General features: G+C 42.6%; 1 long non-coding RNA gene across 3 annotated transcripts; it reads left to right on the top strand.

The window, feature by feature from the left end:
• The first annotated feature begins 2,114 nt into the window (after positions 1 to 2,114).
• Positions 2,115 to 54,633, top strand: LOC133364891 (uncharacterized). 3 transcript variants are annotated; one of them, XR_009758047.1, is made up of 5 exons: positions 2,115 to 2,758; positions 7,826 to 7,921; positions 14,158 to 15,703; positions 42,092 to 42,191; positions 53,332 to 54,633. It is a non-coding gene; the product is annotated as an uncharacterized LOC133364891 (long non-coding RNA). The 3 variants fall into 3 exon arrangements; XR_009758045.1 differs by lacking the exon at positions 2,115 to 2,758 and adding an exon at positions 2,800 to 2,879; XR_009758046.1 differs by lacking the exon at positions 2,115 to 2,758 and adding an exon at positions 2,814 to 2,879 and having other exon boundaries at positions 7,871 to 7,921.
• Positions 54,634 to 58,777: the final 4,144 nt, after the last annotated feature.

A 58,777-nucleotide genomic window follows, 5' to 3' on the forward strand; every position in this document is an offset into this window, starting at 1 on the left:
AGAGATTGTCAACGGTCTGAGAAGCTGTGTGCCAGTGTGTGCGTTTACCGAAGTAGCAGGCTTTTACCCTGCATTGAGATCACTGATACTTAAGACTTAGTAAAATAAGAGAAGCAACTTTATTTATAGAAATACATAGTAGATAGAAAGGCATACCTAGTTCTAACTAAGTTGGAGATGCAACACCCAGGCCCTCCTGGCTCAGGAGGAAGAGAGCAGAGACAAAGGTGTCTCCTTTCTCTCGGACAGTTAAAGAAGAGGGAAGAGGCGGAAGGAGGAGGGGCAGATAAACTTCCCTGAGTCATATCAGTCTGCGATGGAAGGAAGTCAGTCAGAGCATCACAGATAAAGGTAGTCAAGCCTATCCATCTGGAGGACCCTAACTCTATCTCCCTTCTGGAACATAAACAAAAGAACAAAACAGGAGTTGCTCTTGCCCCACTTCCAACACACTCTTCATCACAGTTTGAAACCAGGATCTGAGGCTGCTTCCATAGTAAACTATGGTTACTATTCATGATGATGTAACACACAAAAACGCAGTCAAAGCAGGGCAAGGTGACTCTTGTGAGCGAAGGGAGGGTGCAGGGAGATTGAGTATGTTATTGCTGGTCCATTAGGGTGAATGGGGCACTGCCCCATCAACCTCAGTTTGCCCTCAGCCAGCCCCCACTTGCCTGTTTTTCTGCTTACAGACATTCCCCTTGGGTGGTGCTGGCTGTCAGCTCCCTCCTCACTATTGCCCTTATGGAACTCAGCAAGGAGGAGGAGGAGGAGGCCAAAATTTGAAACAGTTGGTGTTGGCTGTCATTGATTCTGGCTCCACTTACTCTTTGGTCCCCTGCCTTCCATCCCACCAGCCACCATTGCTTGTAACCATGGTTAAGGTTTTGGGAATGTTACATTTGTCCTTATTAACATCTTAGACTTTTACTACACACAATTCTTTTAATGTAGGAGTAAGTTGACCAAAACCACTGCCATTGCAGAACCTCTTCTCCTGGCTTTTCTAGAGTTGTCATTCTGCTGTTCCATAACCTTTGTCTTGCAGACACGGGCAGATTAAGACATGCTGAGGTCCAAAGCCATGTCAAGATTCAGAGGCCTCAGAGTGTAAAAACTAAAGAGAAAAAAAGTGGCTGGAAAGTGGCAAGTGGAGATTAGCAGAGATGATGCCTGATGTGGAACACAGTTTTAGATTGTGTTAGTAGGCTAGCTCTGTGTCTCCTCTTGAGGCCTGAGGTGATGCTGGGCAACATGTGGATGATGCAAGTAATTCACCAGCCCTGGAAGGGGATAGAGAGATCAGGGGTCAGAATTTTGGTGGTGGATTTTATATGAAAGGTTATTTAAGCCAAAGTGATTTCCATTATAATAAATCTTCTTAGTTATCTCCAACGTATTTAGAGGCCCCTCGTAATGTGAGGCCCTAAGCCATGGATTACTTGGCTTGTTCCTAAATCCAGCACTACTTGCAGATTAACAGTAATACAACCATTACTAGCCATCACAATGGAATGGAACCGCAGTGTTCAGAGGGAGTGCTGACAACAAGGGGTGGCCATAACCTTGGTGCCCATTTTAGAGTTTGCAGAGACGTTTGACTAGCTCCTGTTGGGAGCAGGATATTGGAAGCTGCCTTGACCTTGTTGCAAGGCAATACTTCCATTTAAAAAAGCTCCAGGATCAATCAATATTTTGGATCTCCAAATAAAAGGATCTCGGATAACCTCATTGTCTAAGGCCGGGTGAGCTGCTATCATTCAAGATACTGAGCTAAATGGATTGCTTGCCTACCTTGTTATAAGCCAAGGTAGCTCTTTATATCCTTAAAGTATAGTAATAGGATCAAGTGACAAAGATGGGGTTGTGCCATTATAAAACTTACGATTATATCCAGTGCCTATCGGTTTTTGAAATGCCCATATATGTGAGTTGGTTTCATTCCTTGAAAGCAAGGCTTGTGTTTCACTGTAGCTCAAGCAAACATTACTAGCTACAGACAAACACCAAAGAACTCTTGAACAGCCCACTTTTGGGGCATGATAAGGAAATATGCTGAAGCAGGAATGCATTTGTTTGAAATAGACATCTGGAAATGGAATGTAGTGGCAATTGTCTCATTGTTCCGATGTAAGCTGCACAACTGGATTGTGATTTCTGTTATTTTACCTTGCTAGGTGGGGCAGCCTTATTGTACTGGATGGCTGTCCAGCGACTAGTCTGTACATGCCAGAAGATGACAGAGCAACTGTTCTTCACTGTTGGTTTGAGATTCCACCAGTGAAGAACAGTTGTCTGCTGTATCCTAACATGCATTTATGTTCCTCAGGTGCAGTAAATCTTACTATCTGCCACCCAGTGCCTTTTATTTAAAGCATACTCATCTGGCAGCATTGTAGTTTAAATGTAACTGCATGGTGCACAATATCTCCACAGGCAAGTCTGCTGAAAAAAAGAGGAAAAGAAAGATTTTGGATTGGTGGATTTATATATGTAAAAAGCGTGTTTGCCCTGTGCATCAGGTAACATTCCTGCATATTCACAATGTCCAAACCTTCTCGCTTAGCTGGACCGCTACCTACTCACACAGGATCTAGACTGCCTTCACTTAGGAAAGAAGACTTTAGTAGCAAAATTAGTTCAGGTGAAAAGACTTTGAGAACGGGCAGTGAAGGGAACCTGATTAAGCAGCAGCAGCAGCAGCAGGTGCAAGCCACAGAAAGACTTCTTTTGCAGAAGGCTCCTATTCTGAAAGGTAAAGCTCTGTTTTTCTCTCTTAAATGAAGAGCGTGGCAGATTTGACTTTTTCAGAGTAAGGCAAACTAGCCGTAACAGTACAGCCACTATAACAGTATAAAGAAAAGGGGAGAGGAAAGGTCAGTGTTGTATTGGCTGTAGACTAAACTGTACTTAATAAGCTCTTGTAATAGTAAAGGTATTGTGTGTTTGTGTTTAAAAAAACTACTTGTCTGCAGTCTAAACCAAGACTTACAGGTTGAAAAAGTTAATGATCTACAAAGGACTAGTAAAGCATGTACCATTTTTCACAGCTTTAATGACCTTCACCTTCAGGGGTTATGATGAAGTAATGCTGAACATGCAGAAATAATGCAGAAAGGAAGAAGTTAATAAGTACATGACATTCTGTGTCTTATTCTGTGCAAAGGAGAAAAATTGTGGCTCCTGAATCTAGCAAACCAGCTCTGAAAAGGGGGTTCTTAAGAAATACCGTAGATGGAAGCCTTTTAAAAGGTGCATACTTCAATGGAATGAGCAAACATGGGTGGGTGGGAAGTAGAGGAATAATGAATACTCATACATCCACTGATCTCTCAAATAGAATACTTGAGAAACTGTAGTGCGATAGCTTCACAGACAAGGTTTTGCTGCAATGTATAACCAGTGGGAAGTAGAGACTTATATGAAACCAAAGGTGGATTTGCAAGGTATTATGGAATAAGAGCATGATTCTTCAAATTGAATTTTAAATGAGGTGGGGTTTTTTCCATCTTTTACTCAGCATGAAGGACTGCAGGGGGAGGGAAAGAACCCTTTCCTTTGTTAAATGATAATCAGTTGCCCTCTCCACTACAAGCTGTTAAATCACAGACTTTGTAACTTGAAACATTCTGTATCTGTCTGTCTACCCATCCATCCACACACAGAACACCACAGTTTATAGGGTTTTTAAAACTTGTTCTTGACCAAGTATGTTTTTTTAATGGAGTTTTCTCCCTGTTTTGCTTGTTGCATGACTTTTACTATTACAGGAGAAAAAGAGGTGCTGACACTTAATATTACCCAGCAAGATGGACAATGTGTTTGTACCAAAAGTTCTCTGGGTCTGATAAAACGCAGGTGGTAGCAAATAGCAAAACAGGTTTTGGAGAGCTTAAAATGTATGGTCCTCTTAGTAGCAAAATGTGCATATTTGGCAGCTAATATGGAAACTTCCCTTTGATCTGACTAGGTTGAGAAAGAGGCTAAAAACCTTTATTTTGAGAAAGCAAGGGAGAAAGAAACTGTTATTGATGGCAGTAGTTGTCTGTCTGTCCATCAGTTGCTAGGACTGACTTGTAATTTGACTCTGGGGTTTGTAATTGTGATGTCTACTAAAGTTTAAAATGAGGAGGAAATATTTTTCTTATCTGTGTTGTGCTTTCTATCCCCCGCCTTTTTTAAAAAATAGCTATTCAGATACTTTCTTAAAATGTAGTTTTGCCTCCTCTTGCAGCTCCTTAAATGTTGCCTTAAGATCAGGAAATTGTAGGCCCTTCCCTACTTTTACAGACTATTAAGGGACCGTGACTGTTACGAAGTTCTTAAGGCATGTTTCTGCCTGTTTCAATTCAAATGTTTTTCGTGCTGCATAATATTCTGTGATGAACAGCAATTGCTAGTGCTGGCTCTTGTTTTGAATTTGCATTAAGACTCCTGTGGAAGAAGAAAACCCCAGTGGCTAAAAGTCAGCTCTTGTTTGTGTGCTTTTAGCCTTTGGAGTACTATGTTTGTTTTTTAGAGCATGAATTGATTCCTATTATGCATTGTATTTATGAATTTCAATCACATGTATGTATGCATAAGGCAAAGCATTTAAGAAAATTACTTTAGGGAAGAAATTAGAAAAAGCCTGTTATGCTTAGTCTGTGTCAACAAAATATATGGAGAAAAATGTTCTCTCTCTCTCTCTCTCTCTATGTAGGCTTTATTTATTTATTATTTAATTTGTATCCCGCCCTTCTTCCCAGCAGGAGCCCAGGGCAGCAAACAAAGCACTAAAAACACTTTAAAACATCATAAAAACAGATCTTAAAATACATTAAAACAAAACAGACTTAAAGACATTTTAAAAAAAACTTTGAAAAGGGGTTAAAAACATTATTAAAAAACATATTAAGCAATTCTAACACAGATGCAGACTGGGATAGGTCTCAACCTAAAATGCTTGTTGAAAGAGGAAAGTCTTCAAAAGGTGCCGAAAAGATAGCCTGCCTAATATTCAAATATTATTCTTTAAGGTATGGTCAAATAATTTAGGCTGCAATCCTATGCACAATGATTGTATGTACTGGAGATTGGGCCCGAAGGGCAGTTTGGGGATCCTGCTGGTGTACCGCCCACCCCGCTGCACAGCAGACTCCCTGGCCGAGGTGCTGGAGGTGGTCTCGGCTGTACGGGCATTGTCCCCAGAATTGCTAGTGCTGGGTGACTTCAACGTGCATGCCGAGACCACTCTCACTGGAGCCCCTCGGGATTTCCTGGAAACCATGGCTTCCTGGGAACTGCACCTTAGTAATATTGGGCCCACCCATGTAGCCGGTCATGCTCTCGACCTTGTGTTTGTCCTGGGAGAGGAGAGAAGTGCTCTGAAGTTGGGAGTGGTTTATTCCACCCCTGTGTCATGGTCAGATCACTACCTGGTAAACATAGACTTCTCAATGCCACGCCCCCTCCGCAGGGGCGAAGGACCTATTAGAATGGTCCGCCCCAGGTGCCTGATGGATCCGGATGGATTCCTGACTGCGCTAGGGGAATTGGAACCTGCTGAAAGTCGCCCGGTCGAAACCCTGGTGAGGGAGTGGAATGATGGGATCACCAGGGCATTAGACCGGGTGGCTCCGAAACATCCTCTCCCCCTGAATAGAACTCAGTTAGCACCGTGGTATACACCACGGTTGCGTACTCTGAGACAGGAGGTGAGACGACTAGAACGCCGGTGGCGGAAATCCCGCTCCGAAGATGTCCGGACACAGGTTAGAGCAGCAGTAGCTGCCTACCAAGTGGCAATAAAGGCAGGAAAGAAGGCTTTCTTTGCTGCCTCTATTGCGTCTGCGGAGTGCTGTCCCAGGAGGCTGTTCCAGGTGGTCCGAAGCCTGGTCGGTCCAGTTGCCCAGGAACCCTTGGAACAGTCAAAGGCCTCCTGTGACATATTGGCAAAGCACTTCGCCGATAAAATCGAACACTTACGGAGCTCGATCCTGTGCGCCGTGGATACAGTAAGTGAACCAGAGTTGGCCAGTTGCATGCCGGTAAGTTGGGATCGGTTTCAGCTTCTCCCTTCTGAGGATGTGGACAAGGTGCTTTCGACTGTGAAGCCTACCACTTGCCTAACTGATCCTTGCCCATCGTGGCTCCTTATGAGCTGCAGAGAGAAATTGGGCATGGGGATTAAAGCGGTGGTAAACGCATCCTTGAAAGAGGGTGTGATGCCATCAGCCTTAAAGGAGGCAATTGTAAAGCCCATCTTGAAGAAGCCCTCCTTGGATCCCCAAGTTTTCAATAATTTTCACCCAATTTCGAACCTACCATTCTTTGGCAAGGTCATTGAGCGAGTGGTGGCCAACCAGTTGTCGACACACTTGGATGAAACGGATTACTTGGATCCATACCAATCGGGTTTCAGGACTGGTCACGGAACTGAAACAGCCTTGGTCGCTCTGGTAGATGATATGAGGAGGGCATTAGATAGGGGAGAATTCACCTTTCTTGTCCTCCTCGATCTCTCAGCGGCTTTTGATACTGTCGACCACAGTATCCTTTTACATCGCCTGGAGGGATTGGGAATTGGAGGCACTGTATTACAGTGGTTCCGTTCCTTTCTCTCCGATAGGTACCAACAGGTAGCATTGGGGGAGGAGGTTTCAGACCCTTGGCCTCTCAATTGTGGTGTGCCACAGGGCTCTATCCTCTCTCCCATGCTATTTAACATTTATATGAAGCCGCTGGGGACAATCATTAGGAGATTTGGGCTGCAGTGTCACCAATATGCGGATGACACTCAGCTCTATCTCTCGTTTAAATCTTCACCAGAGTTGGCTGTGGAGACCTTGTCCAAGTGCCTGGAATCCGTGAGTGGATGGATGGGAAGGAACAAGCTGAAGTTGAACCCTGATAAGACCGAGGTGCTACTCGTGGGGGACAAGAGAAGGTTGGGAGATGTTGACCTGAAGTTCAATGGGGTGAGTCTACCCCTGAAGGACCAGGTCTGCAGCCTTGGGGTTGTGCTTGATTCCAGGCTGTCCATAGAGGCTCAGATTTCGGCAGTGAGCCGGGCAGCCTGGTATCAACTACACCTCATACGAAGGCTGCAACCCTACCTTCCTGTTCATCAGCTCCCACTGGTAGTACACGCCCTGGTCACCTCTCAATTGGATTACTGTAATGCGCTCTACGTGGGGTTACCCTTGAAAACGGTCCGGAAACTACAACTTATACAAAACGCGGCGGCTCGACTACTTACGAATAGTCGCCGCCGGGATCACATCACACCAGTGTTGTTCGATCTACACTGGCTTCCAGTTGTCTTCCGGGCCCATTTCAAGGTGTTGGTATTAACCTTTAAATCCCTATACGGTCTCGGCCCAGTTTATCTAAAGGAGCGCCTTCAACACCACCAATTATGCCGCCTGACAAGATCAGCTACACAGGGCCTTCTCTCAATCCCGCCGACAAAAACAGCTAGATTGGCGGGGACAAGAGAGGGCATTCTCAGTGGCGGCCCCCACCCTCTGGAACTCCCTCCCACAAGATCTACGGCACGCCTCTTCCCTAAATGTATTTCGTAAAGCCTTAAAGACCTGGCTCTTTCAACAGGCCTTTGGGATTTCTGGGGAGGGTTAACTTCTATGACTGAAATGCCTCTTACCCTGCACTAGTATTGTTGTTGCTGCTGTATTGTTTATATATTGTATTAATGTATTTTATCGCATTGTGTTTTAACTGTTTACATGTACGTCGCCTAGAGTGGCCATCGGCCTGATAGGCGACACATAAATTAAATTTTATTATTATTATTATTATTATTATTACAATTACATGGCAGTAAGCACCAATGAACATCACAGGATTTCTAAACAAACATCCACAGGATTGCAATGGGATTCATACGGAAGTGGAGTTGTAGAGACATGGAGATGAGGTAGGTGACATACTACTGTGCAATGAACCCAGTTCCACATGCGACTATTGCATGTTTTGTGTATGTATAGTCATGAGTGGACAGAGAACCCAATTCCTGATAGGGATGTCAACATGCTTTTCCAGGAAGGATAAGTGATAGTTTCTTTGGTGCTGGAGTTTCTTTGCATGCAAAATCGGTAAAGGTGTTGGTTTGTTTTTATCAGAGAATCCCACCTGGATCAAAATGACACTATTATGGAGCTAAAACTGAAGTGGCCTCTAGCACAGGAATGAGGGTTCTGTGGCCCTCCAGATAGTGCTGGAGTACAGCTCCCCACCATGATGGTAGGGGCTGATGGGAGTTGGCATCTAACAACATCAAGAGAGGCAGAGGTTCCCCACCCTTGTTCTAGTACTCCGAACAGCTCATGGATTTAATGCTGACCTGAAACCATTCCTTTATAGTAACTTGACACTTTCCTGCTGAAGCTGTTGCAGTTAAGAGTCCCACATTCATTAGAAGCACACAGGTAGCTGTTTCTTGTTAGGATGGAGGCTTCAAGGTGGGGAAAACTCTTAATGGCTTAAGTAGTAAAACTGGTGAGTGCTCTGTTTCTAGGCAACCTTGACTAGAGCAGATAATTTCTAATTCCAGCCCTGTGCATTGGAGCAAAGTTTTCACATTGTGTTTTGCTCCATCCTTCAACTTTCTTGGGATGTCCCCAAACTGGGGTTGGGGCTGTTGCCATTTTGATTCTCACAACTTGGGCCACATCGGCATAAGAACTACCCAAGATCCCATAGCAACGTCGTAGCATTAAAGAACTAGAAGTTCAAAAAACCCTAGAAAAAAGTGATCGCAATGTATGTCCTCTTGGCATTTTCCAACATGGCATCCAAACTGCAAAGCCCATTTGGAGCCTGCTTTGACTCCCATTTGCAATACAAATTTTAAAAGAGCTGTGTCAGAGTCACCAGCCACAGGTAGCATTGCCTGTTTTTCTGAGGCTTAGACCCTAAAACTTAGGTGGTGGGGCCTCAGAACCCATCCTGCAACACACAGACCCACAAAAACCCTTCACTTTGGAAGAGGTGGTTGCTTCTCATGGCTATCTGTCTACCTCCTCATGCAACATAAACTGAAGGGTCCAGGTCCAAGCTGCAATGGATATGAACAATTGCTTCCATAATTTCTTTAAAACAAAAACAAAAACCTGGAAAACAGCAACTTGGGAAGCATAGTTGAACAACTCTCTAGAGCACACTGATCTCTGTATCTATAAAGCATCCCTGAATTAGAATAATGCATAGTAATTAGATTCCAAGGTAGTGTAATTTAAAGATTTAACAGCAAAGGCTCCATTACTCTCAGATCATGTGTATATGCCAATCCAGATATGCATGCTGTATATTTTATAAATATGTCAGATGAAAACTAACCTGAGGATATTAACATGCCATTGATTGCCAATGTTTTTTGCAAGTGTTTCAAGTGTTACTCCGGAATACGTATGAAGCGTGCTTTCGGGTTTGGCTGTAGTTTACTGAGTTTGGTTTTGGCTCTGGTTTACTTAGCTGAGCATGCAGCAATCTAGTGCTGAAAAGTCAGGGGTGAGTTGCAGACCTGATTGTTTGCCTACTGCTGCCTGTAGCCCAGGATTGCCACCCTTGGTTTGAAGTGTGTGTGTGTGTGTGTGAAACAAAATAAATTGCTATAGGAGGCTGTGCCATTGCTCAAGATAAAAATTGCTGAATTACATGTTGTGTTAAATGTGTGATTACATTTAAGATGCTATTGGTACCAGTAGCAGCTTTTCTCCAATATCAAAGAGCAGTTTTTCAAGAGTAACTTTAATGAGGTCCACAGTGTGGAGGGGAAAGCATTATTTCTTCTTTGCATGCCATAGTCCAATTCTGACACATACACATCCAGCAGCTTCTATTAAACGCCACCAGATAGGTTTAATGCTTTCATACATTTGACCTAACATGTAACTTAGACCCATGTATGTCTGCGTACATGCATGCATTTGAGTAACTACCACTAGAGATGGCACAGGAGGGATTTCGACCAATGCTACTACACAGTAACTGCTGATGAATGTTAACCCCCTCCTCAAACGGCAAATGTGAAAAGTGTGAAAGAGGGCTAGGGATTCATTAAGAATTCATTGTATAGTTAACTTACAGTACAATAGTATGCATGTCTGCTTCAGCAGTAAGTCTCTTTATGTTTAATGGGTCTTACACCCAGGTAGGTGGGTACAGGATGGCAGCCTAGGCTTTGGTTTAGGATTGACATTGTGGAAAACAGGGTTCTTGTGCCTTTAACAGCTGTATCTCCACAATCAGGACCAGAAGGACATAGCTGACTTCCCCTGGTAAACATGAGGGTTTTTTGGGGGTGGGGGGTAAAGCAGCAATGACTGCATTCTAATCTTGTGTTGTGCTGTGCCCCCCAGGGCAGCCATGTTGTGTTATGCCACACCCCAGAGCTTGGAAAAGTTACTTTTTTAAAACTACAACTCCCATCAGCCCCAGCCAGCATGGCCACTGGATTGGGCTGATGGGAGTTGTAGTTCAAAAAAGTAACTTTTCCAAGCTCTGCAGCACTATGATGCTGTTTAATATTTACTTCTACATGCAGATAATCCTGTAATGAGCAACATCGTCATGCAATAGTTAGTACTCAAACTTACTTTGCTTTTATTGCTAACATATACCATTTTATTCGTATATTATACATAAACTGTTGGTTACAGCATCCCTGTGCTGTACTTGACATTCCAAACGATATCACTGTTGTTCTTTCCAGATTTCTCATTCATGCAGAGTGCTGGGGAGGTTTATATTTCACTTTTTGTATGTTGTAAACTCACTTCTTTCTTGCAAGATCAGCCAAGCAGATTTTTACCTTACATTTTTGGAAGTCTAGTCAAGAACGATATTAATGGTAGTCAAGAATAACTTATTGCCTTTCATTACCACACCTGGAAAAAAGTGGTGTGTTCTGAGCACCGCTAAGATAAAGAGAAGTTCTACAATTAATCCGCCCTCATCTTTTCTTCTCTCCCATTCTCCTCCAGTAGAGATGAAGGGAGAACTTCAATTCAATTGCTATTTAAAGGCTAACCCCTAATTTGAACTTTTTGAAGCACTATGCAAGCCAAAACACAGCTGTCCTTTAAAATGTGCACTTCTCTGAATTTTTGAAATGCATATGCTAGGATACAATGTGCATACAATACATATATCAGTGAAAATACTATAGCAATTCATTATATTGGTGAAAAGTATATACAAAAATGCATTATATTAGGGAAAATTGGTTTGCAAAGATGTGTAATAGGCAAAATTGCATAGAAAATGTGTATATTAGGAGAAATTCACATTAAAATGCTGATCAATTTTCATGAGGACTTTTTTTATTGCAAACTGAAGCGGAAATGTGGAGAACTGAATTTAAGATTGCAAAACTGAGAAACAGAGAGAAGCCATAACTCACAAATTTGCCCATCCCTGTCTGCTTTTAAGGAGAGTTTGAGTGGAATAGTTGTTTATAAAGTGACCTGGAAAAGTAGGCAATAATGGGAACAATAATTACCAAAAAACTAGAATATTCAGTTGAAGAGGCATAGATGTTGAATTTTATCTCTGTTATAGTCTGAAGCCTCTTCCTCCCTCCCCCTGCAACCTGCATCTAGCATTCTGTTAATTTCCCCATAAAATCCGGATGCTTGCCAAATGTGACTCTACTGTACTGTAAGTTTATAACAGTAATTACTTTTATGCTAGCTATCTGGAGCAAAATGTATTTTCTCACAACTTATGGGCTACATAAACTTTACTGCTGTCCTATTAGTATAGTGAATGGAAATGTAGAGCACAAGAAAAGTTTATTTTAATGATTGGTATGAGTAGCTGGGCTGATTATTTTTATGGCATTTAAAAAACAAACCCTAGATTCATTGCAGTCCTATGTACTTTAATTACTCCCCCCTTCAATGGCAGCAATGTACAGCTCAAATGAAGATGAAAGGAGTCTGTTAAAAATGACTTTTCAGTCTAGTTCAGTAATGCAATTTTTGTTTTGACGTGCATAAAATTATCTGCACCCTGATAACATTTTGTAATGTTGCTTTAGCTCTGCTATTTGTGTGTGTATTAACTACTTTTACAATCCTATTGAGCTATTAGAGTGCTAAATAAAGTTGCTTAAATCAGGGACATTGTTAGGTCATTAAAAGACTTGGGGTACAGGACCATGACATGCATTTGCATAAAATGTGCATATGAAAACCAGCTGATATTTGTGTATAGATGCCACTAAGAAATTTGGGCTGCTGTTGGGATCTCGCCAGCAGTGCAGTGCAGACTGAATTTGGTGGGTACTAGTGCCCCATTTGTCTTAGTGTACCATCCTCCATTAAGGGAGGGATCTTAAACTGCGCTCCCCCTCCCCAGCAGGGCCACATTATGACTCTCATCGGCCCTAGGCAGTTTTGCCTTCATGGGCCCCTTCCTCCATAATAATATCAATATTACAAATTATTTTTGATATAACTTTAAATACTTCAACATTTTATTTTATTTTCTGTTTTAGGCAAAATTTAATAGATTTTTGTGGGGCCTAAAATTTCATTTTTTTCTGATGTGAGAAAAAAATTAAAAGATTTTCTTCGACCCTAAAAGTTCATTTTTTTCTTCTGATTTTAAAAGAAATTAAAACGTTTTTGTGGGCCCCTAAAAGTATCGTGGGCCCTAGGCACTGTGCCTACTGGATAAGTCGGCCCTGCCCTCCAGGCTGGTGGAGAGAGTTGTACGATGAGGTGGAAGTTCCACTCCACAGGTTATAGGGCCTCAATTAGGGAGTGCTGGGGGTGTGTGTCAGGGATGGGCTTGGATCATCAAACACCTAAGCCCCCCGGAATCTATTCCCCAACACCTGCCCCCCCCCAAACCAAGCCTTTAACTGCATGAGCCTCTGAGCAAGTGACCACAATGAGGGAAGAAACACATTGCCTTCTTTTTTTTAAAGAGACAAAAAAGTTGTCCCTCCTCCCTGGCTCCTCTGAATTGGCAGGGCTGTGGATATGGTGGACAGTCCACAGTGGATCTCCACACACAGACCCATCCTGCAGCACGGTACATAAGATTATTCTACTAGTATACTTAACTTAGGATCCCTGCATGCAAATGAGAGGGGTTTTATTTGTGGTTGCTTATAGGAAGGGACGTATATTCTTGTGTTGCTTATAGGAAGGGATATGAATCTATGTGTTGCAGAATTTGAGGAAGCCCTGTACATTCATGTATGTCTGGCAAGAAGCATTCATGAATTTCCTACCCTCTTCCCCCTACTAAAGGCGACAGACACCTTTTCCCCATCCAGCTGGTAGAAATAGCTGGACATTCCATGCACACAGTAACATGTATTGTGTATATTGATCTCTACATTGAGCATAGGACCAGATGAGAAGATGAGTGAGGGGCACTCCCTGTTGCCCCAGGCACTTGTATTGGGTCCAGTTCACATGCAGGTGGCCTTTTTGCTGCGCCATGGCCATGATTCTCTGGATTGCAATATGTGTTTACCTCCACCTTCTCCTTCACCTTTTTCAACTTAGGTGAGTCTTTACAGGTGTTTTGTTCCTCTTATGCATTTTGCCTTTTTTTCTCTTCCCTATTTATTTTCACAGCCCTTTTCTCCTCTCCATTCTCCCCCATGTAGAGACTTTTTGATATTTTCCTTGCTCATTATTACTGAGTCCACTTCTCTCTTCTACATTCAGCTGCCTCCCTCCACTTCTTCATTCCATCTCTTTTTATTGGCCACTCTATCTCCTTTATTAGATACATGAGGAAGGAAAGCATTTTCAATATTATTAAATCCTAGAATTATAAGACATTCTTTCTATCTTCCACTTGCACTGAAAATGGCTTCAGCTGTGAACATTTAAGAAGCAATAAATTTTAGATGCTGCTTATTTGTGGTTTTGTTGCTCGACCCTTAGGCAGCCTGAGTTCCCCTCCTCCCCCATGCCAAATCACAAGGGCTCAGATCTCACTATTTAATCATAAAATGCAGTCTGAGTTTCTAAAATAATTATTTGGCTTCAGGTCTCTTGTGGAAAAATATTAGGTTGTTGCAAGACATAAAATCAAGAGATTATTAAAACACTGTAGATAGGGGGAAAATCCGTAATGAAATATTTGTTACATTCAGGATCTAAGATTGCATATTCCTCTTTCTAGGTGTGGCTCCTTCCAACAGCAAAAACCTGAAAGACCGTTACATTCTCAAAGAGCCAGCCTTCAGTCTTTTGCCTGGATATTCAAGCTTAGGGTTGATCCAGACAATCAGTGAATGGTTCACCAAGTCACATTTTGGGGGGAAATCTAGACCTCTTCAGGCACTCAACAAGAATGTACAGGCGTGAATGTGTCAGGCATGTCCACTCCACCCACAACTTTCCTGTGTTGAGCAGGAAGATCTGAAAGTGGCTTCTAAGTATGTTAGGCTGAATGGACAAGTTTCCAGTTGTGAGGAAGCTACCTAGCACATTCAACAGATTACACTTAGAAGCTCCTTTCAGACTTTCAGGTCATGGATAGAGTGTGCATTTTAATCTTGGACCTGATAACAGTCTGTAGTGTTTGTGTTGATACTTTATTGTAAACTGCCTTGTGTACCTAGTATAGGCAGAATATGTATATAGCACAAATAAACCACACAAAATATATTAAAATGCTGCTATTTATGTAGAGAGGGTTGGACTTGACGGCCTTACAGCCCCTTCCAATTCTACTATTTTTTGATTCTATTATTTCATCTATTATTTCAAGTTAGTCTGTACTAGATAGGTGGGAGTTACTTTCATTTTATCAAAATGTCCCTTGATGCCAAAGCAACTAGTGTCTTTAGTTTAACACAGAGAGCCAGGAAGCAGAAGAGTATTATAGCATTTATCCTTTCAAGGAATAATTTTCCAGACCCTGGTTTTACAAAGTATTTTGTATGTGATGGACCTGAAGTGGATTAATAGGGAAGAGGCTAGATAAAATGAGACACTAGTTGCTTTAGCATATATATCTTCACCTATGTATTAGTTTCTATTGGTCTGCAGGGTATTCCAAAACAAGTGTTACGCTACTGGAACCAAATGCAAAGGAAGCCTCCTTCCCCACCCTCACTGGGTTGTTGAGTTACTCCTTTGAGCTGAGCATTGCTTAAGGGAATGGGAGATATATTAGAGGTTATCTTGAAGAGCAGTAGTAATGAATTCATCCTTCCATTGCATACATGGATGCATACTGTTGATGCAAATGAAGAGAAAGCTTTGACAAGTAGTTTCCACACATCCTTGAATTTGTGCCTCTGCTGGGAACTCTCAGCAGGAAATCCTCCATATGTTTTCCTTTAACACACACAGCTTGAGAGGATTGTCTCATTTTGATTCAAATATCTGCATGTAGCAGTAACATAACCTAAGCAGAGTGATGATAAATGCCATTGCTGATAAAAAGAGCACAGTGATTCAGTTGGAGTGAATATTCAGCCATGTAATATTGAAAAGAAGAAATCTCAACAATCAACTCTCAAGGGCCCTTTAAAAGAGTAAGCGCAGCTACATTTTTGGTATGTTGAAAAAAATGGAACTTTTGAAGACATCGAAATGATTCCTCTGCATTCCCAAGGAGTGGAGCAATGCAGTTCTTGGATGCTTACATTACTCTGCGAATTCTGGGTTATTTTAACGGCAACAAAAAAATCGGGCTTATTTTAACAACAACATTGCAAGTAAGTTTTTAACATACACAGTTTTACTTTGGCACAAAATTATACGTGCAAAAAAGTGTTTTATGCTCTCTCAAAGTTTTATGCCCTTTCTGCAACATAGTTTTAAAGTTTTGGTTTAATTAAAGTTTTGATTGCATTTGTTTGTATTTGAATACCAAACTACCATTTCCTGCTTACAAATATGTATATAAACAGTCCAATTTTAATAATTAAGATTGTTGTACATTGTATTTTGTTTTGAAGTGCTAAAGACTACAGGCTAAAATTTCCTTTGTGTTTTTTTTTTTAAACCAAACTAATTTGTGGCATTTTGCTTCATGTGTGAAATGTCAGAGGAATTATCCCACAAATGGTTTAAAACATTATAAAACACAGTCTTTGAATATAATCTGTTGAATATGGTACTTGCATTTACCATTGACTCTTTTTAAAAAATAAGAGCCTGTGCTGTAGTTCCTTTCTCAGATCTGGACAGGGTCTACAAAGAGAAAGGTGCAAGAAAATTATTTTCAGACCTTTATATACCTTTTCAATGAAGAGACTCTTAAAAAAATGGGGAAAGAAAACAGTCTTTCTTCTCCTGTGGAGTGCCAATCCTAAAGTGTATTTTTGAGAAAATAAAGTCTCCACCAAAGTGGTATGGGAGTCCACTTTTCACATGGTTGGGGGAATTATGGGCAAAACAGTCCCATGTGGTAGAAATTGACTAGATAATGCCTCTGATGAAACATACTGTTGTGTTCAATGTTTTAATCGTAAGAAAGTGTTCATCACAGCACCTGATGTACTACTAAAATAATGAAAGATGGTGTTGATGAGGCCAGCTAATTAGAATGGTAAACCAAAAATGTAGATGCGATTTTGGCTGGGGTGGGTATGCTGAAAATTAAGAAAGTGTGCATTCCTACATAAGGTTTTTAGAGCCAAGAATAATGACCACCTTAGGTTTATTTATTTTAATGACTTTGCAGTGAAAGGAAGTGGCTGAGTATCATTTCATATGAATCTATTCAGGAGTAGATTCCTGTCAAATGCTAGGGCATTGAGCTGAAAAGCACACTATAGTAGCAAATTCTTTCTCCTAACCCCGAGCAGAGTGCCTTCTACTGCTTCGATCTTAAGCAAGACAGTCCCTCCAAAGCAATGAAACAATCCCATCCTCTTGCTTTTTGTATTTTCCAGGGCAGTTTTGCTTTCTGTCAAGGCTCAAACAGACATGATACTAAATGCATTAATGCTTTCAATGTGTCTGTTCCCTCCTTCCCTTAACAATAGCAGTGGCGGGTTGCATATCCTGCCTCAAAGCTGCCTTGGAAAGGAAAGGTTCCATTGGTACCAATCAGTGTCATCAGTTACATTCCTATTCTCAGGAGCCAGGATTTGCTCATGAAGAAAACAATCTTCTCTGTGGTGAAAACCACCCTACCAGCTCAGCACACTGCTATTAAGCACCTGAGCCTACTAACTGACTCCGTGTATGGCACACTTAGGCCAGTAGTAGCCTACATGGTGCCTTCCAGATGCTGTTGGACTCCAGCTCCCATAATCTCTGGACATTGGGCATGCTGACAGAAGATGATAGGGAGTTATTGCCCAACTACATCTGGGAAGCTTCTCCTGGTTTAGGCCTTTTCCATGCAAAATGGCAAAAAAGTATCCTGTAGCTTGCAGAGTTTTCTGCTGCCTGTGGCTGTAGTTGAAGGATAAACTGTCAAACGGAGATGAGACGCAATCCATACCAGTGTCAGTTTTATATATGCAATATAGACCAATATAAGAAAAAAAAAACTGATTTGAGCCCTTTTGAGTTTACTGAATAGAGGAGGTCTTCAAGTAAGGGAAGCTTTGAAAAAGGTGAAAATTGGAAAGGTGAAAAGCACATAATAAGGATGGATAATGAGCCAGTCAGCCTTCTAGTCTGGCAGGGACACTGATTTCTTATAGGCAGAAGCTCCCAGGATAAGGTTTAGCTGAACTGAGGCCCATAAGTTCTGTCTGTAGAAAACAGCCGTGGTGCACAAATATGAGGAAATGTAGCTTTTATTACTAATCCACAATGTTCAGTCAAGCTTAGATATTTTTCCTGCTTACATAAAATCTCTGATTGGAGTGGGGGGGGCGGTTGTGGCCCTTTTCCAAGGGTGAGTAACATGATTAGGAAAGCTCTGTTCAGTGTTTATTTAAATTCTTATGTCTGCAGAAGGTGAGCAGGACAGTTGATAGATATTAATGGGGGATTTCTCACCAAGAGTGCCTGACTATGAAGCTATGGCCTGCCCCCAACCATCAACAATAGTATAGGCCATAGGGACTAATAGTATATTAGCTTTAGGTATCCACCCTACAAGATGGGCAAGCTCTCTGCAGTTCTCCTTGGACTGGCTTGTAAAGCTTTCTACGGTTCCCAGGGGAAAAAACAACCAGGAAAACTCAATAAAAATTCCCAAGCCAATCTGTGAGTTTGTGGAAATGTTTCCATCTGCCACCAGCTCATCAAAATGACTGTTTCCTTACCTTAAAGCTGCAGGGAATGTGTGTGACAACAGCATCGTCCCCCATGTCTCAGAATGCTATTAACATTATTAACAGGGCCTTCTCTCAATCCCGCCAACAAAAACAGCCAGATTGGTGGGTACTAGAGAGGGCATTCTCAGTGGCGGCCCCCACTCTTTGGAACTCCCTCCCACAAGATCTCCAGCACGCCTCTTCCCTAAATGTGTTTCGGAAAGCCTTAAAGACCTGGCTCTTTCAGCAGGCCTTCGGGGTATCCGGGGAGGGTTAATTGTTATAACTGTAATGCCTCCTGCCCAGTTTTAATATTGTTGCTGCAGATGTATTGTTTTTATATTGTATTATTATATTTTATCAATTGTATTCTAACAAATTTGTAAGTCGCCTAGAGTGGCCATCGGCCAGATAGGCGACGAAGAAATTAAATTTATTATTATTATTATTAACTAGCACAATAGGCAAAGGTAGAATAACTTGTGGGGATGCAGGAAGGTAGTGGAGGGTGGAATGGAGAGACGCTCACTTCTTATGTTGAGGCTTTATGAGCCCCTAAAGTTTGTTTCCAAACCTGACCTTAAAGAACTTCGACAGCATCTCTAGGGCCAATGTGCATTTTCCAGAAAATTTTGAAGTGGAAAATGTTTTTAATACAAGTTAGGAATTTTGTATAGGAATATTTTCTAATTCAAAATGTTTTGGAAAACCCACCTCACTCTAGAGATGCAGGTGAAGTTAGGTAATTTGCCTAGGAAAATGTTCCAGTTTGAATGTTTTATTTGAATTGACAGTTTTCAGTTTGTATTAGAAAAAATAGAGTGATCAAATTTAGCACGTTAATTTTACTGGTATTCATTGAACAAAGCTCAAAAGTTTGAAACTGCCAAGCTTGCGTAATATTTCTTTGTAACTGGCATCCATTCATTGTTACTAATGAACTTATGAAATGGAAAACTTTCTATGGATAACTGAAGCACTGGAAAATTTCCCACCCCACTTCACTGATCTCTAGCCCATGCTGCATAGAATTCCTGCCTCCCTCAGTCTTCTCCTCTGTTTAAACCTTCAGCAACAGCTTATCTCCTCTGCAAGATTTCCCAATGCATTCACCACAGAACAATTTTCATGATTTGTTATGATATGTGTCACAAATGGAATATGTTAGAGAATAATAATCCAGTAATGCAGAATATATGCCGAAGCATTGTCCTTATAGTGCACTTGATTTACAGAAATGAATATTTAAGGTGAAAGGTGGGCATTATTGCTTGTGGTTTGTTTCATGGCAGCACTAGCTCAATCTGGGAATTTAAATCTGCAATGAAATCCTTTTTTAGAAGCAACAGGTTAACATCTGAAAACTGCTGAAAGAATATTAAGAGGGTTCATGTATTCATGTGTATATGTGAATACTGTATGTATCTCTGGGTATAACCTGCCATCAACAGCTTTATTTTTGAAGCTGGGCATTAGAAGTTTAAATATCTAATACAAACCATTGCATGAAAGGAATCTGTGTGTTCGTTGAGTCCTATTATGTGTTTTTGAATTGAGATGGAGCCACCCGGCTGCATGATCAGAGCACAGACACTGAATCCTATTATTTTCTTAATTAAGAACTACTGTTAGGGGCACTTGACAGTGGTTTATTATGCCAATAATCCCTTGCAAAATAGTTGTTGTTTTAGTACATAAGCAGTTTTCTGCAGCATTAGCTCCAAATTCACCTTTGTCAGCTGGGACAGCTATTGGACAATCAGAAATGTTTGTTTCCCAGAGGACTATTTTAAAGTTGCAGTCCCTTAACTCTTTCTCACTTTAGTAACTATAGTACTGCTAGAGGGAAATGTGAGATCCTTTAATTGATAGTGGTTATAATTTAAAAGAGTTGTGCCGACTGGGGGAAAAATCATGCAGTTCTTTTGTTGATATTGCACACTGATGCACACGACCTACTAATGTGATTCTTGGCGTCCCATACAAAGCCACTCATCCATGCTGGATGTAAAAGCAGCTTCCTGGTCTGTACATGTGCTGTGTCACATTCCTCTGGTTTTCTAACAAAGCTTTTAATTGGTATGCTGTGACTAATGAGCATGAAGTCTCCGAGGAAATGGAGCAGAATTTTCTATTATCCACCAGGATGAACTTAGCACATAGATTATCAGGGCTTCAGCTCTGGGATAAATCAGGGTCAAAGTCTCCGAACACAGTGCAACCTAATAATTGAACGTTTCTTTCATAAAATTACACTAATCAATTTTAGCTGAACTGTGTCATGGGTGGACTACCCTGAACAGTGTTGTGCAGTGACCTTTTCAGCAAGACTTATACTAAGAAAGAAATCTTTTACTGTACTCAAGAGTGATTAGTTAATAGTAGTGACTTTGTGCTGTAAATACTGGCTGCTGCTTTCTTTTTTTACATTTCTGGTCTGCCTATTCAAGGCACATCTCAAGATTATAAAGGCACAATTGACGGTCCTTTCCAGATAGGAAGGGTTGCAGACTTCTAACCACTTAGAATTCGGTGGAAGGCAAACTTCTTCCTGCCATGGCCAGCTGCAAATCTGGGCGGACCACTGAATCCAGGGGGAACTCTCAGGCTATGAACTTGTGTCATGCATGACAGGCCTTCTATCACAGGGCACACCTCTCGCATGTTGCTGCCTTTCCTGGATTGAGACTACATTCACACCATACAGGTATTATTTCACTTTAAGTGCTCACAGCTTCCCCTAAAGAATCCTGGGAAGTATAGTTTGTGAAGGGTGCTGAGATTCGTTAGGAGACCCTTAGTCCCCTCATAGAGCTACAGTTCTCAGAGTTCCCTGGGAAAAGGGACTGACTGTTCAACCACTTGGGGCATTGTAGCTCTGTGAATCTTCTAACAATTCTCAGCATCCTTCACAAACTATCCTATGGATGTACCACTGCATCCATAACTTAACTGAGTGTTCTACTTATGGTATGCATGCTATATATCTGGTGTAGCCAAAGTGGTGTACTCCAGATGATGTTGGACTACAAGGGCCTCTGAAGAAGATATTTTAGGCAGGTGCATTGGAGAGAAGGGAGTCAACCAATGCAGTTTGCCAACCTACCAGTAAAAAAAACCCTGCCTACTTAGGTTGTTGTGGTGGTTTTTACCTTCTGATTGCTTGTCAGTAAAGTAGCAGGCTGTTTAGCCTGCCAGCCAGCCTGCCTTCTTCAGGTACTTGCAGACTTTTTGGATCTGAGCACCTGATGACCTGAGGACTTGGTGACCTTTCCTCCACTGAGTGGTTGGCACAGAGCACAGAAACAGAGTGCAGATTGTATTCAAGGTATCTCTACACAGGGCCTCTATGCATTGCTTGGTGACATCAAAATGAATTCCCAACATACAGTATGTGCTAGTGCCAGGCCTGACTGGGTCCTTGGGCACCAGCCTGACCAGGGCCGGCGGTGCCATAGCCCAACACTCCCCACACAGGTGGCGCAGGGCTAATAAGCCTGCCTGCCTGCCCCACCAAACTCTTATGTAATGTGAATGACATGTACATGTAACGCGCATGCTTGCCATCAATCAAGATGGCAGCAGGGGTGTCAGTCCCTTTGTGAAGCCCCTGCCACCATCTTGGGTGATGGCAGGCATGTGTGCACAGCACACATGGCATTCATACTGACAGGGGTAGGTGTGGTGGGCTTACTGAAGCCTGCACTGTCTGTATTGGGGGTGCCTGGAAGCTCCTTCTCCACAATCCGCTGCAAGGTTGGGTTGCAGAATCTGACTCTACTGCAGACCATGAAACAGAAGTGATACCCTCCCATCCTAAGGAGGGGCCCTTCAGGGACCCCTCTGGGCCACAGACCCTCAGCCGGGGCCCAACTTGGCTGCCCTCTGGTGTCTGCCCTGCATACAGTATAAGCTGACTTAACATCAACAATAATAGATATATAAAAATCTGCATTTTTGAATGAGAATACTTGGATTTAAGCCATATGAACCCCATGAAACCTATTGCTTTCTAACTGAACCATATCTGCCACAATAAAGATACATGTATCTTCCTTAGGGTACACTCCTGATATAGATTCTAAGCACTAGTATAGACACTATACATTATGTGTTTTAACTGCACAAGAATTTGGGTGCTCTATGTATCTCCAGCTGGTGGTACAGTTCTCAGTGTCAGAATTCTTGAACTGTGCATTCACACACATTCTCTGTTTTTCCCCAAAGTGAACTCTTAGTCTATTGTATTCCTCCAGAAATTCCGATGGGCCCATTGTTTCTTTCATGGAGCAGACAGGAAACAAAAACAATCAATTAATGAAGGATGCAAACATATGAACAAATATACTATGAATTGAATATCTCTGGAGCCCACAAGGTGTGTAACTTTATTTGGTACAGTATGAAAAACTTGGGTGAGGTTTGATGAAGCCCGTGCAAGTTCTTGTAGCTGAGGAGATACCTGGACTCCTGATTCTCGATTTGCACCTTCAGTTTAGTTATAATACACATTCGTCTTACCAACACAAACCAGTCTTGAGATATCTTAATAATTAATTTCAAAGTGCCCAGTAACCTATCTCCATTAGCACCCAGCAAAAAAATTCCATTAATCCCATAGTCTGTGGCTGTTGGAAGATTCCCAGCTTTAAAACAAATTTTGCCAGTTTTCCTTGGCAGCTGCTTACAAATGGCTTTCCCCCCAAATTGGTTACCTAACTGGTCATAAATAGGTGTGACTGGAGGAGCTTCAGCTTGGAAAATAAAGTGGATGCTCACAAAAGTTACTTTTACGCTTTTCCTTTAAAATCCTTGACATAGTTTTTGTAAAAATAAAAATGCAAATTTTAAACTAGATTCAAGTGCAGAGGGACAAAGAGTACAGTACTTCTTGCCTTTCATGTTAATAAGGGCAAACACCTAAATTATGAAGGTCCATTTGCTTTATTTTTTATGAAGTGCTGAAGGTCAGAAATAATGCTCTAAACTGTGATTAGAAGGCAAAAGGCCAATGTGGGTCGTGCAACATTGGTGCTTCCAATTAGTGCCACAAATGTGCCCCTGGATAGTGCCTGCAGGAAGAGGAGAACATCGCCGCCCAGGGAAGGAGAGCCTGCTGCTGCTGCTGCTGCTGTTGGATCACCACCTCCACCACCCTTCCCTGTGGGACTGCTGCCTGGCAGACGTGCATCTTGCAGGACCAGGCCCCAGGTACCCAGCCAGCTGTGACTGATTTCCACCACCTGTCCCTCTTTGGAGGGATACATAAGCCGGCTGGCTGAGGTGGCCTCGGTTTTTTTTGTGTGTGCTGATTGTGGGTCATCCTTTTTTTTTCTTTAATGTATACCGAGGCTGGGCGGCAGATGCTGGTGGAAAGCTAGGGGCAGGTCATGTCAGGTAAGAGGAACTAGGGAGAGATACATATCTGTCCCCTGTTCTGGGCCTGTCCAGAGCCAACAGACAGCTGGGGGATGCTTGACTCCATACTCTGGCCTTCGACTGCTGCTGTGCAATGCCAGGTCTGTTGCCCAAAAAACATCCCTCATCCATGATATGATATTGGATGAGGGCGCGGACCTGGCATGTATTACGGAAACCTGGCTGGATGAGGCTGCTGCTCCTATCCTTGCGGCCATGTGTCCAGCTGGGTTCTCGTATGCAGAGCAGCCAAGGGTCGGTAGTCGGGGAGGGGGAGTGGCGGTTATTTACCGAAGGTCCCTGGTTCTCACCAGACCTCCTCTCTGTGAGACCAAGGTGGCAGACTGCATGTAGTGGAGGTTGGGCCCAAAGGGCAGTCTAGGGATTCTGCTTGTGTACCATCCACCCTGCTGCACGACGGACTCCCTGGCCGAGGTGCTGGAGGTGGTCTCAGCTGTGTGTGTACAGTCCCCAAACCTGCTGGTATTGGGGACTTCAATGTACATTCAGAGGCCATCCTTACTGGGGCGCCTCGGGACTTCATGGAAACCATGGCTTCCTGGGAGCTGCACCTTATTACAATGGGGCCCACCCATGTAGCCGGTCATGCACTCGACCTTGTGTTTGTCTCGGGAGAGGAGGGGAGTGATCTGAAAATTGGGGGTACATCCATCACCCCCTTGTCATGGTCAGACCACTACTTGGTGAGGATGGACTTTTCGGTGCCACAAACCCTCCGTGGGGGTGGAGGACCTATTAAGATGGTCCGCCCCAGGCATCTGATGGATCCTGATGGATTCCTGAATGCGCTTGGGGACTCTCTGGAGCATGCACACAGCCACTCGGCTGAGACCCTGGTGGAGGGGTGGAATGCCGCAATCGCCGGGGCATTAGACCGGGTGGCTCCGAAATGCCATCTCCCCCTGAATAGAGCTCAGACGGCACCGTGGTTCACCCCATGGTTGCGAATTCTGAGGCGGGAGGTGAGACGGCTAGAGCGCCGGTGGCGGAAATCTCGCTCTGATGACGATCGGACACATGTTAGAGCGGCTGCGGCAGCCTATCATGTGGCAATAAGGGCAGCAAAAAAACATTTTTATGCTGCCTCTATTGCATCTGCAGAGTGCTGTCCCAGGAGACTGTTCCAAGTGGTATGGAGCCTGGTCGGTCCAGTTGCTCCGGAACCAATGGAACATGCTAAGGCCTCCTGTGACAAGTTTGCTAAACACTTTGTGGAGAAAATCGATCGTATTAAGAGTGCTATTCCGTGCGCTGTGGACACAGTGAGGGAGCCAGAGGTGACCAGTGGTGCTCTGGTGGTGTGGGATCGGTTCCAGCTTCTTCCATCTGATGAAGTGGACAAGGTGCTTTCAACCTTAAAGCCAACCACTTGCTTACTCGATCCTTGCCCATCGTGGCTCATTATGAGCTGCAAAGATAGACTGGGTGAGGGGATCAAGATGGTGGTAAATACATCTCTCGAAGAGGGAGTAATGCCATCAGCGCTCAAGGAGGCAATAATAAAACCAATCTTAAAGAAGCCCTCCTTGGATCCCCAAGATCTGAACAACTTTCGCCCAGTCTCAAATTTGCCATTCTTAGGCAAGGCGGTTGAGCGGGTGGTGGCAAAGCAGTTGCAAGCGCACTTGGAGGAAGCGGATTATCTGGATCCATTTCAATTGGGCTTCAGGCCTGGACATGGGACTGAAACAGCCTTGGTCGCCTTGGTAGATGGTATGAGGAGGGTGTGGGATGGGGCGAATGCACCTTCCTTGTCCTTCTTGATCTCTCAGCGGCTTTCGATACCATTGACCACGTTATCCTCTTGGACCGCCTGAAGAGGTTACCCATGGGGGGCACTGTATTGCAGTGGTTCCATTCCTTCCTCTCTGGTAGGTACCAAAGAGTGGCATTGGAGGATGAGGTCTTGGATCCTTGGCCTCTCACTTGTGGGCTGCCACAGGGTTCCATCCTCTCCCCGATGCTGTTCAACATCTATATAAAGCCGCTGGGGGCAATCATCAGGCGATTTGGGCTGCAATGTCATCAGTATGCGGATGACACGCAGCTCTATCTCTCATTTAAATCTTCACCGAGAGTGGCTGTAGAAACCCTGTCCAAGTGCCTGGAGTCGGGAGTGGCTGGATGGGAAGGAATAAGCTGAAGCTGAACCCTGACAAAACCGAGGTACTGTTTGTGGGAGACAAGGGAAGGCTGGGGTATGTGGACCTGGTGCTCAATGGGGTACGATTGCCCCTGAAAGACCAGGTCCGTAGCCTGGGGGTCATTCTTGACTCCCAGCTGTCTATGGAGGCTCAAGTCTCGGCTGTGAGCCAGGCGGCGCTGTATCAACTCCATCTGATACGGAGGCTGCGCCCCTACCTTCCCAACCATCTGCTCTCACCGGTGGTACATGCCCTGGTCACCTCTTGCCTAGACTACTGTAATGCGCTCTATGTGGGGTTACCCTTGAAAACGGTCCGGAATCTGCAACTGGTACAGAATGCGGCGGCTCGTCTGATTAAAGGCAGCCGCCGGCAAGATCACATCACTCCAGTGCTGAAGGAGTTGCACTGGCTACCGGTTGTTTTCCGGGCCCAATTCAAGGTGTTGGTTTTGACCTTTAAAACCCTATACTGTTTTAGCCCAGTCTATCTGAAGGAGCGCCTCCAGCATCGTCAGGGATGCCGCTTAACAAGATCAGCCTCAGAAGACCTTCTCTCGATCCCACCGGTTAAAACAGCTAGACTGGTGAGGACTAGAGAGAGGGCTTTTTCAATAGTGGCCCCCACCCTGTGGAACTCTCTCCCAAATGATCTCCGCCATACCCCTTCTATGATGAGCTTCCGCCGGGCCTTGAAGACCTGGCTCTTCAGGCAGGCTTTTGGGGTGGGTTAGGTTTTTACTGTTATGGTTTTAAATTTTAACGTTTTAATGTATTGTTTTTTATCTTGTACGTCGCCCAGAGTGGCTGGACAACCAGCCAGATGGGCGACTAATAAATTTAATAAATAAATAAATAAATAAAAAATAATGCTCTCCTTGGCCCAACAGAGATGTTAATACTAATCAGAGCTGTAATCATAACCAGGGTTTGAAACTGTTTTGCAAACCCTGGTTAAGAGGAAACATAGGTAGCCTTAATTATGATTACAGCAGTGCTTTTGGGGGTAAAAAATGAGGTGCCGGTACTCGTACCTTGAGGAAAGTGCTGTGGGCATCAACTCAAAATGGTTCCTATGGGCAGCAAAAAAAGAGGTGACCTTACTCCTTACTCGTGAGTCCTATCACAAAAAAAACACTCGGTTAGGTTAAGTACAGATGTAACCCTTACCCATGGTTATGGGGTAAGGGAGGGGCTGTAGCTCAGTGGTGCATACCGATGGTCTAGGTTCACTCCCTGGTATCTCCCGGTATGGCTGGGAAAAGACTCCAGTCTGAATCCCTGGATGGCCACTGCCAGTCAGTGTCAATACTACTGAGCTAGAAGAACCAGTGGTCTGACTTGTCATAAGGCAGCTCCCTATGTTCCTTCCCATGTTGATGTTGGCTGTGTTCAGATGTAACACTAAACTATGTTTTAGCACAGCATGAACAAGCTTTGTGCTCTTGACCTTCCTCCTTCCCTGCAATTCCAGTATAGCTGTGAGAAGATCAGAAGTTTTTGTTTCCATGTTCAAGTAACTTTTTTTTATCATTACATTCAAACCTGGACAAACTTCAACCTGTGGGTTCTGAGCCTGGCTCATTTCCCTAAGTCATAGTTCCAGGTTCACACATAACACCAAACTATGGCTAGTTGAAAATGAAAGGAGGATTTACTCCTCATGACAGTGCCAAAGGAGGGAGGGGGGAAGGCCCAAATCCTGCTATTGTCAAGGAAATGGTGCTGGCGGTTGTCAAATAAGACAGAAGTGGCTAGCTGTGGAAGCAGCTGACCCTTGTGTAAATCACAGCTATTCAATATGCAATGAAAATCCTCCCAGAACATATCCTTGTAAAGCAGAAAAGAACATGATTAGGTCTTTAATGAGTGCACAGCTAATTTAATGGGGTGTAATGACCTAAAAATAGAAATCAAGCACTTTAAAGTAGATGCAAATATTTGTAATATAAATGTGTACTAGCTGACTTATGCTATGTTTTTTATGATTTCACAGCTGGTTCCAACATCCCAATGTGTAATGTTATTGATTCAGCGCTGCAATCTTGGTATATTCATGCAGAGAGCAGCAATTCAACATGTGAATGACCTTGCTTAGTTTTCAAAGGAACAAATGCTATATGAGGGCTTTCAGTGTGTGGCAGGATGTTTAATCAGTTTCTTTGCTTTAAGGAACAGTAGGAAGGAAATGGTGTGTTAAAGATTGGAACTCCTTATACATCTTAACTTGCTGCACAAGGATCTTGGGACAATGGGAGATCAATTTTTTTTCCTAGGGAGCTTCCTACTAACCCCTCTATTTTTAGATACTTTTATGGCTTTGTTGCTTAACTGCTTTCTGTTTTTCTTCTCTCCTTCCTGGGGCCCCCTAACCTGCTTTTTCTATCTTGGTTATACTTTTGAGATCTTGCTAATGCATTCATATCTAGGATAAATTATTTATATAGCCAACTGGATAGACATTTTCACATGGGGAAAAAATAGAGTATACATGAGTAAAGCCACCATCTTTCAGGATGTATCTTTAAAATACTACATTAGTTACACTGCATTAGCTACACCAGTGGTTCTCAAACTTTTTTGGTTCGCGGCACACTGTAAAACATATAAAAATTTTCTGGTGCACTTCGTGTACAAAATTAAAAATATATTAAAGTATTTTAAACTATGAATAAAAATAAACTATAGAAAACTATTACTTACCCTATACAAATGGGTTTCTTCTCATTTTTAAAATATACTTTCATAATATTTGAGGCACACCTAGCCACCTCTTAGGGCGCACCAGTGTGCCTGGGCGCACCATTTTGAGAATCACTGAGCTACACAAACGTGCCCATATCCACTACCATTTCAACTTTAAAAGCTTGCTTATTACCTGTAGTGTATTGAAAGTAGTCTACACTGTTGACCTGTTTAATGATGGGACCACCATTTGAAACTACCAAGTGAGAATACCACTAGAGACAGATTAGGGATGGGTTGCTCATTTTTCAACCTTATACCACACAGTATTTCAGAAATATTTTGGAATGTAATGGTTTTGAAATTGTGAGTAGGCATCTTGTTTAATTAGAATTTAGCTGTAGCTAACAGTGCGATTCTATTGATTCCAGTGGAATTTACTGACAGGTAAGTATGCACAGTATTGTGCAGGAATGGACAGTTTAAGGCTGCAATTTTGTGTTTACTTGCTTGGGAGTAAGCCCCACTGAACTCAGGGGGAATTACTTCTGAGAACATTAATGTATCTGGGCCAAAAGTTGCTTAATTCAAGTTATCATAGAATTTCATATTGGGGCAATTTGGACAAGATTAAATTCAAGATATTGTAAAGAATACGAGGTTTAGAGTAAAGATAATTTATCCCAGTGATTGCAACTTCCATTATAAATAATTCTTACTGCACATTTCCCAGCGGTGTCACTAGCGGGAGTGAGGGGGGGTGCGGAACTCCGGCGCACGCCCTCCCAGGTGCATGGACGGGGGTGGCTGGCCTTGCGTGCGCGCGTGCGCACTCACCACACGCTCCAGGTTGATGGTGGAAGGCCCATCCCGGCTTCACTGCCAGCGAGCGGGCGCCTGCTTTCGGCGTGCACTGGACCGGGTGCCGGGGGGCCCTTGGCGAGCCCCCAAATCTTCTGCTGAGTGCGTGCGAGGCCAGCCACCCCCTTCCATGCCCCTGGGAGGGCACGCGCCGGAGAGGCACCCAGCTGGAGAAGCAGGCCTGGGAACACTGGTGCGCCTCCCTCACCCTGCCGACGCTGCTCCTGGTCTCGCCCGCCCGCCTCCAAGGAGGAGTTGGCTGCTCCGATGCCGACCCGGAGCGCTTCTCGGCTTCTTTGCCAGGCAACGGCGGGCGGGGTGGCTCTGGGTGTCACCCTCCTCATGGTGTCACCCGGGTGCTGTCCGCACCTCCCGCACCCTGGTAGTGACGCCCCTGACATTTCCTATTCTTGTATTAACTTCTATTTTAACTTTCATAATTGTACATTTGCATAAAGCATTTTTTTTAAGTTAACTACTTTTGTTGCATCCAACAGTACTCAGGCTGCTCTGAAGCTTTGTCATTCTGTTTCCACCCCAGTAATTGGACTAATTGTGAACATTCTGTGGCTGATCATTTGTCCCATAGCATTTAGCATGGTTTGTAAACATCCTTGTGCTGCTTGGGGGGGGGGGGATTTGAAGATGACTGTCAGTTGAACTCAGTGGGGCTACTTAGGACTGGGCTGCATTAATGGATTATAGTTAAATAGTAGCTTACTGTGGGATGGTTGGAATTCAGAGTATGTGTGATAATTTTAATCTCTTCAGTCTCTAAAATCTTTTTAGTAAAATCTTTTTGTTGAAAGAATTATTGAAGTTGTAGGAACTAAACTTGTGCATAAGTCTTCATTATGAACTGGGCAAATAATTAATGAGGACAAAAGTGTATTTAATAAATGGCTATTATTTAAATTTATTTATTTTATTTATTTTTAAAACTTATATACCGCCCGACTAGCAATAGCTCTCTGGGCGGTGAACATAGATACAATAAAATACAATATAATACAAAAACATCAGTCTAATATCAAATTTCACAATCTAAAAACAGCAAAGGCTAAAATCAAATTACAAACATTACAATCATTAACAAAAAATTAAAATGCCTCAGAATAGAGAAAGGTTTTAACCTGACGCCGAAAGGATGATAGTGTCGGCGCCAGGCGAACCTCCTCGGGGAGACTATTCCATAGTTCGGGGGCCACCACTGAGAAGGCCCTTGATCTTGTCACTGCCCTCCGGGCCTCCCTATGAGTCGGGACCCGGAGGAGGGCCTTCGTAGCAGACCATAGTGTACGAGCCGGTTCATAGCAGGAGAGGCGTTCCGGCAGATATCGAGGTCCCGCGCCGTATAAGGCTTTATAGGTTAATACCAACACTTTGAATTTGGCCCGGAAGCGTATTGGAAGCCAGTGCAAGCGGGCCAAAACAGGTGTTATATGGTCAGACCGCTTTGTTCTTGTTAGCAGTCTGGCCGCCGCATTTTGCACCAGCTGTAGCTTCCGAACCGTCTTCAGAGGTAGACCTACATAGAGCGCATTACAGTAATCCAAACGTGAGGTTACCAGAGCATGTACTACTGATGTAAGATCCTCCTTACTCAGGTAGGGACGTAGCTGGGCTACCAATCGAAGTAGTTAGTGCTCAGTTGAGGAGAGAATTAGGAGAAATAAATTGAAATGCAAATAGGTCACCAAAGACAACATACATTTCTCCTTCCAGAAAATTATGTTTATAGTATTAATAATAATAATATATCTAGTATTTTAGGTTTTTTGCAAATAGGATAACTTCTACTTTGAAATATAATTCCATATTGCAAAATAATGGGTCTCAGCTGCAATGAATGAAGGAAAGTTAAAATTAGAAGCATTTCCATGAGATTTGTGTCAGATGACTACAATCATGCTGAATAATATACAGTAGAGAATCCTTCTCCAAACTGATGCCCTCCAGATGTTATGAACTATACCTTCCATCATCCCTGACTATTGGCCATGGTGGCTGGGGCTGATGGGAGTTGGAGTTCAGAAATATCTGGAGGGCTCCAGGTTGGGGAAAGCTGCAAGTTCACTATATAATGGGATTCAGCTTATTGTTCTGTTTCACTTTTTGAGAGTTTTGGTGTGGAGGTGAGCAAAATCAGTGCACTCATAGGCATCACACATGATAGTATTCATTTTTTATATCCCCCATATATCAATAAGACCCCCGTTAGATAAGTTTCATGAGCAAACCATCTATTAATCACCAGTCCTATATATATATTTACCTGAGATTAAGCCCTGCTGAATTTAGTAGGACTTACTTTTGAGTAAGTGCAGAGTGGTAAGCAGCGGTAACGCAGTCGAAGCTCTGCTCACAGCCGGAGTTCGATTCCAACGGAAGGAGGAAGTCGAATCTCCGGTAAAAGGGCTCGAGGTCCACTCAGCCTTCCATCCATCCGTGGTCGGTAAAATGAGTACCCGGCATATGCTGGGGGGTAAAGAAAGGCCGGGGAAGGAACTGGCAATCCCTCCCCATATATACGGTCTGCCTAGTAAACATCGCAAGACGTCACCCTAAGAGTCGGAAATGACTCGCACTATAAGTGTGGGGACACCTTTACCTTTACTTTTGAGTAGAATATGTATAACATTGCCACCTTAGAGTTTCTTAATCATTTTATTGACTTGCATAGCATTTATATCAATGCAATACATTGGAAGCACATGGCTTCCCCCAAAGAATGCTGGGAACTGTTGTTTGTTAAAGCTCTGTAGATTGTAGGGAGGGATAAACTTCCCCCAGGATCTAAATAAATGCTTTAAATAAATGGTGTGGATGTTTTGATCATTGCACTTGAGGTGGCTAACAAGACTTGCAGTTATATTTCAAGGTAGAAGTAAGAGTAAATGCAAAGATCATATCATTATAATAGTCGTAATAATTCTACAGAAACTTTGGTTGCTGTTTTTGCTCTCTTCTGCTGGTGTTGCTCTGGCTTTAGCAACAGAATGCTGGCCGAAGTGGATCTTGGCCTGATCCAACAAGACGGTCGTTACATTTTTAGTTGATAATTATTCCCCTGAGACATCTGCAATGATTATAAACTGGAGATTGGTTCCAGTCCCCTATCTCCTCTGCTCCTGACCCTTGTTCTTCTCCCATTAATGCCAAAGGAGCATGACCTTTTCACACTGATGACAGCTCCAGGCTGTAGTAAATCAATGAGTGAATGGTGTGTTGAGTGAGTAGATAAGCCTAAAATCATAGAGTTGGAGGGGCCTTGGAAACCATCTAGTCTAGGTGTGGGGGACCTGTGGCCCTCCAGAAGTTGCTGAACTAGAATTTCCACCATCCTTGGCCATGGACTATGCTTCTTGGGACTGATGGGAGTTGTAGTTCAGTAACATCTGGAAGGCCAAAGATTCCTCATACCTGATCTGCTTAACACAGGTTTCCATAGCTTAGAGCAACCCCCCAAAAAAGGCTGTCCAGCCTCTGCTTGAAGATAGCCAGAGGGGAAGAGCTCACCACCCCTCTAGGTAATTGGTTCCATTGGTGAACTGTTTAACCATTAAGGAGTTTCTCCTGATGTTCAGCTGAATTCTACCCTCCTGCAGCTTAAGTCCCTTAGATCTAGCCCTGCTCTTTGGGTAGGGATGGGGGAGAAATTCAATTCAGTTCACATTTAAACGTGCACTTAATGAATTCGCACTTTTGAAAACAATACACAGACCAAAACACAGCCATCCTTTGACATTTGTACTTCTCTCAATCTTGCAGTGCAATTCTCCAGCCTGCACAAGTAACCTGCACAATAATACATATAGTGCAAAGTGTGCATATAAATGCATATATTAATGGAAGTAACATGCAAAATGCATTATGTTAAGGGAAATTGCTTTGCAAAAATGTGTATATTTGGAAATGCAATAAAGCTCATGAAATTTGCGCTAAAATGTGGATGAATTTTTATGAAGGCTTTTTTTTCTTTTTCTTTTGGCAAACTGATGTGGAAATGTGGAGAACCAGACTGAAGATTGGAAAAATGAGAAACTGAGAGAAACTGAAATGGATAGATTTGCTCATCCCTCCCTCTGGGGTACCAGAGAATAAGTCTTTGCTCTTTCCTATGTGACATCCCTTCAAGTATTTGCAGACTTGTTTGCCATGTACCCATCTTTTAATTAAGCCTGTACATTTGAACCTGTCACAGGCCACATCCACATCAGACATTTATTCCACTTTCAACAGTCATGGCTTCCCCAAAGGAATCCTGAGAAGTTTGTATAGGGTGCTGAGAGTTGTTAGGAGACCCCTTATTTCCCCTCATGGCACTTCAGTTCCCAGAATTCTCTGGGAAGAGGGGCTAACTTTTCAACCGCCCTGGCCATTGGGGGTCTGTCAGGGGAATAGAGGTCTCCTAACAACTCTCAGCACCCTTCATAAACTACACTTCCCAGGATTCTTTGGGAGAAGCTCTGACTGTTGAACACCCACATCTGGTGTGAATGTGGCCATAGTCATCATGTAAATTAGCCTGGAAATCTATTTTAGGGGAAAATTCGGAGAGGGAAAAGGTAAGTGCTAGCTGGATGAGAGAAATCTTTATCGTGTTTGGATATTTATTCGACGAAGAGCCCTATTTGAAATAAGACTGTCCAGTTGACTTACAGTGTTTGTTTTTCTTTATGTTAAGTATAAAATCAAGTATAAAATTAAGTATAAAATCAAGCCAAATGCATTTTTTAAAGCTTTAAATGGTATTAAAGGGAACAGCAGCTTCCCAGGAAAGAAATAAACCTTAGGAGTCACCCTTTTTTTGGTGACATAATCATAATAATCATGAAAGTGGGCCTTTGTGAGTTGTTTCAAGTGTAATTGTCATAGTAAAACTCAGTCATGCTTATCGGAACACAAGATCTCAAAACGTTAATAAATGTTTATATATTGCATGCATTTGGTGGTAGTATTTATTATTAATTATGTGGCAGGTTGCCACATATTATCCTGCCGTTCACTGCTCTTTCTTCCATTTCTCCCCAAAGGCGGATCGGTTTTATATATTTGCTTTGTAATGACTTTCTTGTTTTACTTTGCCAAATATTTTGGGGGAAGAGTCTTTTCAGTATTCATTCCTGCCCTTCCCAGTGGAGTGGAAAATATCTCTAATGTCATGTTGATTACAGAGCTGTGCTTTCAGGAGTTTCCTGTACTTCCTTCTCTTCCAAGATTTTCTTCTTCTTTACAGCTCTCCATTTCTTTATGTGGGTTGCACTTAGCTACTCTGTGCCTATGTTGTTCAAGTTTATTGGGACTCCAAGAAGAGGCACGACTCATGGCTCTTACTCTTTTCTCTCTGATGACTAAACTAAGGCCTCTTCCGGCTTCTGTAAAGTCTCACTCAGACGTAATTCTAAACTATGGTTGAGTGTTACATGAACAAGCCCCCTGTTCGTGCTCTCCCCACCATCACCCGACTCCTCTGTCATGCCTGTGAGAACATCAGAAAGTTTCAGTTACATTTTAACTAACTGCATTTTAGGGTCATGCCAAAACCTGGACAAATTGTGGTTAGTCATAATTGTGGTTTACTCATACAAGCCAAATCAAATTCAAACCATAGCTTATGAAGGTGTTTTGTTTCAACTGGAGTTGAGTCAAAATTTCTCAGCAGAATTTTCTGAGAATATTTCTGAGATTTCCCTTTTTATTTATAAAGATATGTATAGAATGCCCACTCTTGTAAAATATGATGGTAGCATACAACAATATAGGCAGATACAAGACAACATAGGACACCATAAAAACAATACAAAATAATCACAACAATGACTGGCTCACCTTGAGAAAGTTTAAACAATGGAACAGACTTGTCAACATAAAAAGGTCTTATCACTACCCCATGAAAAAGAACACCACTTTACAGTTTCTATCTAAATATTCTCCACCAGTTTTTTATGGTGGATGCCATTTCCTTCTTCCTCATACAGTGATGTCCAGGCATTGTGGAGGATGCAAGATGATAGCCAATTCCGTGAAATAATCCCCCCAATATTTCTGCCTACAAATGGAATTTCATGAGGTTATTGCACACAACTCTAGTTTCAATTTAAAAAATAGTTAAGATTATCTTCTGACTCTTCCTCTTCCTTCTCTTTACAGCCATGCCATAGCAGGTGAGCAGAGTAGGGAGTGGCTGAGTACACAAATTCAAAACATGTTTGTGTAATTCTAAACCATAGTTGTGTATTGCGTCCAAAGAAGGGTTTTGTTTAAGGGTTTGAGATGCAGCAGGGAAGAGCGGTTCTAGGACATAGCCACACAGGAAGGAATTGTTTCCTCCTTCTCATTTACTGAATTTCTTGCACTATTTTTAGCCACCGTGTAAGGGATTCTGCAAAGCTAGAGACCCTGCAGGGCTTGATCCCAAAGTTGATTCCTCCAGAACACAATCTCAGCATCCTGTGAAGGGGTGTTGGTGAGACATTAGGGGTGAGGCCTTAAAAGGTCTTAAAAACAGACTTTAAACATATTTTTTAAAAATCTTTAAAAACATTTTTTTTAAAGTTTTAATAACATCTTAAAAAGCAATTCCAACACAGATGCAGACTGGGGTAAGGTCTCTATTTAAAAGGCTTGTTGAAAGAGGAAGGTCTTAAGTAGCTACCAAAAAGATAGAGTTGGTGCCTGTCTAATATTTAAGGGTAGGGAATTCCAAAGGGTGGGTGCCACAACACTAAAGGTCCGCTTCCTATGTTGTGCGGAACAGACCTCCTGATAAGATGGTATCTGCAGTAGACTCTCACCTGAAGAGCTCAGTGATCGACTGGGTATATAAGGGGTAAGATGATCTTTCCGGTATCCTGGTCCCAAGCTGTATAGGACTTTGTAGACCAAAACCAGAAGCTTGAACTTAGCCCAGTAGCTAATGGGGAGCCAATGCAATTATTTCAGCAGCAGGGTGATATGTTGGCAATACCCTGCCCCAGTGAGCAGTCTCACCTGGCAGGGGTCCAGGGCTTGCACAGCCTCTCCTGATTCAGATGTTACAGAGAAATAGAGCTGTGTATCATTAGCATACTGCTGACATCTTGCCCCAAATCTCCTGATGACCGCTCCCAAGGACTTCATATAGATGTTAAACATCTTGGGGACAAGATGGTTCCCTTGCAGCACCCCATAGCACAACTGCCAGGGGACTGAAAGACCATCACCCAGTACTATTCTCTGAAAATGACTCTGGAGGTAGGATCGGCACCACTGTAAAACAGTGCTTCCGATACGCATCTCACCAGGTTGGCTCAGAAGAATACCATGGTCAATAGTATCAAAAGTCACTGAGAGATCAAGTAAGAATAACAGGGTCACACTCTCCCTGTCCTTCTCCCAATAAAGGTAATCCATCAGTGCAACCAAAGCCCATTCAGTCTCATAACCAGGCCTGAATCCAGGTTGGAATGGGCTAAGATTTAGCTTTCTCAGGGAGTACAGAGATGCTAAATAAGCACTGAGCAGTTTTATCAGGAAGGGAGTTTATTACACACTGATTTTCAGGGCCACCACAAAACTCATTTTGCATTGGTGACTCAATAGAATAGATTAGATTAATTTAATTTATGTATTGCTCCACAGAAAAGGCAGTCCTGAAGAAATTTACAGGGACAGCATATAATATAAAATAAAAATCCATTTAAACAAAGCATATGTGCTAAAAGTGCTTATCCTCAAAAAGTACCCAGTGACATAAAAATAGCCAAAATAGCATAAGAATGAACACCAAAATAAATGATCAAAAGCCAGATTATTAGGGTTGTCCAAATACTCGGGAGAATAAAAACTCTTTGGAAGGATGAGAAAGTCTGTGCCAGGTCAGCCTACCAGCGGAGGGCATTCCATAATTGGGGGGCAACCATAGAAAGGTTCTGTTCTCTCATTGCTATCCTACAAACTTCTCTTGGAAAGGGCATGCAGAGAAGGTCCTCAGATGTTGATCTTAATAGTGAAGGGGATTTTTGTGGTGAGCCATTGCATACAAACTGCTTAGAGTGCAGCACTTACTTATTTGAATAGATGAACCTACAGGGCATGGCATTTGGGTTGGTTACTGATTAACGAGAACTTGGTCCCTTATCAGACAGTGGAGACAGCCATTTCAATGAACAATCCATCATGCACAGAAAGTTCTATTTGACTTTTCAGATGGGCCAGCCATAAATCGAAACTGGAATTAAAACTCACTGACCCTTTCCTGTACCGCTGTCATCCCAACCCTTTTGTATCCTGTTCTCCAAAAAAAAAAAAAGAGGGGGAAAAAGCTATATGGTTCTACACATTCCCAGGGTCTAATTCCCCAAGTGAACTCATTTCTTTTTTAAGATTATTAGCAAATTGTGCATGCAGTTACAAAACTTGGAAATTAAAGCAGCAGGACAATGCAGGGTTTCTAATGCATTGGTTTTAATTTAGAAAGAAGACCAAGCAATTCAGAACTCCAATATCTACAAAGAAATTCAGGAGAGGAGAAATGTAGAAGCATTTGCAAAGTGGTTAAGGAGAAACACGCTATCTCCAGTCCAGAACATGTGGCATACATGTACCAGGGAGTCACCAGTCAGTCATGAATGTTCTCTCCTTAAATGTTCAGAGGTGCACCCCAGCTGCAGTTCCTGAGTTCCACATATAGCGCGGACCAGAAGGTTTCCACTTTATATAGAAGATTTTGATTTATCATTTAAGATTAAGTAAATTTTCAATTATTTCATGAAAATCTACTAGCCTTGAATGTTAAATCAAAGTGTTCTGCATTATTGTGTTTGTCACCTGGGGTGCACTATTTGAATGTTCTGCCTCAGGCTCCAAAATGTCTTGGGCCATTTTTGTCAAGAATAGCTAACTTTGGTCAAGCTGGAATGGATCAACCAGAGAGAATTCTGGGAGTCTGTGGTTCCCTAGGACTCCCTACTGGGGGAGATCCGAAGCTCAGTGTCAGACAGTCAATTTGCAACCTTGCAAGGGGATGCAACTGATCCTTAGCTGTTATCCCTTATCGGCTTCCTGGAATTAAAAGTCAGGAAGAGGGGGTGTTGTAGATCAGGACCCCTGGGTGATGCTGTCTAGCTCCTTTATCTTCAAAGACTTCAAAGGAATAGATCCCGGCAGGAGTGGAATATGGCTATTTGCTTTCCCCCCTCCTTGTTGACTGTTAAACCCCATAAAAAAGGAAGGATGATCTTTCAAGTCAGTTCCCCTATTTTCATCTACCTTGACTCATGGAAGTTGACAGAGGCTTTTTGGGGAACCAGGCAACTCTGCAGTAAATATAGGATCTTAGCTTAGATAGACCTTTGTTGTATTCCTTTGTCTGTATTGAACCTCTCCCCTTTGTTATGCCAATGTACCTCGTGTAACCCATCTGAGGGTGATTAGCTTTAAGGAAACAAACCGGTGCTCACTCTTTTGTATATACCATCTCATTCACTTTTAAATAAACTATCTTTTTATAAATGGTGTGTATTGGCTTGGAACTAAAGATTCTAAATTTAGTCCTTGATTGCTGGATGTTACCTTTTACCGTTTACCTTTATTAATGAGGGTTAATCCCGTCAGTATTTACAAAGACCTCTGAGGTCCCTTCTCTCAGAGAAAGGAATCAGAAGGAAGAAGGGTGGTGGCAGTACTACTAATTAATTACTCCTGAAGGAGGAAAAGTTTTTGCCTGGGAAGCAGAGACCCAAAGGAGTTGGGACTGTTCTTGGAAGCAAAGGACCCCCCTTGGGGTGCTGAGGGCAAGGGACCCCAGGGGGACAATTCTTTGACAATTTTCTCTTAAGAACCATTTTTATTTATGTATGTTTATAGACAGCTTTTCCAGTCTGTGGGGTTCTTAAAGTGGGTTGGATGTTGCTAAAAACACTCACAGGTAATGTAGGCATTATTATTATTAATAATAAAGGGAAAGGGCCACAGCTAAGTGAAAGAGCATATGTGTTTCATGAGAAAGGCCCCAGGTTCAATCCCTGGCTTATTCAGCTAGGACTGGGAGGGACCCTTGTCTGAAACCGCAGAAAGTTTCTGCTGATTAATGTCCTGATAGTCCTGAGCTAGATGGATCAAAGGTCTGACTCAGTATCAGACAAGAATCCTGTGGTCATCATCGTCACCACCACCACCACCATCATGTGCCTAAAGTTTTCTAGGTGCTGCACAGATATTAAGAGAATAGACAAACAAACAGATTTGGGCATCATTCTTCATAATTACCTAAATATTTAATGACCAGATTGAATAGCCATGAGATAACTTCACCAAGAGGTCCAATATACAATGCTGCAATAGTTTTGTGTGGTGCCTCATGCTTAGGTGCTCTTTCCTTCTTCAATATGGGCACAAAGTGGCATTCAGAAGCTTCTGGTTTTGCTTAACCACAATCCGTTGTGTCATCCAAACTATGGTTTGTTTGAAACTAATCAACTAGAAACCATGGAGGACATCCTGGACTTTTGGAAGAGTCTGGTGAGCAAATCTGGTTGGACCTTCCTGAATGTTTGTACAGATATCGTCAGATGTCTTACATACATTATACCCCACATCTCCACCTTTGCCTCTTCTTTATTCCAAATGTATTCATTTTTTCTTTTTTCTTTTAATTTCTTTTGAGGCCCATTACTCCTTAACATTGCATGTGTATTTTATTTTTCAGATTCAGCACTGCATTTTGATTGTCAGATTTACAGCAGAGTCCTCTGTATGTTTATGCAGCAGTAAGCGCTCTGTGTCCAGTGTAGCTTACTCCCTTGCAACCTGGTTAGGATTTTCATCCTTAATCTCTAATATGTATTTATAGATCAGAGATAGGATAGGATATAAAGTAGTTTAATACTTTATATATTACAAAATATCAACACATTTTTAAATAAAAATGAGGTTTTAGCATGTAGCTTTAGGCTATATTATATATCTCTCTCAGCATATGTATTTCTAAGAGAAAGGAAATGGCATAATACAACTGTGATCTGTCAGTGAGAGATTGTCTGTTAACACTCGCATAGAACATCAGACATCACGCTGGGCTCACTATGAAACTGAATCAGACAACTGGAATGTGTTTCTTTATCTAAAAACCAGGATGAAAGGCAACTGGCAGTCTTGCTAGTCTGAACACCATGATAGTCACTACCTTCTCAGAGTTTTTGAATTCTTTTTCGGTGTGTTGGCGAGTCAAATGGTTCTGTTCATGGGTCTGCTACAACAACATGAATGACACAGTCCCTTAAGGTTGAGGTAACCCTGATAAGGGCCTTGTGAAGCTGACATGTTTCATTTATCTTAACAAATCACAGTTAAGTGTATCAGAGACATAATGTCAGTAATCATCAACAATAGATAGGCCAGTAATATTACTCCCATTTTACAGTTTCGGATAGTGATTGTGGCTGAAGCTTAAAGATGGATGTGATCCTAGTTTTATATCCTAGTCTGTCGTCAGAGATTAAACCACAGTTTTCCAGTGACGGTAAGAGGAAACTTTGGTTTAACAAACCTGGAGGTTAGTGTATCAGAGGCAGCATCAATTGGGCACTTAACCATTAGCATGTATATACAGAAGAAGTATGCAGATAAAAATTGCATTAACTATGAGCTATAATACTTCTCATAAAATGTTTTTACTTACTTCCAATGTGAGCAGATATGTACCCTTCCTACCCTGTTTGGTTATGTTTTTGAAAAAATCAAATAAGAAAACTTAGAAGAATTAATAACAAAAGCACCACCACCCCTGAAAGTTTGCATGTGAAGGGTAGAGGGGAAGGAGAGGAGGGAGCCCCAATAATTGCAAGCCTTGACCAAGGTTGCTATGTCAGAACTAGGCCGTGTGTTAATTGCAGAACTTCCAGTGCTTCCAAAGAGCCTAATTAAATCTCTGCTAACCATCATCATCATCATCAATGTTTTTTTTAAAAAAAAATGAGCTGCTGGTGCTCATCTCTTGATAAGAATGCCAGTACCAGCACAAAATGGCTGCCATGGGCAGGAAAAAAAAGGGGTGACTGTACTCAGTACCAGTGAGTACTGTCACAAAAAAGCACTGGTTGTTGTTATTTGAAAAAATAATTCTTACAATTACACCTCTGCTGGAAGATACACTTTGGTGAGTCTCCAGGCTCCAGCACAAGGGAAGTTCAGAACTCAGAAGCAGTCACTGAGAATGCTTCTCCACACACCTTTGTGCTCCTGATTGCACTTAGTATTCTTAAAAGGATGTTCCCAGCCAGTCTCTTTCTTTATACATCAGTGGCCACTGAGGACTGTGCTACTGTACAGAACTGGCTATTTTCTCCATATCTATCCAATTTGTCCAAAACGTTAGTGGTTATGAGGAAAAGCCAGTGGTTCAATATGATGAATTATAGAATTGGAAAGGATCAAAAAGGTAATCTAGTCCAACAGTCTGCTGGTGCAGGAAGCCCACTATCACGGCATCCTTGATAGGTGACCATCCAGCCTCTGCTTAAAAACCTTTAATGAAGGAGTCTCCATTTTCTGAGACAATCTGCTCCGCTGTTAAACAGTTCATAATGTTAGGATGTTCCTCTTAATCTTAGTCTAAATCCCGTTTCTTCTAATTTGAACCTGTTGGTCTGGGTTCTCTAGAGTAATAGAAAGCAAATTTGCTCCATCATCTATATGAGAGTCCCTTAAATATTTGAAGATGTCTATCATATCATCTCTTAATTGTTTCTTCTCTAAACTAAACATACCCACAGAGCTACAATGAAGCTGGACAGTACGTTTAAATACCATGCAAGTCCTAACAGATGACTGGTATATGTGGATGAAAGCAGTACAAGGATGTTGAAAGCATAAGTAAGTGCTATTTTAGGATCTAAACATACTTTTTAAATCAAAGAAATCAAGATTATTTTTTTCCACTGAGTGAGTTTTACAAGAATGATCTTACATCAGAAATTTAATGAGGCAACATTGCCTACCATATGGATGTAAATTTGGCCGTCCAGACATTCAGGGGTAGGGCACCTTTGTTTATTTGTTTAGAAGCAGTGTGTTATGACACTGTATGTTCTAGTCATGTTGTGAGCTGTCTCAGAGTTTTAAGCAAGAAGAGAGAGAACACTTTTTAAATAAAGCTGCATTGAAGGCTGTTCCAAATAGCCCCTTTCTCTTTCTGGGGAGAAGCTTTTGGGAGGTAAGAAGAACCAGCAGTAAGTATTAGGGGTGCCCAAGAAGCCATGATGCATGTTTAGAAGCTGCATCCATTGCCTTTTGTCTCCCATCCTTAATAAACAAAAGTATGTTAACTACTGAGAAGAGTCTTCTAACATGTTTTCTTGTCCTTTCCTGCTGATTGGAGCCAATCAGAGTGAAAGGATGTGAGTCAAGTGATGAGAAGACTCTTCTCAGTGCTAGCACTCTCCTCTTTCATGAGTATTGGTTCCTAGGCATTAACAAAGATCTCATTCTCAACCCCACAGCAAAAAAACGGGGAGGGGGCATGGCTGTGATTAATGTGAAGGGACCCTGCACATCTGAATTTGCCACTACACTACTGTGCACCTCAGAGCAAATCTTTTGTCTAACTACTCTATAATCTTCAAATTTACTTTTGTTGGCAATAGTGTGGCAGACTTTAGCTGGAGAAACATATATGATAGCACTGAAAATAGCTAACAAAGCTCTTGATTGATTTATCATATATGTAAGAATAACTTCCTGCCACTCAGTCTCATTTAATGCTTTGATGAAGTAAGTTGTTTGCTCTGATACAACCAGCTACTATTTGTGTCTTTAAGGTGCCAAAACTATTTTGTGTTCTTGAACTTTCATAGGATTTTTTCTGATGGAAAGAATTCTATTTTTATCAGGTCCATTTATGCCTTGTAGAAATCCCAATTAAAGAGAGGATTTGTATAAGATGACTGCAGTCATGAACCATTTGTTACAGAGTATTTTTGCTAAATGTGTCTATCTCTGTCATCTGCCCCCTTGTTACTGCCTAAAATTCAGAACTGCTGATCTACTAGACTTTAGTTGATTTATAGTTAATGAGTAGTTTACTTGAATATGGGGATGAAAAATAACTGTAATTTTGTTCCCTATCCATGGCAGAGTCTGGAAAATACTTTTATAGGAAAAGGCCATGTAAACAGAGAGTGGTCTGGATGGTTTGTTTTGCTAAAGTGGTACCATATGTTTCTTGATTAACAACTTGTCAGAATATTAGAAGATCTTGGCTGCTTCTTTGGAGGAGTTTCTCTTTTCTACATTCTTTTATCTAATTTGTATGATTGAATTTGAATTTAATTGTATGATTTTATCTAATTGCCAGATTGAAGACTTTCCTATATATCAGCCATACATTTTGTGACCTATTGTTGTCAGTCTGTAGTCAACTCTGATGTGTGTCAGTAGCAGGGTGGGAGAGAAATTTGATTCAGTTTGCATTTAAAGCCAAATTTATAAAATTCACACTTTCCAAAATAATATGAGAACTGAGACACATTATATTCGGATGGTCAGCAAAAAAAAGTGTATATTAGTCAAAGCTGCATGCAAAAATGTATTTATTAGGAGAAACTTGCACTAAAATGCTGAAAAATTTTCATGAGGATTTTTTTAAAAAAATCCATGAATTGCTGCAGAAATGTAGAGAAATAGATAATTGGAAATTATCCATTTGGAATATTGGAAATGTCAGAGATTGGAAAAATGAGAAACCGAAATAGGCTGATCCTCCCATCCATAGTTAGTAGGCTGAGTATGAAGCCACATCTCTCAGAAGCAAATGAAGTAAGACTGGAAAGAAACACGGAGCGATGAAGAACCGCAGAAGGAAGAACTCACTTGCACACCAAAATTGCTCTTGTATTATGTCATATCTGCTCTGGTATTGTATATTTTCAATGTCAGCCAGCAATGAACCACAATCACCAAGGAAAGAAGAAAAGAAAACTGTTGAACGTGAACTTTGAAGTTTGCGTCTCAGTTTGGACAATAGATTATGCCAACAGGATGTAAAAGCGAATATGTGTAGAACATAAATTGAAGGACAAAGACATGTGACAAGGGTGTCCTTGCCCTTAGGCTTATGGGGCAGGCTTGTTCTTCAGCCTGAACAGTGAAGAGATGACTCAGTGTGTAGGTACCTGACTAATCCTTTGTGGCCATGCCCCCTATGATTTGGCACAATCCAGATATGGTTCAGAGCGCTGGCTTCTAGCCACAATGGCTATGTTCTGCCTCTGCCATCTGAATGCCAGTTACTGGGAATCTCAAGTGGGGTGAATGCTCTTGTGCTCAGGTCCTTCTTTGGCCTTCCCGTAGGCATCTGGTTGGCCGCTGTGAGAACAGGATGCTGGACTAGATGGGCCACTGACCTGATCCAGGAGGGTTCTTACGTTCATGGTTCCTTGCTTATTATATTATATTATATCCCACCCTTCCTCCCGGTAGGAGCCCAGGGCAGCAAACAAAAGCACTAAAAACGCTCTAAAACAATAAAAACAGACTTTAAAATATATTACAACAAAACATCCTTAAAAACATATTAAAACAAAACATCTTTAAAAACGTCTTTTTTTAAAAAAAAGCCTTAAAACCATCTTGAAAAAAACAAATTCCAACACAGACACAGACTGTGATAAGGTCTCTACTTAAAAAGCTTGTTGAAAGAGAAAGGTCTTCAGAAGGCACCGGAAAGATAGCAGAGATGGCCCTGTCTAATATTTAAGGAAAGGGAATTCCAAAGGGTAGGTGCCACTACACTAAAGGTCCACTTCCTATGTTATATAGAATGGACCTCCTGATAAGATGGTATCTGCAGGAGGCCCTCACCTACAGAGCTTGGTGATCGACTGGGTATATAAGGGGTAAGATGGTATTTCAGGTATCCTGGTCCCAAGCTGTATAGGCCTTTGTACACCAAAACTAGAACCTTGAACTTAGCCCAGTAGCTAATAGGTAGCCAGTGCCATTCTTTCAGCAGCGGGGTGACATGTTGGCGATACCCTGCCCCAGTGAGCAGTCTCGCCACCACATTTTGCACCAGCTGCAGCTTCCAGACCAACCTCAAGGGCAGCCCCACATATAACACATGACAATAATCCAGCTTGGAGGTTACTAGTGCATGGTCAGACTATCCTGGTCCAGAAACGGCTGTAGCTGTTTTACCAGCCGAAGCTGGTAAAAGGCACTCCTAGCCACTGAAGTCATCTGGGCCTCTAGAGACAAAGATGGATCCAGGAGCACCTCCAGATTAAGGACTTGCTCTTTCAAAGAGAGTATGACCCCATCCAAAGCAGACAATTGACCAATTATCTGGACTGAAGAACCAGCAGCCCACAGCGCCTCTGTCTTGTTAGGATTCAGAGTAAGTTTATTGGCTGTCATCTAGCCCACCACTGAGTCTAGGCAGCGGTCCAGGGCTTGCACGGCCTCTCCTGATTCAGATTTTACACAGAAATAGAGCTGGGTATCATACTGCTGACACTTTGCCCCAAATCTCCTAATGACTGCTCCCAAGGGCTTCATATTGATGTTTAAGAGCATGGGGGACAAGATGGTACCCTGCACACCCCACAGCACAACTGCCAGGGGGCCAAAAGAAAATCACCCAATGCTATTCTTTGAAGACGACCCTGGAGATAGGAATGGAACCACTGTAAAACAGTGCCTCCAACACCCATCTCACCAAGTTGGCCCTGAAGGATACCATGCTAAATGCAAAAGGTGCCAAGAGATCAAGGGTTGCACTCCCCCTGTCCTTCTCCTGATAAAGGTCATCCATCAGGGTGATCAAGGCCCATCCAGCTCCATAACCAAGCTTGAACACAGACTGGAATGTGTCAGGATACTCTGTTTCATCCAAGAGTACTTGCAGTTGCTGTGTCACAACCCTCTCAATCACCTTCCCTAAAAAGGGGGTGTTGGCAACCCGGCGGTAGTTGTCACAAACCAGTGGGTCCAGGGTGGGCTTTTCAGGAGGGGTCAGATCACCCCCTCTTTCAGGGCAGCAGGAACCACTCCCTCCTGCAATGGTGCATTGACCACACCCTGGATGCATTCAGTCAAACCCCCTCAGCAAGCTTTAATAAGCCAAGAAGGGCAAGGGTTGAGAGGACACCTTGTTGGCCACATCTTTGCAAGCACCTTGTCCACATCATCAGGCCGCATCAACTGATCCCAAGAAGTTGTAGCAGATGTTGCACTGGACACCTCACTGGGGACTACAGTAGATGTGGATGGGGCATCAAGATTGCTACGGAGGCAAGCAATGTTACCCTCAAACAATTAAGTGGGCCTCCGAAGGGTCTAAAATTCAATTTCTTGATGTTAACAGACCGCTGACAATATGGAAATGCTCCACTGGATGGCTACTCGAGGATGTGATGGTGGCAGAGAAGTGGGCCTTCTTCACTGCCCTCATCACCACACAGTAGGCATGGTTATGATGTTTGACTCATGCCTGATCAGCCTCACAGCATGTCTTTTGTCACTTGAGCTCTAGTTGTCATCCAGCCTATTTCATTGCCCTTCACTCACTAGTGTACCAAGGTGCAAACCAGGCTCCACAATGTTGGAGAGGGTGCTCGGGGGCAAACATGTTAAGAGCCCACTGCCCTTCATTGTTCCACAGTGTGACAAGGGCTTCAACAGGGTCACCTGCTCTATCTACTGGGGACTCCACCAGAGCATTCAGGAATCCAGTGGATTCCATTCGTCTCCAGGGGTGGAACATCTTGATCTGTCCACCACCCCTGCAGGGGAGGATTGGAGCCATAAGTCTAAACTTCACCAGGAAGTGGTCTGACCATGACAATGAGGTGACATCCACCCCCCCCATCTCCAGACCACCTCTTCATACCAAGTTGAGGGTATGCCCTGCCCTATGCATCGGGCCGGTGACAACTAGAGACAGCCCCATGGTTGTCATGGAGGCCATGAAGTCCTGAGCACTAGAGGCAGCCTCAGCATGGACATTGAAATCACCCAGGACTATCTTTCTGGGCTCCTCCAATACTATAGCCAAGACAGCTTCCACTAGTTCGGTCAGAGAAACTGCCAGGCATCAGGGTGGACAATACACCAGCAGCAACCTTAGTTTACTGTCTTCTTGGCCCGACACCAGTCGCAGGCCCTCACAGGCAGCTCCAAGACAGAGTGGTTTCTTGGTGACAGAGATGCAAGTTCTGTAGACCACAGCAACTCCTCCCCCCCCATCACTACAGCCTGTGCTGGTGTTGCACCGAGTATCCAGGTGGGCAGCCCCTTCCAGCTCACCCATCCAGGTCTCAGTAATGCACACCAAATCGGCATCTTCATGAGTGTGGTCTTATTGTATACTGATCTGGTGTTAAACAACAGCACACACAGGCCAGTGGGCACAGCAGAAAAGCAACGACGAACTCGTCTATGAGAGGAGTAGGAGTGAGGAACAAGGCGTAAATAGCCTTGCCCTCATCTTCTATGGTAGCTCACCCCCCCATGACTGTACCTCCCTCTATCCATGATCACTGAAATTGGGGTGGCATGCCCCATGCTCCTCCTTACTAAGGCTCCTCCTAAACACCTGATATGTACACAGCAAGAGCCCACCAACAAAACCTACCTGAACCAGTTATCCCAGCAGGCGTCTGAGAGAATTGGGAACAGTCAGACTCACTCAATATCTTTCACACAGGGCATGTCTACTCCCCCCCCATCTCACTCCCAGGGAGGGCCAGCCTTCTGCCAGTTGCAGACTCACTCTGAAGGCATCTGGCGACTTTCTCCTATTGTTCAGTTCACTGCACAGGCTCTCACCCTGCACAGGAACTACACATGTGCCATACGCCCTCCCCACTACCAATCTCCTCTAGATTTTTTTTAAATAAAAGGGGGTAGAGTCCTCACTCATTGGACTCCCCAGGGGACAACCCCACCGGGGGCAGACCCACTACCCAAGGGCAGCCAGGCTTTTATGTCCCCTGACCTAGCCACGAGCTGATGCAAAAGGCTGCAAGATTGACTGCAGCCTCTTTCTGGAGTTGGGGTCAGGCAGGGGGTCCCAGTCCTTGCAGCGCTTACCCGAGACCTCAGCTGTCTCAAGAGACAGCAACCCAGAGGAGCTAGCAAGCCAGCATCCAGATGCTCCAGTACTCCCTCCCAGGGCAGGTCTTCTCCAGTTCCCTGGTGCTGCAGCTGTTCCCATAATGCACCACTTGTAACCCTTTCTTGGTAAGCTTTGGATGCTGAATGAACCTGGTAGACCAAAGTAGGTTTAAGTTCGGGACTATTCTTATAGCTGACCTTGAGGACTCCTAGTAGGAAAGGGTAATTGTTATAGACCCTCCTTGTTGTTTTATCGTTATTGTTTTCAGATTTTTAATGTCTATTATGTTTGTATGCCTGTTTTGTACGTCTCCCAGAGTGGCTGGATAGCCAGCCAGATGGGCGACTAAGAAATTCAATAAATAAAATAAATAAATAAAATTAAGGGGACATATGTTGGGTTTCCATTGAGAAAATCCAGTTGGCTACCTTTTTGAAAGGCATGCATTGGCCAGGTCCCCCAATAACTGAGGGGATTGTTTTGTTCCTATTTTCTGCAGTAGCAGCTGAGATGAGTCAAGGCTGCCGAACAAATCCTAGACTCATATATCAGGCAATTTGCTAGTTCTACTGGTGAAATGAAACTAGAGCTTGCTGACCTTTAGAATGAACTTCATAAAGTCCTTTTGAAGATACAAGTGGGAAAAGAACTCATTTCTTTAATGATATAGTTGAAAGAAGAAGATGCACTTTGTTACCTTTTGTGGTTCTGTTACTTTTGCATTTTTATTACTTTAACCCTTTGAATGTTGGAATGCAAGTTCAAGATAAAATGTCAGCTCAGTGAGGCAACCTAGCAGAGTCTTTTTTACAAATGTTACGCCCACAGGACACTGGCTGTCATGTCCCTGCACCTCCTATTTTAAAACCAGAGTCGTCCCTCTTCCTTGTTTCTTTTGAGAGGGTACCTGGCCTTGTGTGACCAAAATTCTGAGAGTCAGTTGTTACACTGAATAATCCAATCAGGGGGAACAACAGACTTGTAATTCTCAAGTGAGGACTTAAAACTTTTATAAAATACCATCAGACAGCATAGTGGTGTCTTAGTTCACACAGAGGGTAAAGGTAATTTGCTTTGTGTTCTGATGGTAGAGGAGTTGGGGATCTGTTCCCTGTCCCTATTAGACACTGAAGGAGAACAGACATCAGCCCAACAGAGGGCAGTAGCAGACAGGTTCATAAATCGTTTCATTAAATATAGAGCTGAACTACTGGGGTATTTACAGGTGGTACAATTCTGAGCTCATTTTTCTCTGCAGCCTGCCAGGAAAATGGAGAATAATTAAGTTGTGTAAAACGCTTACTATTGCAGCTGGAATGTCTGTTGGAGTCTTTGAACTCTGGGAAAGCGTTCCTCAAAAAGAAGAAAAAGAAAAGTGAGGTTTTGTTTGTTTGATGTTACATGGGCTAAAAGAGAAATATGTTTGTCCAGCTGATTTCTCCCTACTTTCATCAGAATGTTATTATAAACAGCAGACAGTGGTTAGGTAAGCTTAGGTTAGAGCTGGGATTATGCAGGCTAGGAGATTCTGTGGTGGGGTCTTGTATAAGAGAGGTGCATTAAAGTGCAGTTTTCATTACACCACAGCATTGGGATTGGTATGCAATATACTGTCAGTCTCATATGGGAGGGAGAGAAATAGGATCGTGCCTCCTGCCTTGCAGTACTGTAGCAGCAAATTCAGAAGTGCAAGGTCCTTTCATGATAGTCATGCCACATCTCCACATAGCCACACCATCTTTTCCACTTTCCCTTGGCTCCTTTGCTCTCCTTGTCATCTCATGAGCCCACACTCCACTACAGAAAACATCCCTAGGATCCAATCAGCATGAAAGGGGAGGCTGTGGGTTAGCTATTGAGAAGAGTGTTCTCAGTGGCTGACTCATCTCCATTCACTCTGATTGGCTCATATGACCCCCCCCTGCAATCCTGGACAACTATGCCTCTGCTGCCTTGTCCCCAACTTCATGCACTGACTGACCCTTTTTGCAACAGCCTATATACGCACACCGTAGAAGAGCTGATCAGCACATGGGGATAGGGCAAGAGGGCATGATCCTGACCCACCTAACATGCATCAATTATACCCAGTTCAGTTATCTGCACAGGGCACATCTTTCCTTGTGATTCTTCTCTGGACATGATCCAGCCCATTGATTTCAGTAGGAAGCATATGCATTGATTCTAAACGGAAGGGCATGTGCTTATCTCCTTGCTTAAATCGATGAGACTTAAAAATGCTGAACTTTCCTGGGACTGTGTCATGTGTCTCTACAGGAGCCTCATCCTGATACAATATATAGCAATCTGCAGTCACTTTTCCTGGCTTTCATCTCACTTCACCTTTCAGTTGACCGACTGAATGTGAAAACAAATCAAAGGCTGAACGAAGTTAAGGTGTTATCTCAAGATAACTGGCTTTTTAAACAAGACCTGTGGGATGAATTACTGAGGGCATTTTCCCCCTGGTAGAAGACCATCTATAATGCTGGATGAGCCCACAAGACACTTGGGTCTGTAGCTTAAGTTGATTTTGTTAGAAACCCAAACATATCTTTTAGGGATGCTTGATTATATAAAGTATTTTCAAGATTTGGTCATTCACATATACTGTAGCCCTCTTTGTGGGAAAGTTTTAAATTTTATTCTTTTTAATCTTCAGTAGTACTAAGACAAAGGTTTTGTCAAGACAAGCAATATGCATTGTTTTGTGTGCCTTCTTGTCTACCTGCTGCCTTATTTAAAAACTCAGTAATGTGCAACCGATGTGGTGTCTCTGATGGTTTGAAAAGATAAGAAGATTTTAAGTAAGTCTGTTTTGAGCAAGCCAATCACAACATTCTTCAAAAAGGAAAAATAAATTAAGGGCTCATTCTCTGACCTTGAAACATCTCCAGATGGACACAAACAGCTTTCTGGATTATTTGGGAAGGCAAGCAGGGAGTGGCTTAGGAATTCTGGGAGTGGAAGAACTCTGTAGAATTAAATTTATGAAAGGTACTAAAGACAATATTTTTCAAAGGGCCCATGCTGAACATGGTACATGTACAATACCTTTGGGGGTATTGTGGGGTGTAAGAGAGAAAATGCGAGGAGATAATGTGACACTTTCCCACAACATCCTTTCCATCACTTGGCTTGTCTATAAGTTTGCAAAGGCTAGAGACCCACTGTAAAGATTTGATAGATTTTTGTTTTTTGGGGGGAAAAGCAGCTTTGGAGTATTTTCTGCAGTTAATATGTTCTGAAAGCATTGTGTCTGCTTTGTCTTCATTGATTACTTGCGGTGGTGTTTGCCTAGAGCTTCGAAGAAATCTAGAAGCTCCATTTTAAGGAGTTCCAAAAAGTTTGCAGAAAATATGTGAAAAAGGCCTGAAAGTTCATCCTGTTAATACATATGGAACGTATTGAATACTGAACATGTGCAGCTGTCTTATGAGTCAGATCACGTGTTGTGATCTACAGTGGGCAGGGTCTGTCTAAGAGCAAGGGTAGCCAATGTGGTGTCCTCCAAATTTTTTGGACTACATCTCCCATCCTTCCTGACTACTGGCTATGATGGCTAGGGCTGATGGGAATTGTAGTTCTGAAACATCTGGAGGGTACCACAACGGCTAGCGCTGCTTTAAAATATTTGGATATTTCACAATTCCACTTCAGATATCTTTTTTATAGGGACATTGCGGGGAACTGAACCTGCGATCTTGTTTGGCTTAAAAAACATAAAAATGTTTCTATCCAGCCTCATTCTGCCCATTAGGTGGCTCACAATAATAACAATACTTAATTAAAACAAAAACAAAAAAATTAAACATCCAATAAACGCCAATGCAGTGTCTTGCCTCGATAATGGCCTGGACAAGAACCAATAAAGTGAAGCTTAATCCAGACAAGTCCAGAAACACTGTTAGTGGGTGGTTCACTAGACCAGATGGATAGGTTGTGGCCCACTCTGGATGGGTTACACTCCCTCTGAAGGAGCAGGTACATAGCTTTGGGGTACTCCTGGATCCATTATTGTCACTTGAGGCTCAAGTGGCCTTGGTGGTGTGGGGTGTCTTCCATCAGATTCAGCTGGTAGTCCAGCTGCACTCCTATCTAGGCAGGGATAGTCTACTTTCTGGTAACATCTAGGTTCAACTACTGCAGTGCATTATATGTGGGGCTGCCTTTGAAGACAGTTCAAACAGAAACTACCGCTAGTGCAGAATTCAGTGGCCAGTTCATTGACTGGGGTAAGTCATTCTGCACATAACATCAATTCTGACACGGCTGCACTGGCTACCAATTAGTTTCTGGGCTCAGTTCAAAGTGCTGGTTTTGACCTATAAAGCCTTATGTGACTCAGGACCTCAATATCTCAAGGACCGCCTCTCGCTGTATGAACCAACCTGAACCCTGTGTTTGTGATCTAAGGCCCTTCTTCATGTGTCCCCTCCACAGGAGGCTCAGAGGGTGGCAACACGAGAACAGGCTTTTTCAGGGGTGGTCCCCCGGCTCTGGAATGTTATCCCAAGGAAGCATTCCTGCTGCCTTTTTTATCCATCTTTAGGTGCCAGGCAAAGACCTTCCTTTTCCCTCAGGCCTTTGACCCTTGGTATGTGCTGTCTGATTTTGGGGCGGAGGTTTAAAAAATTTATGTTTGAAATTTGTTTTATATTGGATGTTTTTGAATCTGCTTTATATTGTATGTTTTTATATCTGTTGTAAGTTGCCTAGAGCCCATTGTGTATGAGGCATATAACTCCAACTCCTCCTCCTCCATCTGGACGTTGGTTTCCAAATGCTCTCTTAAGCGCATGAGTCCTGCAACCCCTGCTACAAGCCAGCAGTGATACACTATTTTTACCTCTCTCTCTCTCTCTCTCTCTCCTCCCCCCTCCCCCCCCCATTTCCCAGGAGTAATCCTTCAGGCTGATAGTGTAAAACTCTGGCCTTTCAGATGTTTTAGGACTACAACTCTCATCATTCCTGATCATTGGCCATGGATAACCCCTTGAACATCCTGGGACCAGATGACTAGTTGGAGCACCTTTTCCCTACATAGACCAGTCCAGGCTCTGAGAACTGGTCTCGGGGGGAGGGGGGGCTACTTGCTGACTCACCGGTGGGCATGGTTCGCACAACACGGGACACAAGGCAGGGCCATCACTTGTCTGTAGGAGCACTGCAAAGATGGAATTCACTCCCCCTGGAGATGCAGGTGGCTACACAGTTGTTAAGCTTCTGATGCCTGAATAAAACATACTTGTTCTTTCAGGCTTTTGGAGGAATTTAATTACTTTGTTTGTAATTGAGGCTTTATACCAGTCTGTTTGGCTTGCTGCTGTTTCTCCTTGTTATGCGTTTATATTGGATTTTATCTTGTTGGTATTGGATGAGTTTGTTTTATTTGTATTAGGTTTTTAGATATTATGTTGGAAATCACCTTGTGACTACTGTGTAATGAAGGAAAAATGGTCTCTTAATTTGGCTATTAAGTAGAATAAGTAAATATGCATGTGGAACAGGTCCTTGCCACAGAGGTATTGGCCCCACCTTTCCTCAAGCTGTCTCCTCATATAATCAAAAGGGGATGTATTTGATTGGGTGCTATTGATGGGCCACATCAGGCCTCAGTTTGTGTAGGTGTGCAGCACCATCAAGGTGCACCCAGATTATGTACATTGGTATATGCAATGAGGAGAGAATTCTATGTTTCCTGTTTCCCCCCTGGTTTTCCCCACTGAGCTGCTTGTTCCAAAGAGGGGCAGCACAGCCTTAAGGGTTTTGTCACTTGTCAGTTTTGTGAACTGTTTTGTATTGTGGCTCCTTTTCTGCATTTTTTTTTGCCTTGACAGACACTTCCATTTCACTTGGGGTGTACAAATAACCATTGGAGAACAGAGACATTTTGCTTTCTGAGTTCACTAAGCCAGTGTACTCCTTTGAGAGTGAGTGTGGTGGTAGCGGCAGAGCTTTGTCTCCTGGTGCTTTTTAAGGGAGATTTGTGGCTTTTCAAAAGCTGTGGCCAAACTGTGAAATTAGAAGAAAAATAAATGACGTTTTACCAGAAATTTATTGTAAGTGATAGCTGCAGTTTTCAAAAGCATTTTATTTACAGTTGTTACTCTATGTTCATTAAACTTAGTGTATTCTAGTTTTTAATCTTGGTATATTTTTAATATTGTTTGCTTCTTATTGCTCTTTAAAAATATTGTTTCCTGCAATGTTGTATGTTTCATTGAGATTGTTGTTAGAAGGGGTCTAAGAAATTGAATAAAAATGATCATTATGGCACTTTAAAACAATTAACTGAAGATATTATATTTGTTTTAAATATAGTGATACATAAAACCTTAAAGTGCCTGTAGCTGAGCTGAAGCTGCAAACCATAGTATACTTACTGGGAAGTAATTCCCATTGATATAAATAGGACGTACTTCTGAATAAATACACTTAAAATTGAGCCCTAAGTAGCAGAAGTGAAATGTTTAGCAGGAGAAGGAGGAGAGAGAGAATAGGTAACAAAATGAATGTCAAGCTCTCTAAACCTTGAGTTTCAGTCCCCATATATTGCATAATTTAAAGAGAATAGATTAGGAACAAAGAGCGCTTAAACTGCATAAAAGAAGTTGCTTTTATGACTGTGGTTTATTGAGCTGCCACCTCCTCCTAAATTAATTCATATTTTCTCATCACATTCTGTGTGAAGCAGCCTGATTTTTACTGCTCCTGACAACACCTATGAGATTAAGTGGAAATTGGTCTGAAGGTAAGAAAAACCTATTGGGAAGTTTCATTGCTGAGTCCTATGGAGGAATTGAAAATACACTAATTTGTGAGAATAGAATATATCAGCCAATCCCAAATAATGTTTGGCTTGTTGTAGTCATCCCATTCACACATAAATGTGGAAAAGTTGCTTTTTTAAAAATGGTACTGCCAAACAACTTTTCCTGCGACAATCACATTAGTTGGATTTATGTATGCCGCACACTGTATTACCCCAGAAAACATTACCCATTTAACATTTCCTCATAATGTGCTAGCAGGATAATTTCATATGGCCACTAATGTTGCATCAGAATCAGCCCTTAAATTCAGGTACAAAATGGGCCCTGAGCAATCCACAGAGAAATTCTACAGAAAAGTTAAAGATCAGCGGCATTAATTTATTAAAATATTTTGCAATGCTCTAGCTATATTGTTTCTGGGCTTTCGTTGATGCGACAAATTAAAAGTGATGCTGATGGGTCACATCAGGCCTCAGTTTGCGTAGGTGTGCAGCACCCATCAAGGTGCACCCGGATTATGTACATACAGACTGCAAATAGCTGGACTGTATTGTCCTTCTGAATTTGTGGTTTTTGAACAGGAAGTGTCTGAAAAGCATCTTCAAAGATAATTGGTATGTAATGGCCAAGGGTTCTTAACTTTATAGCTCCTTGTTCTTCTGATTCTAGTGCCTGGTAGCATTGCAGAACGGAATTTATGATAACTTGAATTTATAAACTATAATGCATCAAGGAACAAGACCTACCATTCTCTGTCTTGGTTTAGCTATAACATAATGGGAAATGGACATTTTCTAGACAAAGTGGTGTATCTGTTTTATTGCTTGCACCTTCAATCCTGCCATGTTCTCGCCAAAGAGGTGTTGCTAAGTGGATACATCTATATTCAGTATATCCTTACTGTTTATACAGAGGAGGCTAAAAATACTTTAATTTCCCCTGCTCAGTAGGATGTTCTGCTTCAGGTGCTATAAAATGATGGGACTTAACATGGTTTTATGGCATTTCTCTGTGTTGCAGATGGCGGAAAGGTATAATACAATTTATAACAGATGCACACTTTTGAATGCATTTAAACCTTAGCAGGATGTGGCCTGATTTTAAAGTCTGATTTTTTCAAAGTGCTTGTCCATTTCATTTCTAGTTCCATTTAACCCTCTGTGCCCTGCAGTAATGCCTGGGGGTTTAATATATCTGTTTCACTTGCTTTTTAATGGAGCACACTTCTTACCTCTGATGGAAGCAAGATGAAATGTAGCTCCTTCCAAAGCCCAGGCATGGGAGCTCAGCGGCAGCCCATATAGATGATTTGTGTGTCATGGAGAAAGAGAGAATGCAAAACAACAAATAACTTATATCCCTGTTTTTTGTAGCACTGAAATCCGCTGTGAAGCTGACTTTCAATCCTTAAAAGGATTTTTATATTAGGGCAGCGGTGGGGAAACTGTGGTCCTCCAGCTGTTGCTAGACTATAACGCCTGTCGGCCCTTGATCATTGGTGAGGCTGATGTGAGTTGGAGTCCAACCTTATCTGGACGGCCACAGGTTTCCCATCCCTGTTTTAGGATGGCTTACTACAGTATCTGCAGCCCATCTTTTGTTAGGATGCAGGATGCAAATGTCAAATGTCTCATCTTTCTTTCCCAAAGATAACAGCATCTTGCATGGCTACCAGACTCCCCCAGCCAGCTTGCCACAGGCATTGCCATTCATTGGTGCAAATATGAGGAGATAGTAGGTTGGCCGTATGACCTACGGCACAGGGGACAGTTCGCTGTTTGAAGGAGGGTTCTCTTTGAAGGCCTGTCCAAGTCCAGTAGAACCATAAGAATGGACAGCAGGAGCCTTGAAGTTGCCCATTAACAGTTAGCACCTGGGCAGCAGGCACACTCTCACTGTGGTGAGATGTATTGCATTTTGGCTTGAATTATAGTAATCATTTCTAAATGTGCATCTATGCATATAAATAGGCCTATGCAAATTTGTGTCCCCTTTAGTCCTCTCTTTCAATTTAAATTTTGAAGCTCCGGATTCAAGTTCTGAAGCTACTGAAGCGTCAGTGATTCACAAATGGCCATCCTAGTGTGGACCCATAGCTAACATGCAAGGAGCCCTAAACTCTAGTTCTAGCTTGCCTCCACTGGTTGTATTTAAAATTGTCAATTATTCCCAACCTATCTTTCATACAACCAATTGAAATGGTAGTTATCGAAGTCATGAGCATATCAATGGATAAAGATGCTTCCATTGGTAAAATCACCCTGGAATTAGAGAGCCTCTTTCACAGTGTTACTGAAGCTGATATGCAGGTAGAAAGTGACCAGTTCAGTTCCTGGCATAGTCTCTGGCAAGTCTAATTAACTCTAGTTAAGCATCATTGGATAACTGGTCTGACAGAAAGTTCTTCCCAAGAATGTAGAGAGCTGCTGCCAGTTAACGTGTAAGATACTAGACTAGATGGATCAATAGTCTGACTCAATATGAAAAAGCTCCTTATAGCAAACTTGGACAGTCTTCTTTACAATGGAGCCAATTATTTTGCATGCCCCAAATAATTAGAATTATTTTCCATGCGGTTCATTCTGCTTGTTTGAAACATTCCCACAATGTGATAGGCAGAGTGAGTGTGGAATGGCAAAGTTGTTAAACTAAGTTAGCCTTACGAGCCCTGGGTTCAAATTCTGCATTTGCTGAAGTCAGGGAGTATCTTTTTGGCACATCACACCCTTCCCTGTCTGAGTTCAATCTGCAAAACACAAATATTATCATTTATTTTATTTATTTATATCCCACCTTTCCTCCAAGAAGGGCAAGGCTCTCCCTCCCCTTTTAGTCCTTACAACAATCCTGTGGGGTAGGTTAGGCTGTAAGATAGTGACTGACCCAAGATCACCCACTGAGTTTCCTGGCTGGATTGGGATTTGAACCTGCAACTCTCCAGTCCTAGTCTTACACTCTGACCACACTTGGTCACCCTGTTAGCTGTGGGGTTTCTTTTGATGGAAATAAGAGAAGGATTGTGAAGCAATGTGCACCGTTAAAGTGCTGTAGAGATGACAGAGTTGGTGTGGTACCATTGGATATGAGCTGGGAGAATTCCAAAGATTAGCATTGCCCTCAAGAGCCATGTCTGTTGGGTTAAAACAGGTACGAGACAGTGAGTGAAAGGCAGGAGGTGGTGGCAGCTTTTCTTTGTTCGTGTAAATCTGAACAGGATATGAGTACATCCGTTGTAAGCTGTGGTTGCTTTCTCCCTAATCAGACAGTTTAATTATGGCATCAGCACAGTGTGGAAAGCATCAAAGAGTCATTCTTTTCTTTTTTTTCCTTTTGGAAGTTTACCAAAGGTATGGAGTGTGGGAGAAGTCATGAAGTCTGTGTGTTTACAAGTGGGTGGAAGGTCATCAATGCCGTATTCTTTTAGTAGGTGGAGCTCGCGCGGGCTGGGGAACAAGAAACAATGCTTCACAAATAGAAGCCAGTTTGCCCCTTGGCTTTCCAGACAGAAATTCGACTCCATCACTAATCACTTGAAGGACATAGTCTGAAAGTCTGTTTTTCTGTTTAAA

The sequence above is a fragment of the Rhineura floridana genome, chromosome 10 (assembly GCF_030035675.1).
Source record: "Rhineura floridana isolate rRhiFlo1 chromosome 10, rRhiFlo1.hap2, whole genome shotgun sequence".
Classification (NCBI taxonomy): Eukaryota; Metazoa; Chordata; class Lepidosauria; order Squamata; family Rhineuridae; genus Rhineura; species Rhineura floridana.